Here is a 64,725-nt window from a genome sequence, read left to right as displayed (position 1 = left end):
TGTAAAATACTTCTTCTCAAGAACTGTTAGGCCTAAAGTAATAATATTTGATCAGTAGCTTGTCTGGTGGATTGTTATCAAACATTACCAAATATAAAGGCCACAGATGTCAAATGTGGTTTTAAAAAAATCAAATGAACTATTCCTCAGATAGATCTATTTTGTCCTTTAGAATCATGATATTTTCCAGAAGCTTCATTTGGGGGAAAATGGCTATCAGGTTTGTTTGAGATATTGCCTTCACCCATTCTCAAAGTCAAAGTGACAGACATGTTCAAAATTAAAATAGCTCCTAATTAACAGAACCATAATGCCTAGATTAATGATGTAAGCAATGTAGCTTGTTTATTTAAAGGGTTACCAAGTTCTTATCTTGAGCCACTTTTAAGGTCAAAGCCCCACGAATGTGTCCAAAGTTTGAAATAAATTGGCATCTCATGAACCATGACACGTTGAAAAACACACTTTGCCTGTGGCTTACTGAAGGAAAGGGATATACAGTTTGTTAAAATAAAGACGTAGATTCACATTCAAGGTCACACCAAGTGTGTAAAAGACGTACAAACTTCTTCATAAGAACCATAAAGGCCTGGAATCGAAGTGTTTGGAATAGGACTGTTCATATAAATGACCTTGCACTAATGTTCAAGGGCAAGGGATGGAATTGTTGCAAAATTCCAGTACATGTAGTCCCAAAGAGGCTTAAAAGGACATCATTTCTTGTGAAAAAAATAGAACATATTTAAAATTACATCAATATAGTTTCACATGAAGTGGAAAATAATAAGATAATGAAATTATATTAAAATAATATAAGTAAATTACTGAAAAGGCATGCAAATGATAACATGTTTGTATTGTATCATGACTAGTCCAAATGGTTCTCAAGATATTGTTGTTTGAAGTTTTTAACATATTTGACCCCTGTGACCTTGAAACTAGGTTAAGGTCATATTAATGAGGAAAGTTTATAGCACTCCATCCCAGGTACCTACTGGCCAAATATCAAAACCCTGACCCTTATGAAACTTGAGAAGAAGATTTTTAAAGCTTTTAACCCATGTTGACATTTGATTCCCGACTAGCACTTTGAAGTTGACATTTGACCTCATTACTGTAACATATTTGACCCATGTGACCTTGGAAGTAGGTCAAGGTCATTTTAATGAGGAAACTATATAGCATTCTATCCCTGGTACCTACTGGCAAAATACCATGACCCTAGGTCCTCCAGTTCTTCAGAAGAAAAAGTTGGCGGACAGACGACATATGCCGCAGTACATCCTTCTTGACAGGTGAGCTAAAAATGTGGCACCAGTCGATTTTTCTGAAGAGTAAAGATGTGGCACTGGCCATGTGTTCTGAAGAGTTAAGATGTGGCACTAGTCATGTGCTCTGAAAAGTTAAGATGTGGCACTAGTCAAGTGTTCTGAAGAGTTAAGATGTGGCACTAGTCATGTGTTCTGAAGGGTTCAGATGTGGCACCGGTCATGTTTTCTGAAGAGTTGAGATGTTGCACCAGTCATGTGTTCTAAAAAGTAAAGATGTGGTACCAGTCATGTGTATTGAAGAGTTAAGACGTGGCACCAGTCCTGTGTCCTGAAGAGTTAAGACGTGGCACCAGTCCTGTATCCTGAAGAGTTAAGATGTTGCACCAGTCATGTGTTCTAAAAAGTAAAGATGTGGTACAAGTCCTGTGTCCTGAAGAGTTAAGACGTGGCACCAGTCCTGTGTTCTGGAGAGTTAAGATGTTGCACCAGTCCTGTGTTCTGGAGAGTTAAGATGTGGCACCGGTCATGTGTTCTGAAGAGTAAAGATGTGGTACAAGTCCTGTGTCCTGAAGAGTTAAGATGTGGCACCAGTCCTGTATCCTGAAGAGTTAAGATGTTGCACCAGTCATGTGTCCTGAAGAGTTAAGATGTGGCACCGGTCATGTGTTCTGAAGAGTAAAGATGAGGTACAAGTCATGTGTTCTGGAGAGTTAAGATGTGGCACCAGTCCTGTGTCCTGAAGAGTTAAGATGTGGCACCAGTCCTGTGTGGCACCAGTCCTGTGTCCTGAAGAGTTAAGATGTGGCACCAGTCCTGTGTCCTGAAGAGTTAAGATGTGGCACTAGTCATGTGTTCTGAAGATTAAGATGTGGCACCAGTCATGTGTTCTGAAGAGTTAAGATGTGGCACCAATCCTGTGTCCTGAAGAGTTAAGATGTTACACCAGTCATGCGTTCTGGAGAGTTAAGATGTTGCACCAGTCATGTGTTCTGAAGAGTTAAGATGTTGCACCAGTTATGTGTTCTGAAGAGTTAAGAACTCCAGCACCGGTATCCAGCGTACCAAAATACTACTGTTTCAACCCTTGTATGCGGTGTACCAAGACTTTACTGCAACTCCAGTGTCCAGTGTTCCGTGACCAGTCCCATCTAACCCACATAACTGGCATACCGTGAGTGCACCACTCAAATCCAGGTATCCGGCGTACCATGACTTTCGTTCCAATCCTTGTATTTGGTCTACCAAACGGTAGGATTCCCTAAAAATCGTCAGTGTTTGATGAAAGGTTTCTAGAACAGAACTTTTGATGTGGCATGTGTTATAAGACCCTAGAGCATGATATCGGGGAACAGAATGAATCTAGATTAGATTTGTCTAGAATGATAATAAGAAAATCATGGACTTGAGCAATTTTTGCTACAGATGTCTAACCTTGCTTAAGTCCTGGATTATTTTACTTGTGTTGGGTACATATTCTGTGTTTTGAAATCTCAAGGATGATTGATTAATTATTTAATTGCAAAACAGTATATGTAGAAGAACGACTGCACTCTCAATCGGGAATCATCAACATTTTCAGTAAGAAAAGAAAAGTCAATGGTTCCCGATTGCACCCCCCTACAACCTCTTTGGAAGATCCAATACGCTTTGGGAATTGTTTGGTTTTACAGGAGTCCATCTCATTTTAATGTGTCGATAAGAACATAAATTGCCCTGGATAGGAGTTTTGAGTACACATCGAATAGGATCAAAATATGCCATGCAGACCCCATGAAGGAAGAACCATGATGGAATTATAGCTGTACAGACAACAGCTGCAGACAGAAAGAAGTATTAAGCATACAGCTACTGCAAATCTTCAAGAAGGAGAGAGGGAATGAAAGACTGGATCCCAAAGGACAGATTTCTTAAAATTGCAATGGAATGAAAATGACTCCTTAACATCTTAACCCTTTCACCCCTATGCAACTTTGGTAGACTCTACCATGCATTGATCTGGATGAGTCCATAATGGTCTACGATGGTGAAAGGGTTAATTACTGTTCGGAATCTACAGCAGTCGACGAATGTTAAGTCCTTAGTTTGATTTAAAAGTATGTACTGCCCCAGATTTGAGAAGAGGATTAGGCACATATTATATCTAAATCTAAATTTAATGGATGCAGTGATTCAATGAGCTTACATTTTGGAACAGTGTAATTCATGCTGTGTTAAAATGCTCAAATTCTAAGATCAAGATTTCCACAGGAGTGAATGTGTCGCCTGCGTAGGCAACTCTTATGAGATTATGAAGACGGGATCTTTTTATATTAACGGTGATTCTGAGTTCGATCAACCCAAAGAATCACTTTTTATTGCACAGAAACAGATTTTCTATTTATAGTAACATTGACCTTGGATCTTCGGACTCGAAAAGCATTTTCAAGTAAGCAATTTTAGTAAGGAAGAACCGTATTAAGATTGAGTTTAATCAACCCTAAGGAACTCAAATGATAACACGGAAGCAGATTTTCTATTTATAGTAATGGTGACCTTGACCTTTGACCTTCGGCCCTGAAATGCAATAGCAATGTATGATGTCTGAGCTCAATCAACCTAAAGAAACAAGAGTTGTCTCACAAAAACAGCTTTTCTATTAATAGTAACGTAGACCTTGATCTTTGACTTTTGGACCCGAAAAGCAATCTCAAGTAAGCACTATTGATAAGAAAGCACTGTATGATGTCTCATTTTGATCGACATAAAGAAACTCAAGTTATTGCACGGAAACAGATTTTCTATTTATAGTAACGGTGACCTTGACCTTTGGACCTGAAAAGCAATCCCAAGCAAGCACTTTAAGTAAGGAAGCACTGTACGAAGTTAGAGTTCAACCAACCCAAGGGAACTCAAGTTATCGCATGGAAACCTTGTTTCGGACAACGCAACTGCCAACGACGACGCCGACAGTCAAAGTGATACCTTTATGTTGTCTCTCGCTGCAGGCAACACAAAAAATGGCAAACATCCTCACAGTGATGTCCACAAAATATGGAACAAATCATTTTTAAAAGAGCTGCATTGATAACTGAGTTGTGTATGTTATATATTTATATTTGGTTTGCCAAAATTATAATTAGATGGCGGAGATGAAGTTGCATTACTAGATATGAAAGATTTGTAAGTATTAAAAGACGGTAGTCTTAATGTTTTGATTATACTGTCTAACAAATAACAAAGACATACACACGATGTCAGTAAAGAGAAGTCGCATGAGGAGAGTTGAGAGAAAAAAACATTGTAATCATTTGGGTTCCTGAAATTGTACCGATTGTACCGACAGATGTTAAATCCTGCTCATTTGGACACATTTCTTCTCTGCGTCAATAAGACGCATGTAAAAACAGGGTCTTTCAGCACTTTTCTCAGACTGGTTTTACAAAAACGCTTGTAAATCACGGTTATTTGAAAACTTATCTTCAACGTCTCTAAAGCGCTTGTAAAACCATGGTCTTTCAAACTCTTTTCATTCATCAGGGTCTTTCAAACGCTTTGTTCCAACAGTTTCACGAACACACCTGTAGCTTTTTGTTTTAGTAAAACAATTGTAAATTATGGTAATTAAATCTTTTTTTTTTAAGTGTCACTGAAATTCTTGTAAAATTATGATCATTCTGCACTTTTTATCATTGGTCTTACTTCAATGCTTATAAAAACTTGCTCATTCGAACTCTTCCATCTGTATCAGTTAAACACTTGTAAAATCATGTTCATTCAGATGCATAATTCCTACAGTTTTTGAGACGCTTTTTTTTCATCTGTCCAACTACAACGTTTGTAATATAAGGTAATTTAATCCCTTTTCCTGCAGTCTGTCACCTAGAGTCAGTGTGATTAAAATGCTATTTCTTAAATCTCTCACTTAAATGGGTGTGATGTCGGGGTCATTCAAATGTTTTAATCTATCATTGAAACACTTGTAAAATGAGTGTCATTCTTGTACAACCCGAGTCATTTTCTCAGCTGTTTCAGGTCATTCAAACCTTTCTTTTCAAACAAAAAATAATATTTTTTTGTCAGGCTTTGACTGAACTGCTTGTAAAATCAGGTTCTAGAATGCTAAGATCACTAAAAAGCTTGTAAAATCTGGTTCTAGAATGCTAGGATCACTAAAAAGCTTGTAAAATCAGGTTCTAGAATGCTAAGATCACTAAAAAGCTTGTAAAATCAGGTTCATTCATATGCTACATGTATGGGCGATAAACCCTAAATTAATATGAGTGAGATGTGAAAAATCACATCGTTGTACAGGTTAATAATACAAATCACTCCCTAAGTTAATATCTTTCTTGATCAATAACCTGGAGTTTAATGTAAATGAAAAAACAATAAAAGGAGTAAAATTTCTACAACAGTTTATTACCCTCAAAGCACATAAGAAGAAACTTATTTCTTAATTTTCATTCTGGGTAATGCATTTTGAGTCTGAAAAATTATCTGGTATATTCAAAGCATCAAAAAACTTTGAAAGAATCGAGTCTATTTGGAAACTTTTGTCCATAGACATGTTCACAATTTCAAACCTTTCGTCTCAAGAACCAAGTAATTGGCTAGATGAAATGCAAACAAACAATATTATTACACACACACACACATTCGCTCACTTGCATATAAGTCACTAAAGATCTTAGAAAGGAGTACCGGGAGGATCCTCTTCATCGGCAGTTTGCTGTTTGATATCGGTGGAACCCTGGAAGTAATACCAACCACGAACATCCTGTCTGTCCAACATCACACGCTTCACCTGGCGCTCAAGTAACCTGCAAAAATAAATTCATAAAACTCTAAAAAAAAATACATTGATATACTGAAATTCTAACCCTTCACAAATAGAATAAATGAAAATGAGAAACAGAATGTTTGACATTTCAGAACAGTCCATACAACCACAGAATTTAAGTCCATGGTAAAATAGGCATGTTTATTTTTTTTACTGGACATGCCAGTAGTAAGTATTGTACATGCTCAGAACCTCATCAATGCTGTGTTTTCTTGTTCCCAGTTAAACAAGCCATTCAGATTGATATGACTCGCCTGTGCCCCGCTTTGACCATCAATGCGCACATGTACATTGTAGTACACTGAATTGGATTGAAAAAATAGCTCATATGATGTAGTTTTCACAGGAAGCCAAGATTTGTTTCATACATTTGTAGATTGATCTCAGCAACCGAAACAATGTTATGCCACGATGCCATCAAAAGTCTCACACACTTGAAAACGCAGAGGAGGGAGATCTCCTACATTGGGCTCCTAAGATGTTTGCAAATCTGTAATATTAGTAGGGCTGCAACGATATACCGTGCGACGATAAATCGATTCACAATACTTTGAATACGGTACCAAACAAATTATTTTTGGGAGGTTACAATACACAGGGTCTACCATATTTTCCTGAGTTTGTCGTTTCTGAATTGAGTCTACTCATATCAATTACAACATGGCGATTTACAGCTCCAGCTTGGCATGCACGTCGAAAGACGTGAATCGTGTAAAACTTTAAAGTCGTGCCTATTTTGGACCGAGTCTGATTCCAGTTGTAATATTGCCATTTAAAATTTGCAACATATCTTTTCTCTTTGCTTCTACTGTTACTTCTAGTATATGTATCATGATTCGTATCGTATCGTATCGTGACCACAGTACCCTGACACGTATCGTATCGTCATGTTAATGTATCATTGCAGTCCTAATAAGATGGTCATAAAAAGAGTGGAACATCAGTTGAATTTGACCGCCCTGCAGGTTTCACCGTAGCAAGTTAAATGCCAATTACCAGGTAAGCCTGATGTAGAACACAGGGTGGATGGAAAAAATATCTTCACATTATCATGCATGCATTTTGTGCAAGCTGAACTAAAATCACCTGTCTCGAGTCTGGTTCTGTGGTCAAAATTGACTTGCAGCTTAATGCAGCATGTATATACCTGGTAGTTGTTTCTTATTGCATCTCTCATACTTTTTTGTAATAGAAAAGAGGAAGGAGGGGTAAGCGAGTGAGCTGAGGTGGCACTAGCTTTTATTAAAGGTATTTAGGTAATGTGTAAAAATTGCTTGTTAGAGTATGTGTTGTGGGCGGGGAGAAATGTTTCTAAGGGTCAAAGATGTACATGTAGCCCTAGAAAAGTGCCTCACTGCCATCCTCGGCCCCGCACCACTCCACTTCAGCCTGTGCCTGGGGACTGGTCTTTTAATGAAAGTTGTCTTAACTCGTTCACCCCTGAAGACACATATGAATTCTTCCAATTCAAAAGTTGGGGAAATTTTCAAAATGAAATTTCAGGGGTGAACGAGTTAATATACATGTAGGTTCAAATCTCAATGAAATCACTAAAAGTGGCCTCTTAATACAGGTGGTCTCTTAATGAAGGTGGTCACACGAGCAGGTTTGGCTGTAATGATATCATGACAGTACAGAGAGTGCACGAGAATGTTGAATCCGACAAAACACTACATATATATTTTAACTTTTACTAACCTTAATCTTCTCTTCTGGTCCTGTTCGTACATCATTGCCATGTGGACTTCGTAAAGCTTCTCTGGCGAACGCACGATATACTTCGCTATAAACCTGGTGATGGGATGCTGTGAAAACAATAATTCAGTATGACAACACGGACACTATTGAAAAGTATACACATTTATATCCCAATTTTCATTGTCTCATTATTCTGGTTTCATTGGTAGTCATAACTCCCTTTATACTTTTATTATCATTATTACATTTTTAACCACCAATCAACACAGTAGACATAACTAGGGCCAATAAAAGGTCGATAGAGCATGCTAAAAGAAATGACATCATACAAATTCAAATGATGGTAGAAGACAAATGCCAAAGTGGCTACGATTATAAATAAACAGATCAACAGTTTTCAGGTGGTTTAGAATTATAACAACAGCAACAGTTTCGAAAAGAGATTTGCGATATAATTATGTAAATTTTTCCTGTGTTGGCTGAGGGTCAATGCAATCTAACAACAGGTGTTTTACTGTCAAAGGTTTTTGACATGCTATGCATTGAGGCTAATTTTGGGCTCCAATAAATAATATTTCAATTATACTATTTCTCTTATTGTCTGTTAGATTTATAGTCTTGTCAACAGTAAATGCAGGTAAAACTGGAAATAAGTTGGTGAATGGAGGGAGAATTTTAACTCTAGCAAACAGAACTGTAAAAACTGGTGTAATTTCCACACTTTTTTTGAAAAATTTAATGCCCAAAGTGGGGGGTGTGCAAAATACATAAGTGTAGGCAATTCCAAGTTTCTTTTTCACGAAAAAATCTACGATTCTGGCTGACCGCAATCTTGGACATAAGAGATTATCTCCTTTGGTACATGGAACTTAAAGACAAATGACGATCAACAAATTTATTTATGTCAAACATCAATAAAAGATACAGTTGATACACGATGTGTTGTTACCCGAGTTTATGTGAAAATTATTATCAAATAGGTATACATCTTCTGGAAATCAATACAACTGACAATAGACGAATCAACGAATTCTGGTCAGGTATATGACGCCATCAAAATTCTCAAACACAGGTGTATATCTTAGACAATGTTTATAGGTTACCAAACTTAACCTGTAACAAGAGGCCCAGAGGGCCTGTATTGCTCACCTGAATATTTACAAATATTTCACTTGCAAACTTTATCGGATCCATTTGTTGAAACTACTAGCCAAATAATATTAAATGATTCTATGCTTTTTGGTTCTTCTTCAGAACTTGTTTGAAAGTGTTTGACATATTTTCCCTGTGACCTTGTCAGTCCTTCTCAAACATTGTTGGCTCTATCCCAAGAAGCTACAAGACAAATCTTATGAATCCATTCCTTTCGATTATTCAGAAGAAGTCGTCTGATGTTTTTGACATATTTGACCCCTGTGACCCTGAAAGTATGTCAAGGGCATTTTCATTCCTAAACTTTATCGTGCTCAATCTAAAGAAGTTACAAGCCAAATATTAAGTTTCTATACCTTTCAGTTCATCAGAAGAAGTCGTTTGAAGAGTTTGACACATTTGACACCAGATACCTTGAAAGTAGGTCAAGGTCATTTTCATTCTCAAACTTTGTCTGGCTCTATCCCAGGAAGCCACCAGCCAAATATGCAGATTCTTATATACCTTTTAGTTCTTCAGAAGAAGTCGTTCGAAGTGTTAGACACATTTGTTCCCCGTGACCTTGAAAGTAGGTCAAGGTCATTTTCGTTCTGAAAGGCTGTTGGGCTCCAACCAACTTAGCTTTTAACCACACATAATGACTCTAGGCCTGTCTGTTCTTCAGAAGAAGTTGTTTAAAGGAAAAGTTGACGGATGGACACCGGACGGACGAAGGACACTGCACCATGATATAAGCTCACTTGCCCTTATTAGGGCAGGTGAGCTAATAATGTCTAATTCAAAACAATGCTACAATAGTGTGTCGCAGAGGAACACAGTGAATAAATGGATTTAATCAAACAAAAATGGACAAATTATGACAATGAAGAATTTTATTTTACATCTAAATTATTTACCTTGTGATATTCCCAGGTTTGAGGGTTTTGATCCTCAGGTAAATCCGTTAATTCACCGTGAGCTGAAAAATATTGAAATATACAACAATTTTCAATCCACAATTATTTAAGAAATATTCACTATCCAAGTTTCATTAAACATTGAAAAAAAAATGAAAAAAAAAAATTCCAAGAAAATGTTAAAGGCTTACTTTGGTATCGCTTAATTGCATACGTACGTTGGATAGACTATAATTCAAGATAAACAGATGAAAAACATTGAATGTTCAACATGTATACATTCAGGTATAATAATAATTTTAAAAAATTGAGGTTCTTATATATATATATCACTTTATCACAACCTAGGTCATAGGTTGTCTCATTGCAGTTCATAAATTAATTATCTGTGGTTATTGAGTGATTTGCTGGGCCTTTGCAACCAGCCAATATCTTTCTTAACTCCCTTGGGAGCAAACATTTGGTTTGGTTTGTTTGTGTTTTACGCCCTATTAACAGCTAGGGTCATTTAAGGACGTGCCATGTTTTGGTGGTGGAGGAAAGCCGGAGTTCCTTGAGAAAAACCACCAACCTACAGCCAGTACCTGGCAACTGCCCCACATAGGTCTCATACCCGCAATCCAGTGGTGGAGGGCTAGTGGTAGCAAAATGTCAGATGCCTTAACCACTTGGCCACCGTGGATTATTATCCGTGGTTATAGGGCCTTTAATTTCTAACCAGCCAATATCTTTCTCTACTCCACGGGGAGCATACAGCCGATGCTGCCATTTAGGCGCTCACAGCTACCATTCAATAATTCAAGCTCTGCCCAACCACATATTCATTTACAGCTGAGTAGACTGGAACAAGCGGAGTAAAGTATCTAGTTCAAAGATACAACACAGTGCTGTGACATGACTCGAACCCACAACCCTTCGGTCACGAGCCTGGCGTCTGACCACTAGACTACCGTGCCTAATAATGTAATTCATCTGCCTTCCATAGGTGACATGACTAACAACAACGGCACTTGACCAATTGTTCGGGCTTATTGGATGATCTGTAAACTGAGAACATGTCAAGATTGACAAACCATATTCACTCCAACATAAAATGGTCTGGGGTGGATGTTGCAGTATCTGTGCTGTAGCATTCAAGTGAGGTGGCACTATAAATGATACCCTTGAAAGCACGGTCCCACTATATATATAGCTACAAACAGAACACATTACATCTCCAGCACACACGCAGGCATACACACATAGGGTGATACTAGCAAGGTGTAGCATAGGACAAGTAGTTAGCGCCTGATAAGGCAGCTTCTGCGAATTCCTCAAAATTGTATTGATTAATGTATATCTATGCACTGTAAAGTGGCTTATGTTAGCAAGATAGGGCGCTATATCAAATGTTGTATATTATTAATATCGTCCAGAGTTTTGTTATTTAATTCTCTCCTTGCTGTCCCCCTTTAATATCTGGCCTTTACAAATTATTTTTTTGCAATATCAGGCTGATATATAACTCCTGTTTTTTTTCTGTGAAAGAGGGCTAAATCTCTGATGCAGGGCACTAAAGATGATAATATCTGACTTACTGCTGAACAGGTTGGATAAAGTGATAATCCCTAGAGCTGGTATGGTTCCCAAAACGAGGAAGAATTGCTGTACAAAAAAAAAATGTTGACAATTAGTGACGATCAAGAAATGTTGACAATGTTGATAATTAGTGACGATCAAGAAATGTTGACAATGTTGACACAAGTTATTACAAGTCAAATTTTTTTATACTTTGAATAACATAACAATTCAATGAAAACACAATTTGTCAGACAGTGTTTGTGCCAGCAAAACAGGTAATATGACTGATAATTGATTACAGGCTGGCAATAATATTGTAATACCAATTATCACATTGCTGATATCGAACTCATGATTCTAGGAAAGAAGTTGCTTAAAGCAGTATGGCCAAAATATCCCTCTGGCCTTGCAGAAATATCTTTCTTTTCTTGATAAAATATACAGATGTGTCCAGCTCCCATAGTCCACTTAATCATGAATATGCCAATTTTAAAGCAGATTTTTTCCTTAGTTTTGATAGATGCATCTGTGCATGTGAAATACTACAGGGGTTATTCAATTGAAACAAACATATCACCTGGAATCAATTTAGACTTGTTTCACTAATGTTTATGGGTAGTTTCCCCTACAAAAGAAAAATTCACCTGTTTTTTGAAACTCCCCCATGTGCTTCAAAATTCCCCTATTTCAACAAGAAAATAGTATTTCCTTCAAAAGTATTTCCCCTATATGTTTTCTTTAAAATTCAACAGTTAAAATACATAATACAGCATACATTTTCTTCACATGATTTGAACAACAATTCTAAGATTTTAAGCTTAAAATTGTTTATAAATTGGAATCTTTTACCTTCATGACGCTAGCCTTGTATCAAAAATACAGTTTCCCCTAAATCTGAAAAGGGTACATTCCCCTAAAACCTAGATTGATCCCCGATCACCCAAGGCAACAGTACCCAATGTACACTGCTAACTAATAAATGTCTTTATTTTATTTCCATTTTTTTTTTTAACTCATTCACCCCTGAGGACACATTTGAACCCTTCCAATTCATTCAGGGTCAATGAGTTGAAACCCATACAATTTATTGAGAAAAATATAAAGGAAATATCTGTATCGTTTCTTGTTTTAATAATGATCAAATTACAGATATTTTCCTGACAGGTGCATTTTGATCATATTTGCTCTCAACTAGGTACAAAGGGAGATACATGTACTTTGGAATATGAAACTTGAAAAATGTCTTAAGTGTTCATGAACAAAATTACATTTGGTCTCAATGTGGTGCTTTGAGATTATAAACACATAAAAAGCAGTAAAGTGGCTGTACAGCGATACACTAAGCTTTCATTTGGCCTTTCAGAGTATTTTTTGACTCCCAAAATGAGCTTTGACTTTGGGTGTGAAAGGACGTGTCTATTTCGCACTTATTTTGACCCTTGAAACTGCAACTACGCATTGAGAATTTGGAAGCTGTTTTTTTCCAGCATGACTATGACTTTGATGATTCATTCCATAAAGACGACCAAACCTTCGGAGGAATCTAAGAAAATACATCTGTCCAATTGGGCTACAGTTACAGCTAAAACAAAATTCCGGGGTCACTGGTTTCCCGGCGGAAGAACACCGACACCACTCTCCATTTACAGTAACGGCCAAAACTAAAATTAAGCGGAGGTTACTGTATATACGAACAAACACAGTGACACCTCTGGTGTTTTGTCTTAAGTTGGACAGAGATTCTTAAAAGGTAAAAATTGGTTTGTTCTGGCCCGATACCCACCACACCATCTCTCCACAGTCGATCCAAGTATAGACCAGTCCTCATCGGCATAGCCCTGCCTGCTCCCCCTCTGCACGACATGATAACTGCAAAAGAAAAGAAAAAAGAAAAATTGCAACCAAAACTTCTGAGATTTACATTGATGTACTCTACTTTTTTGGTTTAGTTCGGTTTGTTTTTGTTTTATGTCCTATTAACATCTATATATGGTCATTTAAGGACGTGCCATGGTTTTGGTGGTGGAGGAAAGCTGGAGTTCCCGGGGAAAAACCACCAACCTACAGCCAGTACCTGGCGACTGTCCCACGTAGGTCTCGAACCCGCGACCCAGTGGTGAAGGGCTATAGTGGTAGCAGAGTGTCACACGCCTTAACCACTTGGCAACCGCAGCCCCTATTGATGTACTCTACCCGAATGAGTATAGGCCTAGGTGATACTACTTTTAATGTCAGAAATATGCAAAGCATGTACAATGTGTACATGACAGATGATGATGATGTTGATGAATGATGATGAGGAGTGTAAAAAAAGTTTACAAAACTGTTAAAACTTTATAGACACCTTTGTTTAATTTTAATATGTTTGAACAGTCATGTACTAAGCAAACATGTACTTATGAACAATGTCATATATGTTTTGTCTTGTCTTGAAAACGATAAAAAATATGAAAAAATAAAAAATAATCTGTTTTCGGTCATAACAATGGACAAGTTTTTCATTTTGGATCGCTGATAATTTCACCAAATATGTTTCATTTTAACATGCTATGTTTCAGAAAATTCCCGTCGATTCGAAAAAGTACCTGGAATCGAGATGGAGGTCAATTCACAAGGCTGATGTCAACCTCTGACATGAATATGCGAAAAATGGCAGTATGACTGCAAAAATCTTTGAAACATTGAAATATTGTGTGTGTGAGAAAAAGGAGATCTGTGGAGGATAATACATTCTACAGGGATCGAGGCTTTTGAAAGAAACATTATCTACGTTTCCAATGGTATAAAGCATTTTTTGTACACCCCTTACCTAGAAATTTGATTTTTGATGCGAGGAGCATTTTTACCAATTATATATCTGAACTCTCAGAGATAATCCTGGAGGGGGCCATTGACCCCTCAAAACTGAAATTGACCCCTCCATGTTCCAATTTAATTTTAATTTTACATAGAATTTTGATATTTTCTAAAACTTTTGAGTATTTTTTTTTTACTCAAAAGTTTTAGAAAATATCAAAGTTCATTGCAAAAAATGTGATAATGGCATGCATGAAACTTTCTTGTAGAAGATTATCTTACTATGACGTCACAAACAATTCATGCTCAATTGCATTGGTCTTCATCAGTTAAGTTTTATGTTTTTACAGAGGGACAAAAAATAATTGGAAAATCTTGGAGCTGATATAGTTGTGTTTTCTTTTTGTCAGTGCATCAGGACTAATTTTATTTGTTTGATTTAGCAAAAAGGTTCAAAAAGTAAAAGTGCAGATAGTTTATGAGTATTCTTTTTGTCATCATCCAGGTTATGTTAAGATTTTTACCGGGAGATAGCTTCAAAAAATGCTCAGTAATAATATTAATGGGACTACTGGTATATGTAAAAAAAACAAAAAACCTATGAACGCAATAATTAACTTTCTAAAGTCATCTTTTTTAATCTTTACGTAATTGACTTGTACATAACCAGTCATAAAAGAAACAATTGATAAAGCATTAATAACAGATTTTTATAGTATATATGTTATATAGCCCGAGTTTCCTCTGGCCCTAACACCAGACTTACTTAGACATTTTGACAGATAGATGTCTGGTGTGGGTCTAGAGCACACTGCTATATGAAAACGTGGAATTCTCCTACACCTTTTGGTATCGGAGAGTTATGAGATGCTGACAACAAAAATCTACTATGACACAACACATTGATACAAGGATCATTTATTGATCCAAATCAGCTCTTATAATCACCAACAGCTGCTAAATTCCGTCAGTAGAGTCCTCGATTTTCAGTCGTTCAAAATTTACCACCTGAGAGAACACCATTTTTGTAGGTCATTGGGTAACTAATCAACAAACCGTACTGATCCGGACCGAAAATGGAATATATTATTCTTGTTTAGAAGATTTCAGGACCGCATCTTTTTGTTAATTAGTCAACCCCCACACCAGACATGTATATGTCAAAATGACTAAATCTGGTGTTTGGGCCAGAGGAAACTCGGGCCACATTTATACAGGCCGTTTTCGTTTAAACGGTTAAACCGGTCGGACCACAGTTGTTCGTTTATTAAATAAGGTTGGACCTAGTAATCTGATGCTGCTTTCAGGCGAGACTCGACAAAGCCTTGCAACTTATATGCAAGGCCTGCATAAACATTTGCAGGTCCGCCAGGATTTATACCCGAAATTGTTACATTCATAAACGGCCGAACCGGTTGTTCCGCATAAACGAACAGGCCCACAGTGTTAAGTCTAGTTATTAATGTAACTATCAATTTTTGACAGCATGACTCTCGAGTATTTCAGACTCCTGTGCTATGAGCAAACATAAAAAAATATGAATAAAAATAAATATTATGTCCATATATATTGCTACAAAGTAAGAGGTAGTACAGAATGATGAAGTTTTGATAGACACGATATTTCAATAATAAAAGGAACAACCCGAACTCATCGCTGTGTTATGTAGTTGAAGAGTTCTACCGGTGCGTCTAATTACCCAATACTACCCAATACTACCCAATACCACCCAATACTACCCAATACTACCCAATACCACCCAATACTACCCAATACTACCCCATACGACCCAGTTATGAACCAAATACTTCTTTATTACTGTGAAATATCACCTTTGTAGACGTTATTTACTTCCATCTGCCATATTTTATCGGGAAATATGCGATTTGGTGCCGAAAACATCACCGAATTGCCGTGACTATGACCCAATACTACCCCATACCACCCAATACTACCCCATACGATCCAGTTATGAACCCAATACTTCTTTATTACTGTGAAATATCGCATTTCTTGAAGTTATTTACTTCTATATGTCACATCCTATCTGGACATATGCGATTTGGTGCAGAAAACATCACCGAAATGCCGTGACTAGGGGTTCGACGATTTACAGGAACGGGCAGGATCGGGCAGAAAACTATTAATTATTATATATACATTGATGAATATATATATTTAATTAGATACATTTAAGTATCATTATCGGGTATAAGATATATTTGATAAAAGAATTGCAATTACATGATACTATATTAATTCTATTCATGTCATAAAATGGTGTTATTAAGATCATATATATAAATTTAGCAGGAAATATTTAGAAAATTTGAAATTACTTTTCATAAATGTTAGTTATTCAATTTTGTTAAACATAACAGTATCAATTATATAACAATGCTGGAGAAGAACCTTCAGTTAAATTAGATACTCAAATACTACGAAATTCAAAAAGTATATGGATTGTATATGATTCGAAGTCCTTTCAATTACTTGATTAACTCACAGATAGTCTGTTTTGGACAAGCTAGATATTTTTTCCATATATAGTTCCCTGACCAATCTTATGAAGGGTAGACGAGTAGGTTGTCATTAAGTAATGTAAAAATTAAATAGATTAATAAAAGGAATTACGTTACGCTTCTTATACATCAATCCAGAGACGTATATATTACATTACGTAATATATACGTCTTTGATCATCCGAAAGCAAAATACTAAATGACATGAAAACTTGATTCGACTCCCAGAGATACTGTATACACATATACTTTATTCAACTCGTTGGCCATCTCAAGTAAATGTGATCTCTATAGATACATGGTAGATACCGTGATGTTGCAATTTTATTTAACATCTAAGTCCGTGATCTAAATCACAGTTACAGGTAAATATATATATTATAATTTAATTTTATAATGTCTTCCGAGGAATTACAAATTCCACTTGCAAACCACTTATATAATATGTACAGAAGACGTAGCAGTCTATGTGATTAGTTATAATTTTAAACAGTGTCTTGTAAGCCATTTTAGGCTGAACATCATATACAATTACATTTTCTATTTAATGCATTTGTTAAATATGATACCAGGTGTCAATCAGAAACATTTTTTTATGAAAATAATCTTCCGTTTAAATATAATTAGCTACTAGTTAGTGTGAATTTAGCAGACCTCGCTGGAAGGGGGCTCCCCAACCCTTGGAAATCTAAATTTCACTACAATGTAGAACTAGGAAATTATTCATTTTATTTATCACCATTGTTATTGTTTTTTTAAAGACATCATGTTTTAAGGCAGTAAATATAAAAGAAACCTTTTAACTATTATAGTATGTAATATGTAAGGACAAAATCCAGGAGTTTGTTAGGTAGGGGCTGTCCCAATCACCTGCTCTCTGGATTGGCACATGTGATAGTTTGTTTTAATTTATTAATGTATTATGTATAATAGCTGTTCTTAACAAAATTATGATATTATAAATTATGTAACTATATGTGTTTATACTGTGTAACTATATACTTGTACGATGTAATTGTGATATATGACACTATAATAAACAAAATTGACTTGACTTGACTTAACTATATATATATATATATATATAGAATATGCAATGAAGACGAAAACGGAGATAAATTTTGAATAGAATTGGCAAATAGAGGATTTCCCCCAAAATTACTTGTAGTCAACTAAATTAGAACAAATGTTTAAATAATTTTATTATGCAATGAACGTTATAAACGTATTGACGTACATGAACATTCTACGGATTTTTTTTTATTTATAACAACTATCGATATAATATGTATAAATATAGATTTGTTCCAATATATACTAAAGATACATGGTCGTGAAAAGTAAATCTACTCTTACTAAATACTCGTCAAATTTATTTAAACAAATTTAAGTCTTTAAAAACATCAAGTTATATGAATGCATAACCACGGACTTTATCTAATTCCGTGTACAATATCTAATTTTAAACATAAACTTAGTCCCGTGCAATTGAATAGATTCTTGATATATGAAATCCATTTAAAATCAGCGAAATCATTTTTATGTAAATTCAGCATAAGCTTGTACATTATACTAGACAATTTATTTTCACCTGTAATTAGTTTATACCAAAACATTATCATTCTAGATTTAATTTCAATATCCAGCGAGTACCTACCCGTTTCACCATATACCATTATATTTGCTGTGGAGCTACGTATGTTTAAAATTCTTTAACAAAACTGTACACGTAATTTCTCAATCATATTGGTATTTTCAAACCCCAAAATTACTTTTTGAAACGTATATAGATATTAAAGCATGAAGGATAAATATATTTTCAGTTGTAGAGTAGCCTTTCCTTAAACCAGCTTGAACATTGGAACAAGAAGTCTATTGTCTACTATTACGGAATTAGATAATCAGTTTTGACCACATCGGCCTTTGAAAAAAAATGAAACTTAAAGCGTTTCACCGTGTTTCTTTCTTCTTTACATATACAATTAATATACAGTATCGTTTTTCTATAACAGATAAGGCCTAACAATCCAACATATGGACTTCAATATTTATTTACGTAAAACACGTATTTCAATTAACTTATATTTACATATAGAATAATATTTAATTTTCAGATTGATGTCCCTTTTTTGAGTTGGAAAATTGCGTATTTTCTTTTTTTTAAGATCGTAGACGTGATGGGATTGTAATCTACACATTAACACCAATTAATTCACTCAAAATATATTCATGCTATTTATTAAGAGTTGAGTATAAGTTATGAAGTTATTAAAATTTAGTTATCATAATGTCATTTCCAATGTTTCAGGTGTTATGACATCGCAATAACAATGTCATATATATAAATGAGAAAATAACTCAGATACATATTTATTATATATGTAATATATAATTCTCTGAACAACCCTTTTTTATAGAATAAAACAGAGACATAAATTGGAACCTCGGCCTGGCAATTTATATATATATATATATATATATATTCCGATCCTGCCCCGTTCCTGTAATTGCAATTCTTTTATCAAATATACCTTATACCAGATAAGGATAATTAAATATATACAATAAATATATATAAATAAGTCCGATCCTGCCCCGTTTCTGTCCGTTCCTGTAAATCGTCGACCGTTCTTGCCCGATCCATATCAATACAATACTTTTTTTTAAATTCTTTGCAATCCTTTTATCAAATGACGTATCTTGTACCCGATAAAAAAGATATAATAATATAAATATAAATATAATTTAGTCCGATTCTGCCCCGAATGGCGATCATGTAATTGCAATCATTTTATCAAATATATCTTATACCCGATAATGATACTTTAATGTATCTAATCAGAGACGTATAAAGCCATAACTGTGTTATATACGTCTCTGATCTAATATATATATTCATTAATGTATAGGCCTATATAAAAATTAATAGATTTCTGCCCGTTCCTGTAAATCGTCGAACCCCTAGTCACGGCATTTCGGTGATGTTTTCTGCACCAAATCGCATATTTCCAGATAGAATGTGACATATAGAAGTAAATAACTGTGACATTTCACAGTAATAAAGAAGTATTTGGTTCATAACTTGGTCGTATGGGGTAGTATTGGGTGGTATTGGGTAGTATTGGGTGGTATGGGCACGGACTTAGATCTAATCTAATTCCGTGGTATGGGGTAGTATTGGGTCATAGTCACGGCAATTCGGTGATGTTTTCGGCACCAAATCGCATATTTCCCGATAAAATATGGCATATGGAAGTAAATAACGTCTACAAAGGTGATATTTCACAGTAATAAAGAAGTATTTGGTTCATAACTGGATCGTATGGGGTAGTATTGGGTAGAATTGGGTGGTATTGGGTAGTATTGGGTGGTATTGGGTAGTATTGGGTAATTAGACGCGATGCCTTTTTTGTATTACAAAACATAGAACAATTCACGCTGAATAACATTTACCTGGTCCTACTTGTTTTGAAGCTGAAATTGTCGGTGGTGAACATCTTAAGACCGGCAAAACGGCCTTTAGTCCCCGCGCAGAGGGACGTAGACAGCTGATCACAACCATCGTGTGTTATTTTCCCATCCGATAGGTCGACAGCAAGGTGAATGCAGGACCGCACAAACCACGGACGTGATGTTCTATTGCGTTATTTCTTTCCATCAGATCAGTGAATATTTGTAGTAATAATATAAATTGACGTCAAATCGATGATATTTTGTCTAAATTTTTACACCTTATACAGATATTAACGTTTATTAGATATATAAAAATGAAAATATTTTTTTAAGGAAATGTATAAAATATTACGTAGATTATAGCAGGTTTATCCTCGTGTTGTTTAGAGAAAGCCAGTCGAAGCAAAACATGGACCTGTTAGGGTCTATTCTAGGATCTATGCAGAAACCACCTACAATGGGAGATGCCGAAAAAAAGAAAGCCAAAGGTACAAATATACCTACACAATAATGCTTTTTACATATGAATATATTTTTCAGAGTATGAATGACTAAACACTCGGCGATGAACAGCCGATAATGACACCCTTTTGAGTCTGAAATTAATGCTATCTACTAGTCTACTGTACTGTACTAGTACTGTATACATACAATATGTATTGCATAGCTGGTTGTTAGGTCTAACAGTGATGTTGAAACTTTGACAAATTGGCTCTGTGGGAAATGCATGGAAAATGGCCTGCCACCTATAAATTATTTATTTTAAAACAAATAAGTTTTTACAACTTACATTATTATCACTCTTAGCCCGGATGTTAGCGCACATGGATCTTATTGTGGGAGGAACCCGGAGAAAACCAACATGGTCGGGCAAGTGACCCTTAAGTCCGCTAAAACTGATAATAATTAATCTCAGGCTTCAAAAAGTCTGATTGGTCGACCGATCAGAATTTTGGAACCTGCGTGATTTGACCACATACCTTATCACTTTCAATTGGGGAATCGTACCCATGCCACCTGCCTTAATGAAAGGCAAGTTTGCTATCCTCTGCATCACCCGGTCACTGTGAGTGACACATGGACCTGAGCAAATGCAAAATGTTGTCTTTGGCTAAAAATTAAGCAACCAAAGTCATAATATAAGAGCTTGTAGATCAGGCTAAGTATTTGCAGTGACATATATATATATTAATAGAATCTTTCACCCCCTTGGGGGTGAGATAGGAGAATCTCAACCCGAGGGGGAAGAATCTTAAAGCCTCGTGTTTGGCAACTTAAGAATCTTTCTCCGAGGGTTGAGATTCCCCTATCTCACCCACAAGGGGGTGAATGATTCTTTTTCTCTTACCCTGTTCTACCATTGTGTATCATATACACAATGTAATGACGTGACGTTGATGGATTGTTGACGTGACGTCATTGTATTGTTGAAGGGACGTCATGCCATTGTTATGAAAAGGGGAACCCCCCCGTCTCAACCCTAGGGTGAGACCAGGAATTCTCTTACCCAGGACAGGTGTATCCGCATTTTTACCGGTGCGAGATTTCCTTGTCTCACCCTAGAGTTGAGACGGGGGGATTCCCCTATTCCTAACAATGGAATGACGTCACTTTAACAATACAATGAGGTCACGTCAACAATCCATCAACGTCACGTCAACCCTGAATTTAGTATGTAACGTTATCATTACATTGTGCATATGATACACAATGAAAGAACAGGGTAAGAGAAAAAAAATCATTCACCCCCTTGTAGGTGAGATAGTGGAATCTCAACCCTCGGGGAAAGATTCTTTAGTTGCCAAACACTCGGCAAAGCCTCGTGTTTGGCAACTTTAGAATCCTCCCCCTCGGGTTGAAATTCTCCTATCTCACCCCCAAGGGGGTGAAAGATTCTATTACAGTAACCTCACAACGGTAAAAGTGCGGATACACCTGTCCAGGGTAAGAGAAATACTGTGTCTTACATGTGTGCATGTATGTATACGTCTCTGCAGGAATATGGGTATCTCTGCAGGTATTATGGGTATCACACTATATACATGTACAATCTGACTTTGACGAAACTCCCATAAAAATAACATCTGTTCAAAAGGTAATTTCCAAACTAGGCATTATGATTTTGAGGGGAAATATATATATAGTTTCAGAATTGACTCAACTTGAGCCAACCCTCCCTATTTAGCAGAAAGACTCACGATTTGGGACCCTTAAATTTAGTATTTTCAACCAATGAATTTGCTTATTAACTGTTCCTATTTAATCTAATGATTTCATCTGAAAGAACAACTCAAATTATGTCATTTTAAAGAGTTATTTTGTCTCTAGGGGGTGTATACACACATTTTATTAATGTTTTAATTTTGAGCATGCAGAATCTCCCCCATAGAAATTTCAAAAAGTGGACAAGTATTTGTCATAGGGGAATATGTCTGCACAGTATGCATGCAACCCTCACACCCAAACACATATAGATTATAAGATTGAAATGGTGCGATTGACGATCAATTGACCCCATCCAGCTCCGATAACTTCCTCCCTCCTTTTTCCAATTATAAGTCTTTGCAACCCAAAAGACAACACAGTTTATATTTATATTCCGTCTTTGTGTATTGCAGAGTTATCTTCTCTTGAGAGCAGGTATTGATTGTTACGTCATTGGTTCGTGGGTGAAAATTACGTCGTTTTCTCAAAAATTGATGACGTTACTCTCACAAACAAGTGACATAACAATCAATACCTGCTCCCAAGAGAAGATAACTCTGCAATACGCAAAGACGGAATATAAGCCAGATTGGTTATCGCCTTGCCAAGCATACACACAAGTGACTTGAAACAGGAGAGGAAAATAGCACGACTAGATCTGGATTCAAACCAGGGTCCCCTGAACTCTTTAGACGGACGCTCTAACCAATTGATCTAACAGGTTACTGGTGATCGACCTAGTTGAGTTCCCGCTACACAATCGCAACCTTGAAGGCTTAATATTGTGATGTTTTCATTAAACAAATTTGAAGTGATTCATCTTGTGAAAAATGCAGAGACTTAATTTATAAAATTGTTTCATTTTATTTCCAGAACAGAAAGAAAGACTAGAAAAACATCAACAGGCAGAAAAAAAGAAATTAGATGATTTCAGGGGAAAGGTAAGCAAACTTTATTATATATACATGTAAATAATTGTGTAACTGTTAGTAAATGTGTCCATATAACTCTATAAATTATAGATATAGAAAAAATCAGATTTAACGACCGTATAAAAAACTAGCTGTTTTCACCCTTCACAGGGCTCTTCAGGTTTATTTCGATTTTTGTTTTTGATTTGTTTTTTTATAGGAAATAAACCTGAAGAGCCCTGTGAAGGGTGAAAGCAGCCAATTTTTTAGTTAAATCTTATTTTTTCTATATTTACTTACTTCACATGGACATTTAATCCTTTTTTTTTATAAAATTGAAGATATATATATAGATATGATTTAAAATGTAGACTGTGAAGTAGGTAAGTAAAGAAAAAATATGATATAACAACTAACTTCTAATCTAGAAGCTTTCGCCCTTCTCATGGCTCTTCAGGTATAATGTATATATAGATACAATGTATTGAAGGTATAACTAGGATTATTTTGGGGTTATACAGTTTATAAACCGTAGTATATACCGAAAAAAAATGCATTTTGCATAAATTCGCAACGCATAAAATTCAAAGCGCACACCAGTTTTTCATATTTTTTTTTATATACTATATAACTCCCAATGAGATTTATCTGTTTCCCATGATAAAAAGAGACGGACCCTTTATTATTCTTATTGCTTAAATGTACAGTTTATTTTATGTTTAGATCAGGAAGAGGATTCACGAATTTGTGAAAGATGGAAGCAAGCAGAAGTACAGTTTTGAACCAATGGATAAATGTTTCCGAGCTATAGTGTGAGCACCTTATTAGGCTGTTATCCTGTTTCCTGGGAGATCCATGTTCGCACAATATTAAATTCGCCCTTATTTTTAACTATGTATATTATGCTGTTTCCAAATGTTCGCTGTAATGATGAATTTGGCCTCATTACAGAGGACAAAAAAAATGCCAAATTTAACTGCAGCAAAAATTTCCCGGTAATATACAGTATATTAAACTTTTTATTTTATATCGCTGTCATCATGCCAGATGTTTAAAAATGACAATGGGAGCCAGTAATCGACCTTGACCCCTCAGTTTGTTAACGATTTTTCCTAAATTAATTAGGAAAGTATCAAAAATGCAATCAGCATAATCTGGTACCTTCTAAATGAGAGGTAGGTTTGGCTAAGGATCATGAGTTATAATTAAAATGGTTTAGATAGTCCAAAATATATCTGTTGTTGATAAATTTAAAGCTGTCTTAGAAAGAAGTTAAAATGTAAAATAACATTTATAGAACAGCACAGAAAATGAAAGAAGAAACTGCATTGGATTCCATGAGTGGAACCTTATAGCAGAGATTTTACCTATTTAAGGGTGTATGCTACCTTATACTGGATAGTCATCTCCTTTTCATAAGAGTTTCGCACCAAGAAACCAACTACGATGTTTTCAGAACGATAATTGGGACTTGTTTAATTAATTTACAAACAATTGAATTTGAAAAACACACAAGAATGCCTGTTTCGTACTTGATGCCACTGAATTCTAAATGATAAGAACGAAAATCAATGATTTGTAAGTAAGCAGCATATATATTACTTAGGCCAAGATTGAAATCTAAATATACTGTATATTTTTTGTTTTCAGACATGAGATTACAGACGTGGCAGGAATGACCTCTTTCTCGTTTGGTCTGGAGGAGGAAGATCGTTATGTCATGTTGTGGAAGAAGGTAGATAACTCTGTAAAATGTAGAAGGTTTGTAGATAACTCTGTAAAATGTAGAAGGTTTGTAGATAACTCTGTAAAATGTAGAAGGTTTGTAGATAACTCTGTAAAATGTAGAAGGTTTGTAGATAACTCTGTAAAATGTAGAAGGTTTGTAGATAACTCTGTAAAATGTAGAAGGTTTGTAGATAACTCTGTAAAATGTAGAAGGTTTGTAGATAACTCTGTAAAATGTAGAAGGTTTGTAGATAACTCTGTAAAATGTAGAAGGTTTGTAGATAACTCTGTAAAATGTAGAAGGTTTGTAGATAACTCTGTAAAATGTAGAAGGTTTGTAGATAACTCTGTAAAATGTAGAAGGTTTGTAGATAACTCTGTAAAATGTAGAAGGTTTGTAGATAACTCTGTAAAATGTAGAAGGTTTGTAGATAACTCTGTAAAATGTAGAAGGTTTGTAGATAACTCTGTAAAATGTAGAAGGTTTGTAGATAACTCTGTAAAATGTAGAAGGTTTGTAGATAACTCTGTAAAATGTAGAAGGTTTGTAGATAACTCTGTAAAATGTAGAAGGTTTGTAGATAACTCTGTAAAATGTAGAAGGTTTGTAGATAACTCTGTAAAATGTAGAAGGTTTGTAGATAACTCTGTAAAATGTAGAAGGTTTGTAGATAACTCTGTAAAATGTAGAAGGTTTGTAGATAACTCTGTAAAATGTAGAAGGTTTGTAGATAACTCTGTAAAATGTAGAAGGTTTGTAGATAACTCTGTAAAATGTAGAAGGTTTGTAGATAACTCTGTAAAATGTAGAAGGTTTGTAGATAACTCTGTAAAATGTAGAAGGTTTGTAGATAACTCTGTAAAATGTAGAAGGTTTGTAGATAACTCTGTAAAATGTAGAAGGTTTGTAGATAACTCTGTAAAATGTAGAAGGTTTGTAGATAACTCTGTAAAATGTAGAAGGTTTGTAGATAACTCTGTAAAATGTAGAAGGTTTGTAGATAACTCTGTAAAATGTAGAAGGTTTGTAGATAACTCTGTAAAATGTAGAAGGTTTGTAGATAACTCTGTAAAATGTAGAAGGTTTGTAGATAACTCTGTAAAATGTAGAAGGTTTGTAGATAACTCTGTAAAATGTAGAAGGTTTGTAGATAACTCTGTAAAATGTAGAAGGTTTGTAGATAACTCTGTAAAATGTAGAAGGTTTGTAGATAACTCTGTAAAATGTAGAAGGTTTGTAGATAACTCTGTAAAATGTAGAAGGTTTGTAGATAACTCTGTAAAATGTAGAAGGTTTGTAGATAACTCTGTAAAATGTAGAAGGTTTGTAGATAACTCTGTAAAATGTAGAAGGTTTGTAGATAACTCTGTAAAATGTAGAAGGTTTGTAGATAACTCTGTAAAATGTAGAAGGTTTGTAGATAACTCTGTAAAATGTAGAAGGTTTGTAGATAACTCTGTAAAATGTAGAAGGTAGATAACTCTGTAAAATGTAGAAGGTATGTAGATAACTCTGTAAAATGTAGAAGGTTTGTAGATAACTCTGTAAAATGTAGAAGGTTTGTAGATAACTCTGTAAAATGTAGAAGGTTTGTAGATAACTCTGTAAAATGTAGAAGGTTTGTAGATAACTCTGTAAAATGTAGAAGGTTTGTAGATAACTCTGTAAAATGTAGAAGGTTTGTAGATAACTCTGTAAAATGTAGAAGGTTTGTAGATAACTCTGTAAAATGTAGAAGGTTTGTAGATAACTCTGTAAAATGTAGAAGGTTTGTAGATAACTCTGTAAAATGTAGAAGGTTTGTAGATAACTCTGTAAAATGTAGAAGGTTTGTAGATAACTCTGTAAAATGTAGAAGGTTTGTAGATAACTCTGTAAAATGTAGAAGGTTTGTAGATAACTCTGTAAAATGTAGAAGGTTTGTAGATAACTCTGTAAAATGTAGAAGGTTTGTAGATAACTCTGTAAAATGTAGAAGGTTTGTAGATAACTCTGTAAAATGTAGAAGGTTTGTAGATAACTCTGTAAAATGTAGAAGGTTTGTAGATAACTCTGTAAAATGTAGAAGGTTTGTAGATAACTCTGTAAAATGTAGAAGGTTTGTAGATAACTCTGTAAAATGTAGAAGGTTTGTAGATAACTCTGTAAAATGTAGAAGGTTTGTAGATAACTCTGTAAAATGTAGAAGGTTTGTAGATAACTCTGTAAAATGTAGAAGGTTTGTAGATAACTCTGTAAAATGTAGAAGGTTTGTAGATAACTCTGTAAAATGTAGAAGGTTTGTAGATAACTCTGTAAAATGTAGAAGGTTTGTAGATAACTCTGTAAAATGTAGAAGGTTTGTAGATAACTCTGTAAAATGTAGAAGGTTTGTAGATAACTCTGTAAAATGTAGAAGGTTTGTAGATAACTCTGTAAAATGTAGAAGGTAGATAACTCTATAAAATAAGATAATGAAGAAAACTAAGATATATGGATAAAAATAATCCTGGTCACCAAATACTGGCAGAATATCATTATCTGAAGTACCATATTCGCCCTAATTAGAGCCTATCCCCTTTTTTGAGGAGGAATTGTATAGAACTATATAGACCCCTTCCCCTCCCAGACCTGACCAGATCTATAGTCAATGATTTATAGTACCTCCACTTTAAAACAGAGATTTATGTTTGGTGATCATGGCTTGACCTACCGTGAAGCAGATGAAATCACTTGCTATCCGACACCTTGAGCCATACTGGAATGTACACAATGTCCTTCAGTGATAACAACTGTTAGAGTTCCACAACTTTTTCTATCATAACTCACACTTTATATATTTAAGCACCCTGGCCCTGGGCGCTAATTATAGTATACAGTATCCTATTCACCGTAATTGCAGTGGGACACAGCAGATCTATATTTCAGAACTTGCAGGGACTGCATATGTGAACGTAGATTTGTATCTCAATCCTCATCAAGGTCAGGTACCAACCTTTCCTTTCGAAACGTTGATTTTCTTAAAGGTTTTGTCATGTACCATTGATGTTGTGTTACCAAGGATTGATTGTTATTTCTTGATCTTGTTGGCAGGAGTTTGCACCTACTGACGAAGAGCTTGCTGCCTATAGGAAAGGGGAAGATTGGGATCCTGACAAAGCAAAGGAAATAGCAAAACAAAAGGTAAAAAGTGCCTGTATATGTCAACATTAAAAGGTGAGGGCCTGTATATGTCAACATTAAAAGGTATGCAGGGCCTGTATATGTCAACATTAACAGGTGAGGGCCTGTCTGTATATGTCAACATCAACAGGTGAGGACCTATATGTATCAACATTAAAAGGTAGGCAGGGCCTGTATATGTCAACATCAACAGGTGAGGGCCTGTATGTATATGTCAACATCAGCAGGTGAGGGCCTGTATGTATCAGCATTAAAAGGTGGACAGGGCCTGTATATGTCAACATTAAAAGGTAGGCAGGGCTTGTATATGTCAACATTAACAGGTGAGGGCCTGTATATATCAACATTAAAAGGTAGACAGGGCCTGTATATGTCAATATTAACAGGTGAACAGGGCCTGTATATGGGTACTGCAGTTTCATCCCACATTAAGACCCCCACCCGCATACTAACAGCCAGCCCAACAAAAGGGATTAATAGTTGAAATGACTTCTTTCATAATTGTTGTAAAATATATAAAGTTTAATTTTATATTGTGCACTATCTTATGATAGTGAGGTTTCCTACAAACATGTATCAACATCAAAAGACAAAAAGGACCTGTATACAAACAAAATGTATGTGGCATCTTAGTTGTGAGGACCTGCATATTTTTTGACAAAAGTTGTCACTTATTTATGGACATTGTCAAAATTTTGTCATTTTTAGGAGATAGACAGATTGTCTGAGGAGGCAGAATCAAGAATTAAACACCCAAAGGTGATGCCTGCTTCAAACTACCAGGATAAGTATCGCCACCTTATTGGTGAAGAGGCTGCAAAAGAGGCCGCCAGAACCACAACGGCAAACAAATCTTATGGATTTGGTGAGTCTCACAAAGTCCTATATTTACATTTGTGCTGCAACCCACTATATGAACATTACCAGCAGAAAAAAATGCATTTCATTTGAGAATGAAAGCAAAGACTCTGGTGGTTTACTTACGACGTCATTGATTAACCTTGTCGCTTTGCTTCAGATAACATGGAGAGTGCCCCCCGCGTCAAACTCTCAAATGACTACAGTTAATTATTGGCGCCAATTTTTAGCCCACCATCATCTGCATAAAATCCATTCATTATCAATGAACAAAAGCTAACGATCAGTTAACAAGCCTGTCTATTGATTTAATGATAGTGTTCTCACTTTATTTGGGTATTCAGTCCGATAGAATTTTGAACTGATTATGCAATCGATCATCAATCGGTTTACTACTTCCAATCGCAAACCGGTTATTGATTTTGATTTTAAACCGATTGCCCGTCACAACACAACAAACATTCTGTAACAGTTGTCATAGAAACAGTTTAATCTCTGTAAATAATAATGTAGCAAACCAAAGTTAGCAGGGAAAGTGTCTGATAAATATACTAGGTATGTTTTGTGCTCTAAATGGTATAGACCACAGACCTATTTATTCAGAATGGCCTTGACCCCAAATTTATTAATTCATAATGACACTGACTTCATAACTGATGTAAAAATATATTTAATAACCTCAAAAAAGTTCATGCAGTATGGACTTGACCTCCGATGTAGATTTTATTCATGTAATTTATTCCATTAGAATGAAGTTTACCAAATAATATTAATAATTTGAGGTTCTTATATATCGCTTTATCACAACCTAGTTCGGAGGTCGTCTCAAAATTATTATCCGTGGTTATAGGGCCTTTGCAACCAGCCAATATTTTGTTCAACTCCCTGGGGAGCATACAGCCGTTACTGCCATTTCGGCGCTCTCAGTTAGCATTCCACAATTCTAGCACTGCCCAACCACGTACTCATTTACAGCTGAGTAGACTGGAACAAGCGGAGTAAAGTATCTTGCTCAAAGATACAACACAGTGCCATGACGTGACTGGCATCCGCAACCCTTTAGTAACGAGCCCAGCAGCCTACCGTTAGACTACCGCGCCTCTATTATAATGGATATAGGTTATCCTTTGTCACTAAACGACCTCAAATTAACGTTGTTTCTGTGTTTTCCAGTGCCAAGTGAAAATAAACTGGACCACAGGACGATAGAACAGGTGTTGGCAGACACACGGGCGAAGAAAAAACAGAAAACGGAGGAGGGACAAGACGTTGGATCGGGCAGCCAATCAGAAGACGTTACCACGGCAAAAGACAATGAAGATCCCTCGCTGTTATGACCGACCATGAAGTACAATAATGTAGCTAGATATTCAGAAAGATGTTGTCATATTTAGTTTCAACATCTTGGATCTATTTTGTTGAAGATTTTTTTAGTAAATATTTAATTCTTGAGAGAAAACATGAGTTGCCAAGAATTTTAAATAATTATCCAACAATAAAATGACAATGTTCTATGAATATTTAGGAAAAGGACCTCATTTTTCCTGTCTCTATCATATCAAAACATTTTCCCCATTATCCGTAAATCATCAAGAAAAATGTGTTTATTACAGAAGACAAATGATTTGGTCTCCATTTTCAATCGCTGTGTTAAACTGTTACATGCTGTATGTGAAATTTGACTCTTAGATATTTTAATGATTAATAGAACTAAAAACAATTTTGTTTGCTCTGAGATTCAAAACCATTACCAGCATTAAATAAAGAATATGAAAATTCTGTATTACTTTTCAGAAATTCAATTTTAAAGCTAAATGAAGCTACAACATCTAATGGAGTTGCTGTTCTCACAGAAAATTGTATTATTATTTTTTGGTTAATTACCAGTATTTGTTTTGGTTAATAACCACATTTTTTTTTGGTTAATTACCAGGGTGTGATGTATTTGAATCATACCTCAAACATCTTGTTACTAATTTCAATATTTATGAGATTTGAGGTAATTAGTTCTCAATCTGCATGAAGCTAACAATGCTTTTCACATAATCATGAAATAGTCATACCCACTGTGTGAGCACTGAGCAGGTGGCAGAGCTTTGTTAACTTATTTCTTAAATTTTCAAATGAACTCAATGTATCTTTAATAAAGATGTTAGGATATTTTTTCACTTGATGAATGTACCAGTTTTAGAGGTATTTAATTGAGTGAGTTTAATTGAATGAGAGTAATACAGAACTTTTAACAGTACATGTATTTCAATGGATTTTTCCAAGATCAAGTATGAATTATAATGATATACAACATTTAAAATAGTGCCCTATCTAGCTAACATAAGCCACTCTAAAGCGCTTTACAGTACATAGATTGACAATTAATACAAATAGCATATAAATTAATCAATACAATTTTGAGGAATTCGCAGGAGCTGCCTTATCAGGCGCTATCTACTAGTCCTATACCACATGGCTAATATCTCCCTATGTGTGTATGCCTGCATGTTTGCTGGAGATGTAGTGTGTTTACTGTAGTTTGGGGTATTTCTGTATATTCGGACACTATGTAATCCGAATACACGGATCTTATTGGTAGATTTTATAAGAAAAAGTTAAAATCACAGCATACCAAAATTCTGTACACTTAATCGTCAAACGAAAAGGAGTAACATAGCAAATATTACGACTGGTAGCGTATAATGGATAAGCTTCTGATGATAAGATGTTTGAATGAGAAATTAAAATGAATACATTTCTTTCAAATATAACTCTTATTTAACTCTTTGGAACAGAAGTCATTATTTTTTGGAACCAGGGACCTCTGGTTTACTTGTCTTGCACTCTACCGAATGAGTTAAAGAGAAATTCTCCCCAGCCGAGTCTTTGGGAAGCGGCTAGTATTTTACCAGGGTGACATAATCCCCCTCAAGGAAAAAAACTCATCCCAAGTTTTTCAGGTGTTATATAGCGATTCTTGTCAAAGTGTCACTGTGTATTTTATGTCGATGTTTCCCAGGTCCCTAGATGGGCACCCATTAAACAGAGGTCATTATGTTTTTTCAATGCCTCCACAAGGAGTCGAACCCAGGACCTCTGGTTTAATAATTAAGTCTTATGCTCTACCAAATGAGCGAAAGAGAATTTTTACTCTAGCCAAGTGGGTAGGAAGTTGCTAGTATTTTACCAGGGTGGCATCTTGTTTTCTACTCAGAAGTGTCTAAGTTATCCTGCTAACTTCAAATGCAGCCTCTATACTTCAGATTCAATTACAAAGAGGGCTGGCTTAATGAAGTATCTGTGTTTTGTCACTTTCTTTATATTACAATCATACGTAGTTGTCCTGGTTTTGTTGCTGTAATATCTGAAAATTTATTTACTGAAGTAAGATCAAAGGGGAGTTAAATGTGTAATTGTCATTATCCAATACCCTTCATTGTTATGTTTGTATTTTTTTTTATAATAAAAAATAAATGTAAAAAATTTGACTGCAAGTTTTCAGTTTATCAGAGGTTTCTTACATGGATATATATGTACATGTATGTATAAACTGTATAGCGCTTCAAATTTGTGGGGTCAATATTTTGCGGTTTCGTATTTAGTATGTTATTATATTCGCGGGGGTTAAATTTCGCTGTGCACCGGAACCCCACATGTCGTGCAAAGTATTTTGAGTGTCATCATTTAAGGGTTAAACATCGAAATACAGGTTAATCGTTTGAAAACACTGATTCTGAGTGTCGTCATCCGCCAGTGACTTCACTCCAAAGAAAATCAAATATGTATGTACCTTTGTAGGAGTAAACGATAATCACCTACTGTGTACACATAAATATGTTGTGGCCACTTATATGTAAAAGTGTTGTTTTTACATGGACTGCCCAGTTGTCAGGTAAAATTATAATTTGAGTTCATTTAAGCTTGCATAACAGCGTTGGGTTATAAGTATTTTCAACAATAGCGAAATTACCCCCCCCCCCCCCCTCAAACATTCAATTGGAGCTGAATAGTCTAGTAACAAAGTCGGCGACGTGAAGTGAAAAAGGGAGCTGAATAGTCTAGTAACAAAGTCGGCGAGGTGAAGTAGAAAAAAGAACTAAAAAGACCGGTAACAAAGTCAGCGAGGTGAAGTAGAAAATGGAACTAAATAATCTAGTAACAAAGTCGGCGAAGTGAAGTAGAAAATGGAGCTAAATAGTCTAGTAACAAAGTCGGAGATGTGAAGTAGAAAATGGAACTAAATAGTCCAGTAATAGAGTGGGAGATGAGAAGTAGAAAATGGAGCTAAATAATCTAGTAACAAAGTCGGCGGGTTGAAGTGGAAAATGGAACTAAATAGTGTAGTAACAAAGTCGGAGATGTGAAGTAGAAAATGGATCTAAATAATCTAGTACAAAGTCGGCGAGGTGAAGTAGAAAATGGAACTAAATAGTCTAGTAACAAAGTCGGCGAATTGAAGTGGAAAATGGAACTAAATAATCTAGTAACAAAGGCGGCGAGGTGAAGTGGAAAAGGGAACTAAATAATCTAGTAACAAAGTCGGAGATGTGAAGTGGAAAATGGAGCTAAATAGTCTAGCAACAAAGTCGGCGAGTTGAAGTGGAAAATGGAACTAAATAGTTAAGTAACAAAGTCGGAGATGTGAAGTAGAAAATGGATCTAAATAATCTAGTACAAAGTCGGCGAGGTGAAGTAGAAAATGAAGCTAAATAATCTACTAACAAAGTCGGCGAGTTGAAGTGGAAAATGGAGCTAAATAATCTAGTAACAAAGTAGCCGAGGTGAAGTAGAAAATGGAACTAAATAATCTAGTAACAAAGTCGGAGATGTGAAGTGGAAAATGGAGCTAAATAGTCTAGCAACAAAGTCGGCGAGGTGAAGTAGAAAATGAAGCTAAATAATCTACTAACAAAGTCGGCGAGTTGAAGTGGAAAATGGAACTAAATAGTTAAGTAACAAAGTCGGAGATGTGAAGTAGAAAATGTAGCTAAATAATCTAGCAACAAAAACGGCGAGTTGAAGTGGAAAATTGAACTAAATAGTTAAGTAACAAAGTCGGAGATGTGAAGTAGAAAATGGATCTAAATAATCTAGTACAAAGCCGGCGAGGTGAAGTAGAAAATGGAACTAAATAATCTAGTAACAAAGTCGGCTAGGTGAAGTGGAAAATGGAACTAAATAATATAGTAACAAAGTCGGCGAGGTGAAGTGGAAAATGGAACTAAATAGTCTAGCAACAAAGTCGGCGAGGTGAAGTGGAAAATGGAACTAAATAGTCTAGCAACAAAGTCGGCGAGTTGAAGTGGAAAATGGAACTAAATACATAATGTAGTTAAGTAACAAATTTGGCGATGTGAAGTAGAAAATGGAGCTAAATAATCTAGCAACAAAGTAGGCGAGGTGAAGTAGAAAATGGAACTAAATAATCTAGTAACAAAGTCGGAGATGTGAAGTGGAAAATGGAGCTAAATAGTCTAGTAACAAAGTCGGCGAATTGAAGTGGAAAATGGAGCTAAATAATCTAGTAACAAAGTCGGCCAGTTGAAGTGGAAAATGGAACCAAATAATCTAGTAACAAAGTCGGCGAATTGAAGAGGAAAATGGAGCTAAATAGTCTAGTAACAAAGTCGGCGAGTTGAAGTAGAAAATGGAGATAATAGTCTAGTAACAAAGTCGGCGAAGTGAAGTGGAAAATGGAACTAAATAGTTAAGTAACAAAGTCGGAGATGTGAAGTGGACAATGGAGCTAAATAGTCTAGTAACAAAGTCGGCGAGGGGAAGTAGAAAATGGAGCTAAATAATCTAGTAACAAAGTCGGCCAGTTGAAGTGGAAAATGGAACCAAATAATCTAGTAACAAAGTCGGCGAATTGAAGTGGAAAATGGAGCTAAATAATCTAGCAACAAAGTCGAGTAACAAAGTCGGCGAGTTAAAGTAGAAAATGGAGATAATAGTCTAGGAACAAAGTCGGCGAGTTGAAGTGGAAAATGGAGCTAAATAATCTAGCAACAAAGTCGAGTAACAAAGTCGGCGAGTTAAAGTAGAAAATGGAGATAATAGTCTAGTAACAAAGTCGGCGAAGTGAAGTGGAAAATGGAGCTAAATAGTGTAGTAACAAAGTCGGCGACTTGAAGTGGAAAATGGAACTAAATAGTTAAGTAACAAAGTCGGAGATGTGAAGTAGAAAACGGAGCTAAATAGTGTAGTAACAAAGTCGGCGACTTGAAGTGGAAAATGGAACTAAATAGTTAAGTAACAAAGTCGGAGACGTGAAGTAGAAAATGGAGCTAAATAATCTAGCAACAAAGTCGAGTAACAAAGTCGGCGAGTTGAAGTAGAAAATGGAGATAATAGTCTAGTAACAAAGTCGGCGAAGTGAAGTGGAAAATGGAACTAAATAATCTAGTAACAAAGTCGGCGGGGTGAAGTGGAAAATGGAACTAAATAGTTAAGTAACAAAGTCGGAGATGTGAAGTAGAAAACGGAGCTAAATAGTGTAGTAACAAAGTCGGCGAGTTGAAGTAGAAAATGGAGCTAAATAGTGTAGTAACAAAGTCGGCGACTTGAAGTGGAAAATGGAACTAAATAGTTAAGTAACAAAGTCGGAGATGTGAAGTAGAAAATGGAGCTAAATAGTGTAGTAACAAAGTCGGCGAGTTGAAGTGGAAAATGGAACTAAATAATCTAGTAAGTGGAAAATGGAGCTAAATAGTCTAGTAACAAAGTCGGCGAGGTGAAGTGGAAAATGGAGCTAAATAATCTAGCAACAAAGTCGGCGAGGTGAAGTAGAAAATGGAGCTAAATAGTCTAGTAACAAAGTCGGCGAGTTGAAGTAGAAAATGGAGCTAAATAATCTAGCAACAAAGTCGGCGAGGTGAAGTAGAAAATGGAGCTAAATCGTCCAGTAAAAAGTCGGCGAGGTGAAGTAGAAAATGGAACTAAATAATCTAGTAACAAAGTCGGCGAGGTGAAGTAGAAAATGGAACTAAATAGTGTAGTAACAAAGTCGGCGAGGTGAAGTAGAAAATGGAGCTAAATAATCTAGTAACAAAGTAGGCGAGGTGAAGTAGAAAATGGAACTAAATAGTTAAGTAACAAAGTCGGCGAGGTGAAGTAGAAAATGGAGCTAAATAATCTAGTAACAAAGTCGGCTAGGTGAAGTGGAAAATGGAACTAAATAGTGTAGTAACAAAGTCGGAGATGTGAAGTAGAAAATGGAGCTAAACAATCTAGCAACAAAGTCGGCGAGTTGAAGTGGAAAATGGAACTAAATAGTCAAATAACAAATTTGGCGAGGTGAAGTAGATACTGGAGCTAAATAATCTAGCAACAAAGTCGGCGAGTTGAAGTGGAAAATGGAAATAGTTAAGTAACAAATTCGGCGATGTGAAGTAGAAAATGGAACTGAACAGTCTAATAACAAAGTCGGCGAGGAGAAGTAGAAAATGGAGCTAAATAATCTAGTAACAAAGTCGGCGCGGTGAAATAGAAAATGGAGCTAAATATTCTAGTAACAAAGTCGGCGAGGTGAAGTAGAAAATATAACTGGTTATGCTATATGAACCTTGATGCAGCAACCAGTTAAGGAGTGAGTGGAAATATCGACGGGACAGAAATGGAACAGTTGTGTTCGAGTGAAGCATCTCAGTAAACTTTAGGCAGTGAAATCAAATTATATAAAACGACTTTAATTTTTGATTAATTTCGCTCGTACCAGTCAACATGTTTACGAGTCTCGAAATTAGGTGAAGGTCATTTATATGAACACATTAATAGCATTCCATTCCATTATGCTTCCGACCAAACATCATGAAACTATAGGCCTTTTGCTTATACAAAAAAAGTTATTTAAATTTTCAAACACATTTGACCCCGGTAAGCTTGAATACGGATGAAGGTCATTTATTTAAACAAAACTTACAATCCTTCAGCCCAGCATGCTAGTAACAAAATATCATCACCTTTGACCTTTAGTTTATTCACTAGTAGCCAATCAAATATCTTTAATATATTTGACTATAGTGACCTTGAACTCGGGTCATACATTTTAACAAACTTGATAGTCCTTCATTCAAGCGTGCTACTGGCGAAATGTAATCACATTAGGCCTCTCGGTTATTCAGAAGATGTTAAAATATACAGGCATTATAAAGGTGTTTTTTGTTGGATTGATGTTAATTACTGAATATGCATACAAGGTTGGGAACCCTCTTAGAGTTGGAACATTTTGAAATTATTCAAAGAAATGTAGCAGAAAAGTTTTTTTCCCTTTTCTTCATCATCATCATCATCATCATCATCATCATCATCATCATCATCATCATCATCATCATCATCAACATCATCATTATCATCAACATCAACATCAACATCATCATTATCATCATAATCATCATCATCCTGACAGTATTATAGCAGAAAATTATCATATATATCATGACCTGAAGTGCAGTAGATACGATTTTCGATTTATGATCAAACCACAGGCATCTAAGTATGGAATATAAAAATGTAAAAACTTTAAACAGTCTTCCCTACTCTATTATATTTCATATTTTACACATTCACATAAAATTCTCAGATTCCTGTGATCGATCATTTAAACTTATTGTACTTGATTCTCAAGACCCTTTGGCCTAAGTGCGCATCCCTTGTAAAACCACTATTACCATTTCTCATGTGAATCCATTCCAAGTGTTGTTCTTGACATCGCCTCTTCTACTTTTGACATCTAAAAATATGGTTATGACATTTTCCATCTTATATTAGTTGACTCTTGTCAACTGAGACATTTAATTAATTCTAAACTACGTGCATCTGGTCCATTATGGATGACACCATACAACCGTGTATATGAAAGCCGTTACAGGGTAGACACACAGGGACCTGTGAATTTGTTACAGCTGAATTTTGATCTTAACCAAGGGAGTTATTTTACACGTTTTAGGAGTTCAGATCACCTTTCGGTACAAAAAAATACCCCCACCCCCCAATGATGATGTATACTAAACGTTTATATAAACCTCTAAAACGTGTTAAATTAAACCTAACACTCCAAATTAAGCTGTGATTTTCAAGTCCCTGGGGGTAGACTTGGTTAGTCTGTGCACGACCCCAATCGGTGAACTTAGTTCACGCTGAACACGATCGATGACATACTATTTTGATACCTGTTTATGAAATGTCTATCACAGGGACCTGACAATTTGTTACAATTGTAGCGGAACTGGACTGGGTCGATCGTTGGCGACCATGTGGCTCAATATTAGCAGAGCGTCCGTAAGGGATTCGGAGGGTCCCGTGTTCGAACCCCGGACTGGCCGTCCCTTTTTCCATCTCCAGTTACAAATGGTGCCTGTGGCCCTCCCTGTGGTGACAGGGAGTAATTAGGGCATGGGTTGTTGTGATGTTCGAGGGCGAAAACATTTGAAAAGGGTGGAGTAGTTTGGCGATTTTAATTATACATAGTGATAGAGCGTCCGACTAGGAAGTCTGGGGTCGCGGGTTCGATCCCTTGTGGAAGCACATTACTCTTTTTCCTGCTACACAATATAGACATTTTTGGTAATATTGACGTGAAGGATCAGATAAAGTTATACAGGACCCTGTGCTGTCTATAACCTAAAGCCGCAATATCGGTTATTTTGTCCTTATTTCACGGGTAAAAGAATTAAATTACAAAATAACCATGAAGTTATTAACTTCCTCTCGTGAAGCAGGAACATTCTCCGTTCGAGATAAATAGGAACTTTTAAAAGTTTAAGGTTTTGTTTGGTCATTATTTTCAATATGTTTAAGCATAATTGACATACATATGACACCGACGTTTTACATCTCTTGAAAGGGAATTCAAATCGCCGGATACATGTAAATAAAACAAGAGGTCCATGGGCCTAAACGGTCATCTGACTACAAAGACTGAGCAGGGAGAATGGTAACTTTTCAACTTTCAATGAAATATTCTCAATCCCACAGGTGAAGTTGAGAAGAAGTTTAAAATGTGTTGTTTTTTTTTAAATTGCGGCCATCCTGGATTTTGAACCGACTCGAAAAATAACAACACTTGGTCAGGACCATCTCAGGATCATTTTAGGCAAATTTCAGCTCAATCCCACTGGTGAAACTTGAGAAGAAGATTAAAATAGGTGTTGGTTAGGAAAACCATGATTGCGCAATCATGTTACAAAATGGCCACCATGGCTGCCATGTGGAAGTTTTGACGGGGCTGAAAAATAACAACACTTTGTCGGCTTCCTTTCCTAAACATTCCCACCAATTTTTAGCTCAATGGCACCAGTGGAACTTGAGAAGAAGTTTAAAATGTGTTTTTTAAGATAGCGGCCATGGTGGCCATCTTGGATTTTGGACTGACCCGAAAAATAACAATACTTAGTCAAGACAATCTCAGGATCATTTCAGGCAAGTTTCAGCTCAATCCCACTGGTGGAACTTGAGAAGAAGTTTAAAATGTTGAAAGTTTACGGACGGCAGACGAAGCACGATGACTATAAAAGGGTCAGGATGACCTAATAAAATACAAACTAAATTATTGGTGGATGTCCTTGCGGTATTTCAAACAACTACTTGTATATGGTACCGATCTCCACCGTAACCGTATATTATCAAAATAGTTCATGACGTTATGAACAGAACTTGACTGTCATACAAACATTAGTGCACTTTTCCATCTTTGCGTATTGCAGAGTTATCTTCTGTTGTGAGCAGGTATTGATTGCTACGTCATTGGTTTGTGTGAGAAAATTACGTCGTTTTCTCAAAAATTGATGACGTTACTCTCACAAACAAATGACGTAACAATCAATACCTGCTCAAAAGAGAAGATAACTCTGCAATACGCAAAGACGGAATAGTCGAGTTATCCCAAGTAACCAAATTCTATTAATTTGATAAAATTAGTCTTCGAACATAATCCTCTACCACGAGGCCGTTCGATGTCAACAGATACAACTATTCCGTCTTTTCATATTGCAGAGTTATCTTCTCTTATTATCAACGGGTGTTAAGGGGACGTAACCGAGATTTTCAGGTCAGAAGACCGTATATGACGAACTTTATTTTTGTTTGTTAGAAATTGAGGGAGATCATTAAAATTTTATCTAGATTAGAATGGCTGTAGTTTTCCTAGAAACGAACCGGGGAAAAATAAATGAAGTAGGACCTATGAAATTCTGCTACTTTCTCATCAAGTAATCGACAAAACGCAAGTTCACGTGACGAATTAGAATAATTAAGACGGTAGTTGATAACGTATTCTCTTCCATATCCTATTTTCCTAGAAGCTCACCCTTTCACGCGTCTACTGTTACATCCTTATGTAGGTGTAGGTTAGTCGAAACTATTGTTCAGTAAAAAGGGTTTTCAATGAAACTTTCGATACAATGTCATATTGTGCTTTTGAACATTGTATAATAAACAGCCCTTCGGTCTTAAACATTACGTTAAGCAATACATACTTTTTTTTTATAATTATTCGGATTTTTTCTTGATCGATGTCTTCATCAATGCCCTTTTGAATTTATTGTTTTCGAACGACTGAATTAGGTCCAAATCATTATGAACATGATGTATTTTTTAAGTTGTTTTTGCCTATACTGGTTGAAACTATGTCTGGTGCTGGACACACTGATATGGTGTGTTTATACTATATAGAATATAGTATATACGCATTATATCTGTCTGTCCAGCACCTGTATAGTTGAAACGGTTCAGATGGCACTGTTCACAAGTGGCGTCTGACAGCTGCGTTACCACTAGCCCTCTATCATTGGGTCGCGGGTTCGAGACCTACGTGGGGCAGTCGCCAGGTATTGGCCGTGGGTCGGTGGCTTTCTTTTCGGCAACTCCGACTTTCCTCCACCACAAAACCTGGCACGTCCTAAATGACCATAGCTGTTGATAGGACATAAAACACAAACAAACCAACAAAAAATGCAACGGTTCAGGTGGCGCAGTAATATTCAGCAATAAACGAACGCACCTGAACTGCGCCGAACTTTTAAACGTAGCTAAAAATGCACAGTTTCGGAGTTCTGTAACAATTAAATAACAATATAACAAATATATATAAATAACAACATGGCAAATACAAAATAATTCTATAATAGGAATAATATGCCCTTCTTTCATGCATACACTTACTTTTATAACATTGCCCAAAATAAACTCAACAAATCTCAATAAAAGCAAAAAAACGAAAACAAAACTATAAATGTATGATTGAAAATTTAATTTGCCAGCTGCAGACATTTTCCCTGAGTATACATTTCCAAGGTAATAGTCACAGGGGCCAGAAAATAAAATATTTATACGAGATGGTTCACATTATCCTGATAATGTACCCGGTATAGTGATAGGGGTTGCAATATAATGCGGATAATTTTACGGATAAATCCAGATTATATTATATTTCACACAATCAACAACTTCATACATATATCATATATTACCGCCTGCGGTGATGCATGTTTGCCTTGACTTATCTTATTTAACTACGATAGCACAATGATAAAAAATAAATAAAAAATATTAACGTAAGGTGTTCGACCATGTTCGTTAAATAATTAAGTATTCAAGACATAATTTCATACATGTAGTTAATAACAATGTCAGATCACCCGTAAATTTTGTGAATTCGTAATCGGTCTTTTTGTGAACTAGGTATTCTTTTCGCCGCGATAGATAATAGTTCTTCAGAAATACAGAGCACGTTGCATGGTTCTAGCTACTCAACCCCGTTCTCTTCCCCAGGTGCAGAGCCTTCCGTGGAACCTGATTGTGTGTATGTCATAAGGACGTTTGAAGCTTCCGGGTGGTGTTTGCGTGTGTGCCACCCAAGCGCCGTCCTCTGCCGACACCGATAGTCACAGAAGTCACACTTGAGTGGTTTTTCATCCCTATGAAGCAGAAGATGCACTTTTAGGTTTCGCTCTGTCTGAAATTCCTCATCACATCCGGGCCACGAACATGTATATCCCTTCACTGTAAACTGTCTAAACTGGCCCCGCCCACTTCCTTTCTTTTTACCTCCCTCCCCGCTAGATGGAGATCCTTGCCTGTTGCTATGCCATTTCTTCATGTGTAGTTTGATCCGAAACTTCGAATAAAACTTTTTCTGACATTCTTCAACTGGACACAAATATACTTTCAGTTCATGAGATTTCGGATTCGATTGTAGATGATCCTCCGAGTGTTTTCGTAAGCTCATAAGTTTTGCTTTTTGTAGGGCATGAGTGCCCGGATGTTCGACTTTGACGTGTCGCTTTAATGTGCGTCCGTCCAGGAAACTCTCTTGACAAATTTCACACTGGACACCCGTAGAAAGAGAGTGATCGGTGACCTCCATTTCACTTGACCGCTCACAATTTTCACATTGGAGACGTTCTCGCACAGAATCGGATGTCATTTGTTCTTTAGTTAGGAACTTATGACAGGACGCAGCACACGTGACACACTTAATTTTTACACGCGCGTGCTTTTCCCAATGTTCATTTTTCTTCTCCACGGGGATGATTTCATTACATACTTTGCAGTGAAAAAGCTTAGAAAACATTTCGTTTGATAAACAATCATCGTTATCATCGTTTGAACTCTCGTCTGGTTCAAGATCGCAATCCAAACCAATTTTTTGATCTCGATTTAAACGGGCTTCATCGTCATCACTAGAGAAAAGAAAGCGTCCCTGTGACGTATCCTGAGGTAAGCATCCATCTGACAGAGATCCTTCAACACCGAACTGATTCGCTAACAGGGGATTGTCATAGTTACTGTCTATTTCCCCGTCAAACAGACGCGGTTCCTCAGAATTAGTTAAACTTCTAGGACATCGGTCGAGGTCTTCTCCTCCGGTCAAGTCTAGCGTAGTTTGTCCAATTTCTACGGGTGAGTGCAAGGCGTCGAGATTTGACTCACCATACAGCTGTGCTATTGTTTGCGAGTCTGAAATCGGAACTTGTGACGATAGTTGGTCGGTCGTTTTCTTTCCAATGCCGTCTGGCTGGTGGTCAAACATTCCCATCAATCTCCGTTTTGGCGGTCGACCTCGACGTTTCATACCGGTGACCACAGCCGTCCTTTTCTCTTTTGCTTTACCCGGTAACGATCGAAGACGAAAGGACGTGCATATGAAACTGTCGGCTCCCGATTTAGATTTGAGAAGCTCTGTGGTGGTTTGACGTCGCCTCGGTTTCACATTCACCAATGATTTGGATGAAAGAATCATTTCCTGGTAGAGGGCGCCAGAGTCGGTTTTAGCGACACATGTAGTTGAAATAGTTTTTAATTCTGGCTCAGGCGGTTGAGACTTTGGCATTAGATCTGATGAAAATGTTTGTTGTGTCTGACCAGTATCGTCCGCATGTGCCAATGTTCTGTAGCGTTGGTCGTTCTCCAAGGCATGCGCAATTGAGGCAGGGGTTGCTATATCTGGTGTTTGAACTTGTTGAATGGGTATTTGACCCGGCAGAACTGGCAATGATTGCTGGAGGTCTAGAGTATGATGCTGAATTGGAATCTGTTCGATAGGAACGGTATCTGTTGGGGCGGTAACGACAGCGGGCGGATTGCTGGACATTGTGGACGATGACGTCACAGCATTCAGTGTCGTAATTGACCCAGGTACGGCCGTGTTGACCATGTTGTTCACATTCAAAACAATAGCCGCCGGTTGTTGACATCCCGGAAAGTTCTGGAAAAAGTTTGGCATTTGTTGCATGTCTAACGCGGCCCTTTTGTTTGCTTCAGCTAACATCCGGGCTAATACTGGAACCTTCGGTGGACGACCGCGCTTTCGCACTGGTTTATTTAGAGAGCCGAATGAAGAGTTTGGATAAACCATCATCATTGGCTGGGTAGAAGTGGACGTGGCTATAGGAGTAGCTGTGGGTGTGACAACTGCTGACGTCATAGACGTACTTATCATAGTCGTATCTAAAGGATTAGAGGTGACGGTTGGCATGGTGAAGTTTGTGGCGGGAATAAACACGCCCGCCTGTGATGACGGTATATTCGTTGTGGCAACCGGTAACAACATCAGCGGCTGCTGAGCTTGCTGTTGTTGTTGCAACAGTTGTTGTTGTTGTTGCTGTTGTTGCTGCTTCAGAAGTAGCTTTTGTTGTTGCTGCTGACTAGCTTTTTCGGCACTTTCCGTCTTGGGTGTGCGCGTCCGTCTACTCCACGGTAACTTTAACACACTTGTGTAAACTCCGTGGTGAGATGTGTTTTCCGCTATCAGTTTCATTTGCCCGGATTTTTTGTTTAAATTCTTGGGAGATTTTCCCGATACTTTGGACGGTTTTTGAAATTCTTGCATTTGATATTGTGCCGTTGCGGCTGCATAGTTTTCGGCAAAAGTCATATTAGAAAGGTCAGTAGAAGACATTACCGCGGGAAGAACACCAGTGATTTGTGGAGCTGATTGTTGAATATGTGACAAATAAGGCATCATTTCCCGAGTGGTAGGAATGGATGCTATCGGAACTGGAGTCGCGTCCGTTGGCATGACAACAGCATTTGATTCTGCGTTACTAATACTCGTGACCAGTTTTGGTGATATGTTCTGAAATTGTATCGGACTTTCAGTAGGGGTATTTTGACCACTTTCTGGCAAATCACCCACTTGAATTTCCGGATGTAACTTGGTACCTTTGATTTTAACAGAACCATTTTGAAATTGGACTTCTCTGTAATTCTCCGATTGAAAAATATTTTCCGATTTTACGTTGGCGTTTGTCACCAGATTTTGTTCAGGAGATCCAACATCCGGGATTTCCACCTGCTCGCGATCGCCTTGCAAGGATTGGTGCATCACGGTCGGGACCTTCATAGAAGCCTCCGGTACAGATAAAGGGTACTGTGTAGTAACGGATCCAAAAAACGGATATAGGACCATACCAGGACTTCCATCCCCATAGTAAGACTGTGGTTTCTGTGTCTCAATGTTCGTGGGGAAGAGAGTTGACCCCTGACGGACGTTGACCTGCTGCGAGAGGTCACGGGCCAATGACCTCGGGGTCAAATCGGTACATGAGTCACTAGACTGATTCTCGGTTTTAATAGTGGAGAGATCCAGAGGTTCATTAACGTTACCAGACTGATAGGTGACGTCAAGGTCGGATTTCGTGACGTCAACCGGCTCCGATTTATAATACTCCGAGAGGCTGGAGACGTCTTGATTCTGTTCCATACTGGGTGACTTCCCCTGATCAGAGTTGTTGGCGCCCTCTGCATCAGACTCAGGACCACTGTAACATAGGATAAGTCATTATAAATAGTAAATAGATCGTGCGTCGCAGTAATTTACTCGTGGGTTGGATTTCGAATGGAATTTGTTACTCGATGTTAAAATACCTCCACCCATGATAAAAATAAGGGAGGGGGGGGGGGGGGGGGGGGGGGGGGGGTCCAGTAAAGTATTACTTGAAGAGTGATTATAGCTAAGAATTCCACTTCAAATCTCCGGTTTTGGACTTGAAGAATTTTCTCTTTTATATAGATAAGTACTAGTCACCAAAAAGACTTTCAGGCTAAGAGTTATCGCCCCTAGAAAGGTTTTAAGGTTTCACTTCCATATTATGCATTTACAATTACAGGAGGATAACAACATTAGTAAACGTTTGATATCGGCAGTGGATAGGTCTTTAAGTCTAGCCCTGGGATTTCTACTTTTCTCTTCATTTTTATTGCGTTTTATAGTACTTGAATTTAGAGCAAGAACTGCATCAAAGGTCGTGTTTTATAAGGAAATCATCAGTAGAAAATGGCTGGTAACCCATAATACAGAGTCAAAACAAGTTGAAGAGTTATCTACCCTAAAATCAAATATGTTAGAATGAAGACAGACAATGTCAGACATTTCATATTCAGGTCAGAGTTTTACAAACGTTCATTAAGAAATGGGATATGACGTTTTCCCGTTTGACAGTACTCCTGAGTTGAGGGAAAATCTTAACTCATTTACCCCTGAAATTTTATAATGAACTACTCTTACCTTTGAATTGGAAGAGTTCAAATGTGTTTTTAGGGGTGAATGAGTTAATTCAGCTAAGGCCATTGTCTTTAACTTCAGCAATACTTTCATAGGGAAATTATTATGTTATGGAGTTCGTTTAAACTTTTTTTGTCTAAGTTGAATCAAAAGTCTACAAATCAAAGGTTTTCGATCAGATGAGGATGGTAATTATGTATTGGTATCATTTATGTATACAACATAACTCGCTTTCCTCGATCTCAACTTGTTCAATGTCCGTATCTAACAATGAACCCCAACCTCCTTTCTTGTAATAAACGGTAAATCTTGAAACTAGTACCAGATCAAAATTGCTTAAAATATCTTAAACATATCTAAGAAAGGGGAATGCATTTAAAAAGGTTTAGCCTTATTTGACCATGTGCCCCCAGGAGCATCACATCCTCTAGGTACATACAAATTGTCTCCCTGTTGCACAAGGACTCGTCTTATTCAAATTAGGTTACAATCCCTACCTTCTCAAAGAAGGAAAATATTTGAAACATTACCACTATTTCTCCTCTTTAAAATTTACCTTGTGTATTCTTTCAACAGTTTCCTCATCAGCTCAGTAGTATCGAGATGGGTGGCACTCTTCAAGGCCTGGAAGTCCTTAAAGAGGTCATCGGGAATAGCAATGTTCTGATTGGACGGATCGAGAAAGCTATTGAGAGATGATTGGCTGGACCCATCTGTGGAAACAGCCGCTGACATCTGATTGGTCGAAAGGCTTTCATTGGACTTGAGAAGCTGTTCCACTGTCTCTGGTTGTTGTGCATCATCTTTCTCGCCGGTCAAAAGAGCCTAAAAGAACACATATATTATTTATTATGACGTCACGGGAATTATTCTTACGTCAAAGGTTGTCCCACTTGTATAAAACATCTCAACTCTTGAGATTTCCTCAAGTCTAAGATTTCCCATAGACAATACATTGCTTGAGATTTTCCTTAACTTTGAGATGTTTTATACAAGTGGGCCTGGCAGGTCAATCACTTACAAAAACTGGCGTTGTTTCCAGTTTAAAGTAAAGCAGATGTGTGTTTATATATATTTATATATCTACTTTCATTTCAGACTCGTCATCCCATTCCACCAAACTCATTAGATACTGTGATGTATATCATTTACGCACGATGTTGTTTCAAACTGTTAAAGAATAAGAATAAATTCATAAACACATAATAAGACTCTTTCGTATGATACAGAATTGCATCCGAAGGAGTATCAAGTTGGCAAAAACCCGAGACTTTACCTTGGGTTTTCCCCACTTCGGAAAAACCCCGATGTGTCAATAATAACGATATCAAAATGAAACATTGGGAGAAAAATAAGAAAACAAACAGATAACATCAACAAAACAAATAAACAAACAAAAAGCATCAAAAACACGTGCTTGAAGTGATGAAACAAACATCAGTTAATTGATTAAAGCTAAGCGCACTACGTTTCGTTTTATAGATTGATTCGATAAATCGATGTTGTAACTTCATACATATTTAGCTAGTACTTATAATTATTCTAACACAGTCTAAGATGACACAGCATTTACAATTCGTTTTGATATTATCATACAATCAAATGCATTTAAATAACAACCCAATAAAATATATCCCTAATTGTATAAGCCACGATCTGTATCAAATATGAGTAAAGGGCGATAACTCAATATCCACTGGTGCACTATGTCAAAAAGGTTCTCGCAGAATTTTAGGTGACAGAATATATGCATGCGATTTCCGGGCGGAATGACAAGACTGACTGACGGACGAAGTGCAAATTACCTATATCCCCCTTTATAATATGCAGCTAGAGAATGTTAATTTAAACAGATATATACTAGGAGGGCCGATGATATGATTTGCTTTAATTGTATGCGGTGTACACATTGTATGGTACACGTGTATAGACCTTGCGTGCGGCCACTTCTCTACTTTACCATATATGGTAGTTGACATTGGAGTAGCTACGTCACAGCTGTAAAAAGTTTGATCTCGGGGCGGCCCCGTTATGTCACGTTTGGTACACGGTGTGGGTCGGTAATGTACGTGCAGGACTGATGCGCGTGTGGCTAGCAGAAACGTGTATATAAAATGTACACATCACCGCTGAAGTATGTCTACATATATATATATATTGTCTAACAAAATCTCGATATACTATGCGGTATACCAATCAAACGCCCTGTGCGTATGCGATAAATATTTTCGTGTGAGCAGAGGTACAGGAAATTGAATTAATTCAATTTTCCAGATAAACAGTTTTCATCAGAACATACATCATCTATTTAGTTCCAGAATGTTAATGTATGTTTGAAATGTACTATCTAATAGTTAAGAAAATATTTATTAAATTCAAATTTGATCTAAAAGAGTGTGAAGAAACTTGATCGTCTCATTTCCTTTAAAATGCGATAAACCTTGTTATAACGCAATACAATGATAATTACAATTTATACATGGGGAGACGGATATATATACAAGTCCTGGCCATTGTTATTTGCATTTTGCTTAAACTATGTGTACTTATTTATGAAAATATTAAAAATAACAAATTTTACTTAAGGCAATATGCTACCTTTTGTGACATTCGCCTTCTTTCCGAAGAATTCTACTCAAAGAAAACTATAAAATGGCTATCAGCCCCTGAAATGTAGTAAACAATTTCCCAGCTGATTTAGTACAGTAATAATACGGTTAACAAACTAATAACAATATATTTTTTATCTTTATTTTAGTTTTTGTTTTCAAAATGATGGATACTTATTTTGTATATGATAGAGAAAAAGGTCTACTAAAATCAAAACTGTGGACTTTTTTTTCTCACCATTTAAAATAAAGTATAATGAATATCACCAATTTGATCATCTTTGAAGTGTAATACCTTAATTATACGTACAATATTGAGTATATATAATAACATAAAGATATAAAAAAAACGATTGGAGAAAAAATATACATTTGTTTAAAAAAAAAAATCATTGTATTTGAAAAATATTTTGAACAATCAATGGCTAAACTGCATTTTTAAATTCAAGATATTTGCGTTTGTTGCCTTTTAAGGTTAGAAAATAAGCAGTCCCGATATTCAATATTACCTTACTATAAATGATACCGTTCGAAGCACGATCCCATTACAAACAGAACACAGTACATCGCCAGCACACACTCAGGCAATACACACAGAGGGAGATATTAGCCAGGTGGCATAGGACCTTATTTCAAATATGTCCTTTTTGTAAATGTTGTAAAAATATGCCTATGAGCCGCAAGGCTTAAAGCTAATAAACAATACAATACAATACTGCAAGGTGTAGAAGTTAGCGCCTGAAAGGCAGCTCTTGCGAATTCCTCAAACATGTATTGATTAATGTATATGCTAAGTGTATTAACTGCATAAATTGTATATCTATGTACTTTAAAGCGCTTTTGAGTGGCTTATTCTAGCTAGATAGGGCGCTTTATCAAATGTTGTATATGTATTTTTTTTATTAAGAATGCTTTTAAACCACATTGGTGGTTAAATTATTTTGCTACGCAATGATTCTGTAACGACTCTACGGCGAATCTATATTGGCCTTGCTATGCTCCTAATTTCACATTTTCTGATATAATATACATACATACAATGTATTAGTGGGGAAAATAAAAAAAATAGTAAATTCTATTGCAATAAGTCTGCTGTTTGGAGTTTGTTGGGAGTAAGTTGACTGGGCTGAATTCTTCCAATAGCTACATTTGTATGATTCCAATAGTTTGAAACTTAAGATTAGATATTTAAGAGAGCATGATTGTAAAAGACTCATACATTCTCTTTGTAAATACTTCGCTTATTTGTGTTTTACGTCATACTAATAGCGAGCCATGTCTTGGTGGTGATGGAAAACCGGAGCACCTGGAGAAAAATCACCGACCTGCGTAAGGTACCTGGCGACTGCCCCATGTACGCCTCGAACCCGCTACCCACTGGTAGAGGGATAGTGATCGTAGATTATAGATAGAAACGTGTAAAATCTAAAAAAATACCGTGTAAAATATCACTATGTTTTTCTCTAGATTTATAAATTAAGTGATAAGTAAACAAGAATTGATGACAGATTTAAGAGATGCACAAGAACTGATGACAGATTTGAGAGATACACAAAAACTGATGACATATTTAAAAGATGCACAAGAACTGATGACACATTTGAAAGGTACACAAGGATGTGTGTATTATAGCATATAGCCCGAAATAACTGCCCATCTAATTAAAAAAATTCTGAAAGAGCGGATAAATAGAAAGAGATCTAGAGTTAATTCTTATTCCAATCACAGGAATGTGTGAGAAACCCTATATCATTTAGTGCGTTACCATTTCCTGGGGGATTTATAGAAGTTGTCACTTTTATGCTAACTTTCTTTTTGTAAATAAAAATTGGATTTGAATTGAAAAAAATATCAATTTATCAACTTAAATTTAACTAAACAATTTCGTTTCAAAGATATTTTTCACTACATCGGCAAGTCTAGATTTATGACGTCCTATCTTCAGGGACATGATTTGTTACAGCAATATTAGGACCTAAACTAAGGTGTTCAGAGTAATTCTACACGTCTTAGAGGTTTAGGTCAGCTTTCGGTAAAAATTCCACCCCCAATGATAATATATAGACTCCGAACAACTTAATTTAGGTCCAAATATAGCTGTAACAAATTTCCAGGTCCTTGCGGTCCCATCTTGAACTTAGGGACGTTTGAAAGAGAGAATATGTAACGAGATTAAAGTATTATAATGACGAAACATGAACAACTTGGTTAATAGTCTCTCACCCCCTACCCCTCCCTACCATCCTGAAAACCCCCTGTCCCATTAATCAGCGCGAGCTCTCGGCGTCCCGCTGTCGTTCCATCATAGCTCCCCTCCCCATGCATCCCGGCAAATATCGAGGAAACCCTTATTAAAGCACCACTGTTCGCGAATCCGCGTGCGTATATTTTCTTATCTCCCGCTATCTTATACTTAGAGCTTATAAGGGTCAGAATGGACTATTGTCCTATCTGACTCTGTTGACCACAGGTCAAACTGACCACAGCAGGAAACATGAGTTATCACTAAATATTTACTCATCATCTGATCACACCATGTCGAGTCTGACCCTTTAGACCCCTTGCTGTGATCCCCATCTGTGGAGACATCTTATAGAACCATAAACTGCCGGGTGAGGCAAAAAGGAAACACTTCATTCCGCCAACTTAATTACTTGTGATGGTACGGCGAATCTTGACCTTGCGCCCCCCGTATTCATTTTAGCAAAACTATCCAAAACAAACCACCAGGCCGCTCGTTTTACCCCCTTAAATTCCATCTAGCGTTTATATTTTCATTTCGAATTTATATGTTTAAAAGCGTAGTGAAAATGATTTGACCTATAAGGTATGTAATTATCTAATAATAAGTACATGTATATAAAATTCGAGATAATAACAACCAGTGATTTGACATTGATTAGTGATCATTAGTCGGGATACCGTCTCTAGAATATCGAATTATTGCGAGAGAAAAAATGAGACTAATAATTTTGATCACTTGGATGTTTGATTCTAGAGCATCAAACTGGAGAGAGAAAGGCTTGTAGAAAAATGCCACAGGTTAATTATTGACAAAAACGTAGGGGCTGGTAGTCAGCCCATGCTTCTAGCTAAACACTTTTATTTTAAAAACATGTGAGGGCGCATACTATTTTAATTCTCTTATGATATTTTCCCCGTGCGCCCCGTTTGGGATTTTAAGGGGGTGGGGGCACCCATTTGATGTTTTATTTCCTTATTTTCTTTACTTATTGATAACATTTCACATAAGCATCATCCCGTTTGAGAAGAAAAAAATCGTGTTAGCATTCATAGCAACGAGAAAATAACCGTTTACGGAAAGTGCCGACGGTTCCCGATTGGGAGATAACCGAGCCTTGGACAGAAGAAGTGACGGGGGTTGGGAGAATTTCGTCATTTTCATAAATTGAATACCATAGTGCTCTTGATACAGGTATTATAATATATACTATATGGCATACCTTCATTGTGTCATACGAGTGGGGAGAATTGGGAATAGAGGTGGGAAGGGTGGGTAAACGATAGATAGTTAGTTTAAACTAAAGTGATACGACGCCAAACGGGGGCGGGGGTTATTATAACAATGAATAGACAATTATCACCAACTGGCTTACCCTTGGGTTTGGACGGCCGCTGACACACGGCCAGGACCGCTGGGGCACGAGGAGGGGGGGAGGGGACATGTGGCTCTCTGACCCTAATATATCCAAAGTCTTTCTCCTTACCAAACTCAAATGATAAAAGACACTGGAGACCTATTGGTTTTTGATCATCCCTACTCAATTGTAAATTTTCTTAAAACATGTATTCTTCGCATATTTCTCATTGAGAACCCCGTCTTCCCTGTCATCTAATATGGAACCCCGTCCTCCGATCAGTTTCTGCAACAAACGTACGAAGTCTCGACAAGGTCACACAAAATAGTTTCATGGGTTGTATAATTTGATATGTATAGCTTAATTGATCTGATTGACTCTCGCAACAGGTAATGGACTAAATGTAGCTAGAGATTATCGCTATCATCGTCACGTGTTCGTTCACGTCTCAACATCTTATTTATAAAAGAATTGATTATTTGTAGTGTCCCGACCGGCAACTACTCAAATTTCCTTTTGGAACTTTTGATAATTTATTTTTTCTTGATAAAAAAAATACTGACATTTAGGACTTTTTACATAGAAATAAAAAAAAAAAATCCTAGCTACCTACCAACTGAAAAAAAATGCTAAGAGAAACTGCAAACACACTTTTTTAAGGATGGCCTCTGATGTCAAGGCTAGAATGTTCAATGGTATAAAGCCAAATGATCTATTTCGGGTTCAAAAGTTTACTAATAAATTATCGACACAACTTTACTTGGGGGTTGAGGTCACAGTTAAGACTTTCCTGGAAAACAATTTACTAGAAGAAGCGGATATATTTAAGTAATACGACATCTAATTGTATATGTCGTTATTACTTATGAGACCTAAATATGTATTCACATGTAGCGATAAATAGCTTTAAATGTCCATGTGACGGTAAAAATTTCATGAATTAATAGCATGCAGACAGTAATCTATTTACATGTATATATAAATTACAGCATGCTATTAATTCATCGATACCACCTGGTACTCCAGTTTCCGCAAACATGAAGACCCCATGCGAACTACCATCTGGGCCAACAAATGTGATTATATAAGTTGATTACATTTATTGCAAGATCAATAAAGTTAACATCAATAATATCAACTGTTTTTTCACTGTTGTTAAAAAGGTTCTTATAACTAAAAGTTCATGCCAAAAGCACGAGCTATCTCACATGTCATTTGTTTCCGGTGACCTTAAAATTTTGTGAAACATTTCTATCAATACAACTTAATCAAACATAAGTTAATTTAATACTTTACAGCTCATTGGCATCAAAGTGAGGCTCTGTTTAGAGGCAGCGCGTGTTTAACACAAATCACGTGTACACTTGCACGTTGTATATGCCATATACACACTAAATATGGTATACAGTAGCACGTGTTTGTTTACATATATTTTGTTTCATGCACGTGCTTTCATTACAAATACTCTCTCAAAACTATACGTTTTATTTTATTACATTATCTTTGTAGAATTGTATAAATACATTATTTGCCCATGGAATACCTATTTTCGGCATATCGTCATAAGCTCACACCACAGGGACCTGAGAATATGTAACAGCTATATTTGGACCTAAACTAAGATTACAAATAATCATTGGGGTTTCATTTTTACCGAAAGTCTATCTAAACCCATAAAACATGTAAAATTACTCTGAACATCTTAGTGTAGGTCCAGTGTAGCTGTAAAAAATGCTTAGGTCCCTGCTCGTACCATATGGCTGAAAGTACAGTCAGACCACACAAGGGAAGGCACGCCAAAACTTAAAGCGGATGTATGACAAAGTGCCTTGATGGAGATAAGAAAATGAAAGTTTCTTAAAAGATGTTTACTTAGAGCCGATTTGACTGTAGGTATAGTTATTGACTGGGACTGAGGTCACCAACATCAGTTTTATTAACCCCAAATTAAAACTATGACGTAAGATACCTTAAAATTTGTAACACTTGCAAGAATTTCAATTTTAACCCGGATGTATAAAAGTAGATTTAGTTATGGATCAAGAAGATAACAAAATCAAGCTGGAATCATGGCTTTAAAATCGTGTCTTGCTTACTTATCTTATGCTATTTGACCATATAGTATGTTGTCAAAACCTGAAAATCGTCCGAAAACTAAAAACATACTTTTGCAAACAACTTATTACCAATCAAAACTAACCACGTGATTTCTGAGACAGAATTTGCTATGACAATTTTACATTTTCACAAACAGTAGCTTGTTATGTCCACCATGGTGTGACTTTTAGCAATTTCTGTCCACATGGGAATTTATGCTTTTTATCTATTTGGAGTATTACGTCGTCTCGATATAGGTGGAATGATGACTTGTGTCAGAAGAAAGAACGTGTAATAAACAATGACAGTTATGCTATGTACATGGAGAACGCACGTGCTCGAGTCACTTTATATAATATTTCGGACTTGAGCAAGACTGTTACTGTTGTAATTGCCTTGCTCAAGTCCTAATCTATCTCATATAATATATGAGTATGGAAAAATGGTGATAGATGACAGAATACGTAGAGATGTAAATAATCCCGAGCTGTCGCTAATAAAACGAATGTCCCGATTCTGCAGTCGACCCAGTTAGTTGTGAATGCAACTTTAATTTCTTAAAATCAGCAAATGTGTCTGTCTATTCATGGTATTATCTATACATTTAAAACGTATTTGAATTAATTACACGTAATGTAATATATATATATATATATGAATACTGAATATAAGTGCATTTTAATAACAACATACAGCATTTGATGTAGCGGCCTATCTATAGCTAATATAAGCCACTCTAAAGCGCTTTTAAGTACATAGATATACAATTAATACAATTAGCATATACATTAATCAATACTATGTTAGAGGAATTCGCAGGAGCTGCCTTAGCAGGCGCTTATTACTAGTCCTATGCCACCTGGCTAATATCTCCCTATGTGTGTATGCCTGCGTGTGTGCTGAAGATGTAATGTGTGGGAATCAATATCAACAAATGGTATAGTCATACGGTTTATTTACATGTCTGTCATTTATATGTAACAATAAGGCACGTGCAAACGTAACATAATGCGTACCATATGACACAGAAATAAAATAAAATATTTTCTAACATTAAAAATCAAACATTCATGCTTGTCGTGCAGTCTGCTGGACTTCACGACGTCAAAACGAATTAAACATCCATATAATTCTATACATTAACTGACCATATGAAAATCTGGTGTAAATAAATTGTATTAAGATTAGCACACAGGTTAAACGAAAAACAAATAAATAAATATTGTAATATCTAGGTCGTCGAACAACAAAACATGAAGTATGTATACCTATTTGACGATTCGTACACGAGCTATATATGACGTCACAGAATTTGCAATATTTTGTGTTATGATATTTTACAGTCGTATTTGTAGAGGCCTACATATAGGTAGATATAAATATACAATTATATACGTACGTATTCTCGTGTTTTGGCGGCTAATACCCTGTCCACAACACTTCCAATCCGTTTCTGCTTGTTCATGGGATGTGAATTTTTCCTCCGGTGAGACATGACGAATGTGCTAAATTGTTTATATAGAAAATCTGTAACTACTTTCCTGTAAACAGATGCGTTACTCCACTGAAAACATGATCAATGGTGACCACAGCAAACCTTAAAATCGTCCGCGTTCAACTTCACAGAGCATAAATAATGGTAAACATTGTCGATAAACTCCAATCCATTGTCAACGTCTCGGATTTTAAGATATGTTCCAATACAATATTCCCAGATATAAATTCCCTTTGTGGTAGTAGTTACCATGTGTACAAAACTCAACGATCAGCTGATCAACTGATCAACAGAGGAACTTTTCAAAAGTCTCCAAACTTTTGTCCGAGACGTGCCTTGCAAACTGCCTGTTGTAAAACTATAACACATGTTGCCAAATTTGTGTAAAAACGGGAGTTGAGATAAAACGCAGATTTTCGGGCCTCTGTGTGCCATATATGGAGGTATTCGGTTAGTCAGAACGCAGATCGGTTTTCACTGTGGCGGGGGGTCGCGCATTGGTGGGGCCTATACAACAACACTGCCAAAAATACACCGTGGTAGCTACAGCGGCTGACTCGCCCTATAAGGAATCTGGAATTTGGTTGCTAGGGAATGACTCTCTCTCAAGTTTATTCGCCCGGCCCTTCTAGATTTGGCAGATGAGCGTCTAACGCTTTCTACGAGACTGTATACCGATATACACTATACAGAATTGTTTGGGAGCAGGCTTGGTGCGGATATAACAAGATACACAGCGGACTACTATATATATTATGGATGCAAGACGGGGGAGCTCGTGGGACGCTCGCGCTATACACTAAACCTGAGTTATAAATAGAAAACAGGATACGGACCAATATATATAATAGAAACATATATACAATCCAGAATAAAAATTGATAGACATTGTAAAAAAACGGACACGCGTGCGATGACTGTTTCTCTGAGTACACGTGTATCACGCATATTGAATTTTACGTAGTTAAAGACAGATATATACGTACAGTTATGGGAATATATATCAGATTTCTGGAGGAAGGCCAAGCTTAACGCTAAAACAACTAAACAAAATTCTGAACTGAGAAAGCGAATGGAATAATATATTTATAGAGACATATTGCACTTTTATTTTTAAAATTCCTACTTTAAACTAATTCTTGCCTAATTAAACGTGGTCTTTCGGGGACATTACAAACATACATGTATAGACATACACGTAGATAAATAAAGCATCTAAAATACTGAAAAATGATTGAATGTATAGATCATGTTCTGAGTGGGTAAGAGCTATTTTGTGTTCTGATAGTTTACGATACAGCTAAACTGTGCTATTACTATTGTCACCACTGTGAATATTTGTTTAAATCCTTTTCAAAAGTACAAAACAGGAAAACTGCTGGGTTCGAACGCATGACCTTTACATTGCAAAAATGCACTTTACAAATGTAATCATGCAGGAATGATAAACGCCAGACATAACAAGTGTAATGTGTAGACTTGACAGGGGAAGTTACTCTAAGCCAGAAAACGAACCCTTTTTGGTTTCTTCATTTTCTATATTGAAGGGAGACTACTTCAAACACAAAATTACTCAGAATGGAACTCTTCTTCGCGAGTATACCTGGCGCAGTGGTACGAGTTACCTTAAGTTCTATCAATTATATAGAACCTATGTGTGAGACATCTTTTGTTTGGGTACATTTCATTCGTTCCTGTGGTCAAGATCCAATAAAGACGTTGTCCACTTACTGCTGTTGGTGGCCATTCCAGATAAGAGTGACCCTGACAGCTTGAAACATTAGACCCCACTTCGTCACATTATACTGACCGCTGGTTTTCTCGTAATACAGATTTGGTTTGGTTTAATTTTTTTTAACGTCCTATTAACAGCTAAGGTCATTTAAGGACGTGCCTCCATGTGTGTTGTATATGCGTGCCTGCGTGTGTGTAGGGTATGCGTGCCTGCGTGTGTGTAGTGTATGCGTGCCTGCTTGTGTGTAGTGTATGCGTGCCTGCGTGTGTTTAGGGTATGCGTGCCTGCGTGTGTGTAGTGTATGCGTGCCTGCTTGTGTGTAGTGTATGCGTGCCTGCGTGTGTGTAGGGTAGGCGTGCCTGCGTGTGTTTAGTGTATGCGTGCCTGCGAGTGTTTAGTGTATGCGTGCCTGCGTGTGTGTAGGGTACGCGTGCCTGCGTGTGTTTAGTGTATGCGTGCCTGCGGGTGTTTAGTGTATGCGTGCCTGCGTGTGTGTAGTATATGCGTGCCTGCGTGTGTGTAGTGTATGCGTGCCTGCTTGTGTGTAGTGTATGCGTGCCTGCGTGTGTGTATGCAGGAGACAGGGTATGTTGTTGTGCTTAGAACTAGTATTGGTACTGATACATACAGGTAGCCCTTAAGGTATTTGGTATCTTAAACTTTGAAATCCATCTCCATTACAAAAGAGTTCCGATCCGAGAAACTTTTTTAAAATTTTGTATCGGGGTTAACGTCTTCACAACAGCCATACTATATGATAATAAGTGCATTGACAGAAAACACAAGAATAAAACAAGAGACGTAGATTGGAAAAAATAGGAAAAGGAAAAAGAACCTCGTTTAAATGACATTTTATGGCTGGTATGTTGGATCTGGTTAATGAATGGGGAAATGCATTTGACAATATACATGTTAACCTGAATTAATTGACAATCAATTATTAAATCTTATTTAGTCAAGGGAGATAACTCTATTCCAACGTTCTCTCCTTGAAACAAAAGCAATGTCCTAAGAAAACGAAAACGACGAATCACTGAAATGCAGAAACTGTCCGATATGTATGAGTGAAACTCGAACATAGAGAGCAAAACAATAATAAATCATATTTCAGCCAATTGGCATACTGGTCGATCGAGAGACCACCAAATCATCAAGTTTCGTACGGTACGATAAAAAAAACTAACATTCCACATCATTTCGACTTAGCCGTTGGCAGTGTATGCCTTAGGTTAATATACAAAAGGCGTACGGTTATATTTGGCTATTTTTGTATACATGTGTCGTACGCATACTTTTTATGAGTTTTTGACCAAAAGATCTTTCATTTGTTGTGTTTGTACAGGGACAGTATATACGTCCCTGGTTTGTATGAGACGATTCTTTGAGAGTTATAAATATTGAATCTCCCATGGACACAAATGAAACAATAGCTCAGATTCACAAATCTCATTGATAAACCGAACAAAAATCAGATCCAAGGCCCCATAGGAATTATGGCTTTATGGGCCATCCCAGGTAAAGGCGTAAATTAATCGAATCCAATCAAGTTTTCAACACTCTAACTGGTTACTATTTTTATGGCATAAATAACTTATAAATAACATCTGTAATAACATATATATTTATGTCCAATTTGCAATATATGATATACGTGTCATGTTTGCCTTTTATCTGAATAAATATTATTATTATTATCGTTTTTATCAGAGGATGAAAATTTATTGCAAATTTTGCGAAAAACACTTAATTCCGCCCTATAATTATTGTCCCCATAATACGCAACAGATTTATATATATATATAGATCACAGGGACCTGAGAATTTGTTACAGCTATATTTGGTCGTAAACAAATATGTTCCGAGTAATATTACACGCTTTAGATCAACTTTAGGCAGAGACATATATATATTATATATCTTTGGGTGGCATTTTTACCGAAAGTTGATCCAAACCCTTAAAACGTGTACGTACCATTACTCTGAACACCCTAGTTTAGGGCCAAATATAGCTGTTTTAAATGCTCAGGTACCTGTGATATAGATAGTCATAATTCTGATCACAGGCTAACCCAGAGGTGTCAAGGGAAACAACTCCTTCGCCAAAAAAGAGAAACGTGGTCGAGGAATTAGCCAAATAGTGTCTACATACCACAAAAGTGACCCTTATATCAATTGATTGATTGATTTACAGACTGACTGGTTGTTTGACGAACGAACGAACGTACCAATAGAGGAAGAACCGGTCGTTTCTTCATTATTTCATTTAATTATTCTTATGATAGCTAACCTCAAGTGAAAGATTATCTGAAACAGTATGATAGTTTCAGAATGAGCTTATCTTATAAAATGCACTGCCATAACAAATTAATTGTAATTAGCCTACAGAACACTTATTTCAGTTATTTGGGGATATCTACTCCACTGGGGTATGGTCTGTGATTTTTAGTAATCGTAACGAGTTAAATTATTCGTTTAATATTGACAGTAACTTATTGAGGATAGCTATCTAATGTTTGTTGGTAACGTTTGTATAAGATGACAATTTTTTTTTTATGATCCAATATGATTAGACCAAAACCATGTGGAGGTTAGGATTTGTGACACAACATATTCCAGGGGTGCAGAGAGGCAAGTCAGTGTAATCTCTGGAAATCAAAGTTGCACCCAGGGGTGCTTCAGGCTAAATGAGGTTGATGTTCCCAGACATATATAAATGTAGTAGGTTAATATCAATTTCATTATTTGGGGCCCTGTCTCTCTAATTTCCTAAGTCAAGGAATGCTTAATGTCAAAAAAGTCTAAATCCCTTCATCTTGGGCTTCACGTGGTCAAGAGAATTTCATGTCGGGTCAATAAACAATTGAAATGTGATAAAAGCACTCAGGAACCTGGATATGGGTAAAAATAATTCTGATTAGAGGTTTCGTGAGTTTTACTAATAATAACAAACCAAAAATATCATTTCTTTGTCCATTGTTTTTTATTTTTCAGTATTAATTATACATGATTGACATTTACACAAAAAAAATGTTCTCGCCACTCACATTCTTGTCTGGCATATAACTTGTAAAAAACTTTCAGTAATATATGAATTTTGATTTCCTCTTCTTCGGTCAAAAGATTTTAAGAGAAATGTAGCGCATCTTGCCTAACCTAATTCCTCAAGACAGCAATATAGAAACCTGAATAAATTGGGACTTCTTTCTTCAAGATTATTTGTCTTCCTGCTAAACGTTTTAGCTATTTTTTTTTAACTCTGTGTAGCCCAGCCACAGTATCTTGTAACGTTCATTTTACTTCTATCAGAAGACAATTCCATTATCTATTTTTTTTCTAACAGATGCTTAATAAAAACAATTTCACACTCTTTTAAACAAATGAATTAAACAAAGAAGTTGCATTGACAAGGTTTCTGGAGAAGAAATTACAGTTTCAAGTGCCATTACCCCAGGAAAAATAGGCAACAAATTTGTGGCAGCCCCAAACTTCATTTGCAGGGGGTATAAAAATAATTATCTTTGCAATTTTTCCTTGCCTGGTAACTTCAGCAATACTTTCCAATGGGAAAGGAATTAAATTGATGAATGGTTTTTTTCAAAACCTAGCCTTAGCTCTTCCATCAACTCGTTCACCCCTGAAATTTCATAATGAACTATTCTAACCTTTGAATTGGAAGAGTCCAAATGTGTCTTCAGGGGTGAATGAGTTAATAACCATTAAAGATTAACTTGGGATTCTAGGATATCCATCCATACAAAACAAAATTTAAAATGTTCAGATTAGACAGGTTTTGCTGCATTTAAACTTCTTAAATCCTTCAAGAGATAAATCTCTGATTATTCCTTTTCCATCAAAAATAACATGAGCAATGGTTGTTGAACGGTGATACCAGGCACCAACATCTTAATGCAAGGTAGATAACTCTTGTAAAATGCACAGACATTTTTTGTAATAAATGAACTATTTGATGATCGCTTACACGCTAGATATTCTATAACACATCATTCTCACACTAATGTTATATTTCTTTTGTATTACTTTACGAACATACTCATGATCAGTCACACTTTTTCCATTTTTCAAACTTCCTTTGATGAGATTTTGGAACCAACCTTGTGAATACTAAAACAGTGCTAAGTCACTTTCTTGCCAGTAAATTTTCATCCTTTCAAATCAGATCAAACTGTTGAGAGTAATATGTGCAAACAATACATGCCTGTATAAAATGTTACATAATGAGCTAGCCTCATTCTCATTTTGTACGATTTGATTAGACTTGGTCCTGCATTTGTTGTTACAGACTGTCATCTTCAGTAAAGATAAATAGAATCTAACACTCTTGTGTAGTGAGCATACAGAAATGTAGACCAGAGAGTAATGTTTTTTGTTTTCCTCCACAAGGCTTCTTTTGAGTTTTAAACACTCAAAAATATCATCCTGAGAAAAGAGATTTCTCTGTCTATATCTCAAATGAGTAAATTTATTTTCTTGTCTTTCATTTTTTTAACTTGTTCACCCGTGAAATTTCATAATGAACTATTCCAACCTTTGAATTGGAAGAGTCCAAATGTGTCTTTAGGGGTGAATGAGTTAAGATCAGCTTTAAAATGAAGCTTTCACACTGTGATTTAATCATCTGATTTTGTCCTTGGCCAGAACCTTGGGCACGATAGAACTTTCTAGCACCGTCAAAAATATTGATACCCTTGTCTGACTGACGAGATAAGAATTACACCCAAATCTGTTTGTGATCAAAGCATGGTGTATAATGTTCAATACATTTGTACGTCTAGAAATTAAAATCTTCCTAGTGCTGCGGACAAGGTCACACATTTCGGTGAAGCGTTATCAGAAGGACAATATATCAGACAGGTGAGTATTGTCACTGAAAGGATGAAGTATTTTCTAGTTCGCCACTAAAACTTTAAGCTGAAGCCCATCCCTACAGCAGACGCTCCTTTAGCTGCGTTAGTCAGGTGAAATCCTCGAGATGCAATTACTTTTTCTACATCTTCGTCAGCCTGAAATGATAAGAGAAGTACACCAAATCAAGCTCTCAATCACGCCATCATCAGCAACACAAATTACAGATGAAATGTACGAAATAGTATATAATTCGTCACTAATACCTACCATGAGTTTATTGTATGCGTTGCCACCTGACGGAGGTTTCGGAGAGTTCTGATGTTTGCGTGGCTGTTCACTCTTGGCTGGCCATGTGGGGAACATAGATGGGTCGACAGGAAGCGGGGACTCTTTGAAGTATGAGTGTATGGTGGCCTCCTCTGCTGTTATACGCTTTTCGGGATTGTATGTTAGGAATCTTGAACCATGAAAATAAATGTAACGAATTTGACTGATACATTTGACAGCTGTTTCTTTATATGGGATATCCATGCACGTTTGTACCTCAAAACAGTCTAAATGGCTTCAAACCATGAAAGAAAATACCCATATTCCATGTTACACAATAGTCAATCAGTTAACACAAGTCATTTTTTTCGTAATAGCTTGTCAAAGGAATTATTTGTGAAATATTTCATTAAAAAAAACAAGCCGACAAAGGCTTTATTTCTTTTGTTAAGTTGTGCCTTGCTAAATAATTTAAAGGAATTTAAATTTGATTTATCTAACTTCTTAATGTGAATGTATCGATCTTGTGAACATTTTCACTGTAAACGCTACAGACTGATGGACTAGCAGAGTTTAAACTTATAGATCCCCGCCAGTAGAAGCAGGGGGATTACATCCTCGATATCCAGGGGTTACGCTCACTTTCGCTCTCTGCACCCCTAAAAAATGTCATAGCGAAAATGAAGGCACACAGCTAGCTATTTGATTGGTGTCGGCTAAAAAAACCCTGACCAATTACAAGGCTGATACCTGTCCTTTGAAGACTACAAAGCAGCGACGTCCGACTTCAAAGCCGGTAAGTTTTACCATTATACGACCATGAGATTCTTTTGATGTACATCAAAGGATCAAACTAGCCTTCTCGTCTTATCCACAAGGCAGTGCACACTGAGCTTCCGATTTTCCAGGGGTGCAGAGAACGAAAGTGAGTGTAACCCCCGGATATCGTGGATGGGGGATTAATAAACTAGGAATCAGAAGGTAAAAGTCTAATTTTTAATCTTCAATCACTATCATAACAAATTTGATGATCTAACAACAAGCTATAACAAATAGTCTCCACGCGTCTATTAACTGATATTCAAGGCTGCTGGCAAACTCATGTAATTTAACATTTAACATGCCAAATATTACGACCCTAGGAAATCTTGCTCATTCAGATGACTATGACCTTGAAAATGAGTCAAGGTCATTCATTTGAACACACTTGATAGTCCTTCATCCAAGTATGCTATCAACCAAATACCAATATCCTGGGTCTCTTGGTTTTTCAGAAGATTGCCTTTCGAACAATTGAGATAAATATTACGGAAATGTCAGTGGAAAACCCAGAAAATCTGTGATAATTTTAGTTTACTTTGTACATACCTGTTAAGGAGGTCGAATCCCATGTCTGTGAAATAGGAGCCGAACTTCTGTCGTATTGTGTTGTAGGGGTAATCTGTGAATGTACATTTCTTCATTCCAGGTAACTCACCCACACCTGGCCAGATTTTCTCGTTAGGTGTTCCCAGGTCCTGTATAGAAATATAGTTGACATGTACCCCTGAGCCTTATCGTTACATCTGAGAGATAGCCTCTCCCAGGTAAAAGATCGGCCTCGCCAGATTTTACAAAACATGGATTTCATAACCTTTTGTGTTTTTTCTCATTGGGAATATATAGGATGGTCTTTCATAGGGTACCCATTGCTTACTATGGGCCAGTGATTTTTCATAGGTATATTGCATAAATATAAACTTCTAGTTTTACAGCAATTATGAAACGAGTTATCACAAATTGTACAATGTATATTAATCGCTCTTGTCGGCCCGGATGTTAGCCCCTGGAGGGTCTTAATGTGGGAGGAAACAAAGACTACTCGGAGAAAACCCACGTGGTCGGACAGGTGACCCCGTACCACTTCACGACCGATCGGGGAATTGAACCCCGGCCCTCTTAGTGAAATGCGAGTGCCTTATTCACTGTACCTCGCGACCATCCCACCACCATTTTGGATGGGCTCTCCTAGAATTGGTCTATCATATAGGGG

The 64,725-nt window shown here is 36.5% G+C and overlaps 4 protein-coding genes across 5 annotated transcripts in view; 1 reads left to right on the top strand and 3 right to left on the bottom strand.

The window, feature by feature from the left end:
- Positions 1-5,648: 5,648 nt before the first annotated feature.
- LOC110458853 (NADH dehydrogenase [ubiquinone] 1 beta subcomplex subunit 5, mitochondrial-like) lies at positions 5,649-20,335 on the bottom strand. Its single transcript, XM_021510808.1, has 6 exons — positions 20,168-20,335; positions 13,180-13,265; positions 11,414-11,480; positions 9,837-9,898; positions 7,789-7,895; positions 5,649-6,070 (listed from the first exon to the last, which is right to left on the bottom strand). The coding sequence occupies exons 1-6, from the start codon at positions 20,274-20,276 to the stop codon at positions 5,938-5,940; spliced, it is 564 nt and encodes a 187-aa protein (XP_021366483.1). The 5' UTR covers positions 20,277-20,335; the 3' UTR covers positions 5,649-5,937.
- Positions 20,336-20,414: 79 nt separating this feature from the next.
- On the top strand, positions 20,415-31,392 carry LOC110458851 (sperm-associated antigen 7 homolog). Its single transcript, XM_021510807.1, has 7 exons — positions 20,415-20,655; positions 23,246-23,313; positions 24,007-24,095; positions 24,934-25,018; positions 28,085-28,174; positions 28,883-29,039; positions 30,206-31,392. The coding sequence occupies exons 1-7, from the start codon at positions 20,577-20,579 to the stop codon at positions 30,367-30,369; spliced, it is 732 nt and encodes a 243-aa protein (XP_021366482.1). The 5' UTR covers positions 20,415-20,576; the 3' UTR covers positions 30,370-31,392.
- Positions 31,393-41,260: 9,868 nt separating this feature from the next.
- LOC110458902 lies at positions 41,261-56,404 on the bottom strand. 2 transcript variants are annotated; one of them, XM_021510870.1, is made up of 3 exons: positions 55,730-56,404; positions 46,582-46,850; positions 41,261-45,282 (listed from the first exon to the last, which is right to left on the bottom strand). In XM_021510870.1, exons 1-3 carry the CDS (start codon positions 55,823-55,825, stop codon positions 41,766-41,768), a joined length of 3,882 nt encoding a protein of 1,293 aa, XP_021366545.1. In that variant the 5' UTR covers positions 55,826-56,404; the 3' UTR covers positions 41,261-41,765. The 2 variants fall into 2 exon arrangements, with proteins under 2 accessions (XP_021366545.1, XP_021366546.1); XM_021510871.1 differs by lacking the exon at positions 55,730-56,404 and adding an exon at positions 47,113-47,207.
- A 4,117-nt stretch (positions 56,405-60,521) lies between these two features.
- The window catches only part of LOC110458839 (cyclin-dependent kinase 11B-like), a 25,708-nt gene continuing 21,504 nt past the window's right edge, over positions 60,522-64,725 (bottom strand). The window contains exons 15-17 of the mRNA XM_021510793.1: positions 64,062-64,210; positions 62,694-62,883; positions 60,522-62,581 (exon numbers count right to left, since the gene is read on the bottom strand). Coding sequence (XP_021366468.1) covers positions 62,477-62,581; positions 62,694-62,883; positions 64,062-64,210 — 444 coding nt within the window. The 3' untranslated portion in view covers positions 60,522-62,476. The remainder of the gene's footprint in view (positions 62,582-62,693; positions 62,884-64,061; positions 64,211-64,725) is intronic.

The sequence above is a fragment of the Mizuhopecten yessoensis genome, unplaced genomic scaffold (genome assembly GCF_002113885.1).
Source record: "Mizuhopecten yessoensis strain PY_sf001 unplaced genomic scaffold, ASM211388v2 scaffold9847, whole genome shotgun sequence".
NCBI lineage: Eukaryota > Metazoa > Mollusca > Bivalvia > Pectinida > Pectinidae > Mizuhopecten > Mizuhopecten yessoensis.
This window is presented reverse-complemented; position numbering and strand designations above follow the sequence as displayed.

Coding starts and splice junctions, on each gene's coding strand:
- LOC110458853 (XM_021510808.1), bottom strand. CDS start 20,276: ATGGTTGTGATCAGCTGTCTACGTCCCTCTGCGCGGGGACTAAAGGCC. Junction 9,899..11,413: donor TTTATCCAACCTGTTCAGCA/GTAAGTCAGATA, acceptor AATATTTTTCAG/CTCACGGTGAATTAACGGAT. Junction 6,071..7,788: donor GACCAGAAGAGAAGATTAAG/GTTAGTAAAAGT, acceptor TTATTTTTGCAG/GTTACTTGAGCGCCAGGTGA.
- LOC110458851 (XM_021510807.1), top strand. CDS start 20,577: ATGGACCTGTTAGGGTCTATTCTAGGATCTATGCAGAAACCACCTACA. Junction 23,314..24,006: donor TAGATGATTTCAGGGGAAAG/GTAAGCAAACTT, acceptor TTTTATGTTTAG/ATCAGGAAGAGGATTCACGA. Junction 28,175..28,882: donor AGGAAATAGCAAAACAAAAG/GTAAAAAGTGCC, acceptor TGTCATTTTTAG/GAGATAGACAGATTGTCTGA.
- LOC110458902 (XM_021510870.1), bottom strand. CDS start 55,825: ATGTCTCACCGGAGGAAAAATTCACATCCCATGAACAAGCAGAAACGG. Junction 46,851..55,729: donor CCGCCAAAACACGAGAATAC/GTACGTATATAA, acceptor GTGTTCTTTTAG/GCTCTTTTGACCGGCGAGAA. Junction 45,283..46,581: donor CTGTTGAAAGAATACACAAG/GTAAATTTTAAA, acceptor CCTATGTTACAG/TGGTCCTGAGTCTGATGCAG.